Source organism: Phodopus roborovskii, unplaced genomic scaffold, assembly GCF_943737965.1.
Source record: "Phodopus roborovskii unplaced genomic scaffold, PHOROB, whole genome shotgun sequence".
NCBI classification, from domain to species: domain Eukaryota; kingdom Metazoa; phylum Chordata; class Mammalia; order Rodentia; family Cricetidae; genus Phodopus; species Phodopus roborovskii.
Genome location: NW_026126567.1, coordinates 24906444 through 24978532, shown reverse-complemented (window position 1 = coordinate 24978532; position 72089 = coordinate 24906444).

The following is a 72089-nucleotide window of genomic DNA, read 5'->3' as shown; positions in this document are numbered from 1 at the left end:
TGTCTTGGGCTTGGATTTTATTAGAAAGCAATGGAAAATCACTGTAACTCTTGATAACTTTATATAAATTTACAAATAAAGATACAGCTGTGTAATAGTGTCAGTGAGAATATCAAAAGTCGACTCATTGATGATGCTCACATGGAAGTGTTCTTAGGAAAAGATAATGAAGTATGCACCAGGGTTAGTGATGCTGGGAACTTATTCCTTGGGGAAGAATTTAAAAATACTCACAGCCATAACGTTAGCAATATAGTGCCCTACTTTTGATTCCATGGCTGTGATAAAATACCCTGGAAAAAAAGCAACATAGGGGGAAAGAAAGATTTATTTTTGTTTAAGCACCAGGGATGATAAAGCATCCACTCACATCACATACAAGCAGAAGAAAGGACTCCATTAACACTCATTTTCTCCAGTCTTAGACAGTCCAGGGCCTCTAAACAAGGAATGTTACACAGTGCACTGGATTTTCATGCATCAGTTAACATAATAAGATAGTCACCTTGGACAAGCTCACAGGCGAACCTGATATACACAATTCTTCAATGAGATTTCTCCTCAATGATACATTAAATAAATATATATTTGATATATAGGCATATTAATATCTCATCATACAGTTCTTCATCTAGGCTGGCCCTTCCAGGTCCACTTGGAAATGTTAACTGTTGTTTAGTTGTTATTGTGTGATTTTTTTGGCAACTATATATATATACATATACATATATATTATATAATTATATATTAATACATAAATATATATTAATTTAATTATATATATATATATATTCATAGAAGAAGAAGACACTATTATTCGAAAGCAATCCTGGTCCTGTTTATCTTGCAAAAATTTCTCAAAACTATCACAACCTAAATTATTGATCCTAAATTATGCCAAGGACAATAAATTTACAGGCATAAAATTTGGTTTCCCTTTGTATTTATCTGTATAGCACAAAATATTTTCACAAGATATGTAATTTGATTAAAGTTAAATTTATGTTTTTATTGTCAATATATCAGATCTTTCATTATTTTTCATGCTCTCCTCATATTCCTTCCATTTCTTTGTGGTATTTGAAGATTAAAGAAAAAAGCTTTAAATTGAGAGAAAAGACACCATTGCAGCATTCAAGTGGATTCTAGTGGAAAATCTCTCCTCAGATTTTCCCTTAAGTCTTGTCAGTATGCTCTAAACAGTCATGGGCACAGCTCTGTTGAGAGTGGTCTCTATGGTAGAGTAGCATCCTTCAGGAAAGCCAGCACTGAGATGACACATGTGACCACTTTAGTGAAGTGGCGTACATTTGGAGCTGAAAGGGGTGGATGAAAGCCATGCAACTGACAAGGAATAAAAGTAGGACTGTGTCACCAAAATCTACACCAGTCATTGTGGTTTTTCCTTCAAGAACCCCACCCTTCTTTGCTTCATCATTCCTTGATCCTTAGGTGTAGGGCTTATAAGTGGTTTTGAGAAAATTTTGTTTAAGAACCACCTAAGCAGTATAGCTGCTGAGTAATAGTGTCTTCTACATATGACAGGGAACTGGACTCCTGAATTCTCAACAATATGCTGCCAAATAACAGCAACAGTTAACATTCCTATGAGGATATGGAAGGGGAAATCTCATGAGGACTACACAAAGAGGAAAAAAGTATAAGAAGCTAACAGAGCTAAGAGAAGAAGAAACAGTCTTCTCCAGAGAGCAACATCTAATCAGATATCCATTCCCTAAGTACATATATAAACACTGAATAGACTCAAGGATTTTACACACATGCACACACACACACACACACACACACACACACACACACACACACACGGGTGGAGAAGAGAGAGAGAAATGATATAATTAAAGAAGAGATCATGAGGAACTATGGTGATGGAGATGTGGGAAAGATGGGGGAGCTGAGACACAATAACTCTGGCTGGTATGAGAGAAGGGCAGCAGAATCAGGTTGTTAACCAGAGGGGTCAGCAGGAAGTTTGTTCTATTGTTTTTCTGTTTTCTTGTTTTCTCTTGCATGGGGGCTATATGGATGTAGGGCTGATATAGAAGGGCAGATAAATGATCATGTTTGTGTTATAAAACAAAATAAGGTGATGAATTTGAGAGGGAATGGAAAGAACATGGAAGAGGAATTGTAGGAAAAGGTGGTGGAGTGGAGATGATGTAAATATCATACTCATGGATGAAATTCTCAGAAAGATAATGTAAAAGAAAGACCAAAACTTTCCCCCAAAGGGAAACTAAGGAAAAACTGCTGTTTCAGTAAAGTGCAGACAGAATGTAATTTTAAAGAATTTCACTTGAAATGCACTGCCCATTTCAGGCAACTGTGGGCTATTTCCAGGACTCAGGGTTTCCCCAGAGTTACACAATTCAAATTGAATGTCTGTTATTAAAACACACTACAGGTACAGAGATTAGTTCTTTGTTGATAGCTTACTTTATGTGGCTATATATTTGTTATATTTTGTTACATTTACTAAAACATGTTTCTTTTTCTCTTTTTCTTCCTTTTTTTTCTGAACAGATCACAGAGAAACTCTTCTAAGTGCCTAAAAACCCAGGCTAGTTTGAGTACCCTTTAAATAAAAACCTGATTTTCATGGGTTTTTACTATCTTTTTTTTTGCTTTTACAAATTAAGGAACATATTCCCTTCTTAATTCCATCCTAATTTCAGTGTTAAAAGAAAGGTAAAAGAACTTTCAGGAGATTTGATATGTATGAAATAAGTTATCTTTATTCTTGTTAATCCAACACTTCTTTTGGCCATGCATCCATAAAGGTGACTTTAAATAAGGACATTTTCTTTAAATGAACCACACTCATTTCTCACAATGATTATATACCATAGTCAACTGTGAGATGCGTATTAGTTTTGCGATATACTGGAGTGAATTGGCAGCCTCATACTTTGCAAATATAATTCTTATATTTTTGGTTGTGAGCCTAGCCTTTAACGGCTGAGCTATCCCTCCTATCCAACCCAGTATAATTCTTTACTCCCCTCTTGTACTGAGAAGGCTGGCTTGGAACTCTCGGAGCACAATCATTGGTTTGCAAAGCATGGATATTTTTATACATAAAATCAAAACCCTTGTACATCAGCATTCCTACTATGGGACAAATATAAGTTCTATCAAAAATAACTTTAGCTTTATAGAAAAAATATTATAGACCTTTTCATGTTGGAGCCTGCATATAAAGCCTTAATAAGCCAGCTGTTACAAATGCCTCAGCACAATTTAATAAAGAAATAATTCACAATTTTACCTCCAATGTAATTTATTATCCCAAGAAAAAATTTATAATAATAGTGTCTCAGTTGACTATACTGGACATAGTCAAGCTTTGCAAAAATAATCTTACTGATGCTTTTGAATGCATAGATAAACCTTGCCTCCATGATATAAGATCTACTTGATAAAGACCATGTTCAACTCATGCCCTCATTGACTAACTCAAGAACTTCTTTCTATTCTAGTTCGAATAGAAAATAACATTTCTTCCAGCTTGAATGCATAATATAGTTTCATTGTGTAGTTACCAAAACTAATAAAAATTTTGGCAATTATTAACCACTTATTCTTTTTCCTCATTCCATATTAGTGGACAGAATTACCTTTCATAACTCCAAATTATTATCAATGTTTCTCATTGTTATATTATTGTTTAATATTCTATATTATTTTCACATTACAATGCTTATTAACATACTTCTTGACATAAATCTTTACACTCTGAATAAAAAGAAAATGAAGTCCTTCTAATAAAATTTACCATTGAGCAACTGCCTCAGTCTCTGTTCTGTGAGCTAAGACTGGCACCTACTGGCATAATAGATTCAGTTCACAGCTGGACTAAACGTGAACTGTCAGTCAACAAGTCGATGTATGTTTTTACTTTAGTTTTTATTCTTTTTTAGTTCCAATATATCGTATTCACTTTGGTTAGTATTAAAATTAAAAATAATTAAATATGACTAACTCTATACTACACTACTACTAAAGTTATTTTTTAAAAGATGAAATTTAAGTAAGATCTAAAATGTTAAAGAGAAGTAGTAAATTTAAAAATTGTTGTTTTGGGGTTCTAAACAAGCCAGAGTGAAGCTATCAGAAATTGATAAGGAGAATGAACATGTTTTAAAAAATTGTTACAAATAGTGGGTAGAGAATACCTAAACATTCTCAGGTTAGACTAAAACAGTTTGAAGTTAGATATAACATTTCACAAGTTAGTTGCAGCATGGTTGTTTCTAAAGCTAGTATCTGTAAATACTATTCAAATTTCAATATATATTTGAGATGCATAATACATGATAGACAAAAACATGCACAGTTCTTGTTTTTATTGTTTTGCTTTCATGCTGTACACTGGTGCAATATATTAAGTGGATTTTTTATCTAACGACCCATACATCAGGACGTAGAAATTCTGACCCACCCTCCTCTTTTCATGTTTTTTATAGGCAAGTCCAAATAGTTTCATCTAAACTATACTCAGTCATTCCCTGTGTTCCTTGAACTTACTTCTACCCTCATCAAGTCCTATCTTCTCATTGTAATTGCTTGGTTACTAATTGGTCATCTTGCTCTTACCACTACCAATACTGATATTCTTACCCCAGCTGATCTTTAAAATTACAAATTCCATATTTAACTTGAATCACAGGATGCTGACTAGGAAGCAATACTTTTGCATTGAGAATAGTTCCTGGAAAATTTTGAATCTATAATATTGACGCATTTGTCAACACATTATACTAATCTTTTCCTATATAAACTTAACACACTAACCCAAGTTATAAACATACAAACACTTAATTAGACATGTTAAAATATATAAATGGCTGTTCACAAGATCAAATGTGTGATTACATTGATTACATTTGTGCTGTTGATACACAGTCTGTAGGTTTGAGGATTTTAGCAGAGGAAAATTTTATTTTGTGTAAGTGTGACTTCATACATTTGCACTCCAGAAATAATGTTTTGTGTGTGAATTCCTTTTTCTTCATCATTTTTCATTAAGTAGTATGACTAGCTTCTAAATTGTGACTGTCAAATCTTAATATATGTTTTTCTAGAAAACATGAGAACTTGTTAGGTTATAATTGGCATAGATTGAGCATCAAATACTTAAAATATACAATAGATTAATGTTGATGTGTTTAAACAACCATGAAATCTGCCAACATCTTGCTTTATCATTTTAGTAATCTGTAACTCTAGACCCTGACCATCTCCCTTTCTCCCTTATAGACAACAACTAGGATCCTAAAACTTTATTTGTACTTTCTAGAACCTGCTGTAGATGAAATCATAAAGTTATTAATGGGCATCCCTCCAATATTTCTCCCAAACTGATGTTGTTTTATAACCACTAGATTTTCAACCAATGCTGCTATGTGCTTCTGTGTGGGATTATTCATATGGTACTTAACTCCTCTGGTCCAGCCTACTCCATTCCTTCACTACCTCCTTCTCTCATCTTTCCCTTTTTCTTTCCCTAGGTAACACTTCTTTTCTTTTTCACATGGCTGACATGTGGGGGGGGGGAGTGTGTGTGTGTGCATATGTTTGTATGTGCATGTGTGCATGAGCTAGCATTCAGGCATAGACATAGGGCATCCGCATATAATTTTTATATATCAGAAAAGTTCTTATTTCCCTCTTTGAGGAGCCTTCATACTGATGTACACAGTGGGTATCCCATTGTATGCATAGTTTTACTTCCCTGTGATTGTTGTTTGTTTTCTTAATAAGCCAATCATTTTGCTTGAGTGAGATGGATTCACTATATAGCTTCAATGAGCCAAAGATGTTAAACATTTTTTGTATGTTCATTGGCCATTTATAGTCCTTATTTTAGAAGCTGTTTGATTCCCTTGCCTTAGTGGTTGCTTTGTGGGTTTTTTTAAACCTGTGAGTTTGCATATATTCCACGTGTTGATTCCCTATGAAATGTAAAGTTAGTGATGCTTTCCTCTTGGTATACAAATTGTCTCCTCACTCTACTGATGATCAGAGTAATATGGTTCTTATATGAACACTATGAACACTTCAAAGTTCAGCTGATATTCATAGGAATAAAACACTTTAAATAAATGACATGCACAAAATTGCCTTGGACAATATGACTATAAGGATAACCACCAAATCAAGTAGAATCAAAGCTAAGGTAAAATATACTTTTTTTCATTCCTTTTCAAAAGTTTTTCTTGAGGGCATTGGAAGACTTGGTACAAAGTTTCATAAGCGTAGGCTGGCCTCACCTCACTCTATAGCTGAAACAACTTCCACCTTCTGATCTTCCTCCCTTATTCCTCTCCTGCCTAAACCCTGGGGATTACAGATATGTGCCACCATACCAACACTTCAAATTCTATTTCTTTCATCTGGATAACATACTTTGAAAGCTTATCCTGTGAAATAATGAGCATTATTTGGGAACAGACCTATTTAAAAAGAAGTTTAATAAAGAAACAACAACGTTATGGTCTACCAAGCTCAGAAACAGGATGATGAATGAGTAAGACTAATGATGAAAGAGTGGTGGCATTCACAGAGGCCAAGAGTAGAAGTCTAATATACAAGAATCAATTCTCTACCATTCTTTCAGGGAAAATATAAATATGTGCTATTTTCTTAACTTATTTAAAACTTTGTGTGGAGGTAGTGATAAATATCTCCAGAAAAGTGCTTGCTACACAAACATAAAGACCTATATTTGGATCCTTATCATCTAAGTAAATATCAATAAAGGTGGCATATGTCTATAACCTCAGAGATTGGGGACAGAGACAGAAGAATTCCAGGAATTTCCTTGTTAACTTGTCTAGCTAAATTAGGAAGCTACAGTTTCTGTGAGCAACCTTTATGCATAATGTAGAGATAGGTGGAGAACACTCAACACCAAACTCTGGAGTCTACATGTAGACAAACATGGGTGAGTGCACTCCACAACATACACTTGTGCTCAACCATGCCCCATACACATACTCACAAAGATGTGTGACATGTGATCCCTTTAAAAATATCCATATATAGAAATCAATGTTTATAAGAACACACGTATACTGTATTTTAGGATCCTATCCAAGAATATATGCATTGCAAGGTAAACCGCATACATCAAAATTATGTAGCAACTGAATTTATACATTATGATTTATGCTCTGTCACGTAATTTCTCAAATTATTTAATTTTCATGAATAATAATCTTCCAACAAAAATGCTTTATATGTGTTTTATAATGCACCTTGGAATGGAATAGATAAACATAAACTGTTTCTGGATTTTGTGCTTTTAATATTTCCTCACAGGGACTCAAATGTTCAAGTAAATAAGTGTTTGTTGATTAGTTAATACTGAATTCTATGAAATTATATACCTATAAATTAACATAAAATAGTATAAACATTCAGATACAGCCATGAAATAACTTTAAAACAGAGAAATAATTTTCCTAATAACCTTGTACAAATTTGTATTCATTTTGACTTTATGAGCTACCCTTCTTATATCAAGTATAGCTTAACACAAACCATGATAACTATTGTTTCTCTTCAAGTTTAGAGATCCATATCTTATTTTACCAGTGATATTATTTTTGATTTTCAAAACAATGCTTCCCGATATTTTCTAAAGATTTTTATTAAAAAAAAAAATCTGGCACTGAAAACCAAGTGCCTCCAGGAATGGTTTCATGTTGTTATGTTGAGAACTATCCATGAGCTGTCATGGAAACTGCTAGGGAGACCCAGATTTTACTTATAGGAGAGCAGTTAGGACAGACTGTGATTGCCACACTATGTAAATGTGAAGTCTAGGGCAAGTCTCTGAGCATTTTTCATTACCAATTAATACATGACACCTTAAGTCGCATGGATTTGTCATTCTTTATTAAAAGAAAAGTAGGACAAAGTTACCAAATTAAAAAAAAATAGAGTTAGGAGTTAGGAATATCTGCAACCCACACAATTTGACTTCTATGCAGACTCTTGACAATTATTTCTAAAGATAATAGAGGTGACCTTCACAAGTTTTACCTATTTAACTTTCAATCTAAGCTTTCTTTAACACAAGTCAATGTGAATATAGTGTACAAGGACAGCTAACCAGTGGAAAGGTTTTTGTAATGATGGGCTTTGTCAGTCTTTGGTGAATTAACAAGTGGATTTAACTTCTCATTTTGTTCTGTCCACTCATTATTAATTATTCAGACTAAATCATTATAGACTAAATCATTTTTTTCACTGTATCTTTAGGGAAGATAGATTCTGAATTATAATTCTTTCTGGGCAACAAGCATCTGTAAATTAGTTCTTTTTCTAGTATCTATATAAATGTGATCCATGGTCATGTAAATAGTTGGAATTCTTCAATACTATAAATACAGAATTTGACAGAAATGGTTTCTATTCTTTTTTCTATTTTGAAATGATATCTGAAAATTGGGTGTGTCAAATGCAACAAAATTTGTAAAGCAAGAATTGCATATTCATGGTTAACATTTAAGCTCACGTGTGATTTATTTATGGTGGATTATGTATTGTAATTATATGTGTTCTAATTATATGTATATTAATTATAATAAAATTAAACAATTGGGGCTGGAGTGATGCATCAGCATTTCAGAGCACAAGGTGCTTTTCTAGTGAACACAGAATTGATTTCTAACACCCTTTTATGGCAAAAAACCATTTGCACCTTCAGTTGTAGGTGATTGGTGACATGTCTGCCCTTTGATGGTACCCAGCAAGTGCGTGGCCCAAATATATATATTATTCAAATCTCTTGTATACATAAAAAGAAGTAAAATTTTAACTATTACAAGATTATTATGAGTTTAATGTTTTAAAACACCTATTCTACATACAGTATAGATTTTTGGTATCATAGTAGGAATATGTATAGGAAACTGAATTGTATAGATTATTAGATAAATCCTGGACATTCTAAACTGTTAAATTATATGTGTTTGATAGTATATAAGTGACAAAAATACTGGGTATATTTATAGGGAATAATAGTCTGCTCTAGTTTGTGACTACATTGTAGAAGAACCAAATCAAACTCTTTGATATAATCCCTCTTGAAAGGAAGTTCCTATAAAGATCTCTTCTGTGGATTAGTTTTTATTGCACCAGACAGCATCATGCAAGCTTCCAAAGGAATGGAACAACAGCAGTCCTACCCAGCTCTCACCCCTATGAACTTCAACAAGAGCAAGTACAGAAGAATAACCTTATGAGTAGAGTGGTGTCACACATACCTTGGTGGTAACCATCAGTCAGCCCTCTAAAGGGACTTAAGATGCAATCAAAAAAGAGGAAATAATGCCTGGTGCTGGAAACCTGGACAACAGGTTTACCAGAGCTGTGAAATCATGGCTCACAGAGGAGACTATATATTCACCACTTTGCTAAGCAAACATAATCCCTAAATACATTAAAATATTTGTACCTGTAGGCACAGATATGTGTAGATTTCAGGCCTCATCAAGGCAACTTCTCTTTGCAGCAGATAGAGACAATTACATAAAACAACAACCAATCAAAGGGTAGTTGCAGAGCCAAGTCCCAGCTGATTTATCACATTCTACTCCTGCACCTAAAGCTCAGAGCACAGTATGAAAACAGGGGTGGAAAGAATGTGAGAGCTAAGAACAAGGAATTTGCTCTAAGAGGGTGCCTTCTACACATGTCGGAACCTACACTGCTACACTGTGAAGTATCACTAACATGGCTGCCTAAAGATGACCTGAATAAGGAGGACACTAATAAATATATTATGTGGATATGGGAAAGCAATGACACCTCAACCATAGACGAAGAACTCTAGGTAACTCATGCAACTAATGAACACTGGGAGTGGAAATATGTCTTCCCTGGGAATGAGCATACCAATTGGTTACCCAATACTAAATGGTCAACCCAGAAAACATATAAATACAAATAACATACAGATACAAACTTGTCTTTGTATTTATGTATTTAGTACTATGTATAATATGTGTGTAACATATATAACATAAATATAACATGCATACATATGTAAAAACAATTTTAAAAATAGGCCATGAATTTGAAAGAGTACAAGGGGTATACATGGAAGAGTTTGTAGGGAGAAAAAGAAAGGAAGAAATGTTGTGATCATATTATAATGTCAAAGATGAAGACATTAAAAAAATACACTTCTTATATTGAACCTTCGGTATAACTGATTAAGTGACAACTTTAGTCATGTAGAGAGTATGGACCACTCAAAATTTCACTAACATAATTAAATCGTGTCTTTATTTTTTATTTTCTTTATTATGTTACTATAAAATTCTATTAATCTTTTACCTTGTTGGGAAATGACATTTGGGATGAATTGAACCTCTGTTCTCGGGCCATGCTTACTCATACATACCTCAAGAATGAGCTATCTCTTATCTGATTTGGGGAAAAACTGTATATTTACATTGATTCATCAATTTATCAAATGATTAAAAATTTATTTTAATAATTTTGCAATATACAACATTTTATTACTGCCATCATCAATCATATCAATAGGGACTGAGTAATTCACGCTTTATAACATTGGCCTCTGTCCCATATCCACTAAAGTAGTAGAAAGATTAACAAAGCACTTTCTTTAATTTTGACTCTCAGGTCACTTTGGACAGTTTCTCTTTAGTCTCATCATGTGTCCCCAGACCATTCTTAGCCCATTTGTGAAGGGTGAAACCTCTTTAAAGTCTCACTACACCAGTCAAAGACTAAAAATTACAGTATTTGAGCATACCTGAATTGAAAAATGCCTAATCCTTCCTGCATACAAAATTCTTCAAACCTCTAAAAGAATCACAACATAATCCACACTAGATCCATGTACTTTGGGTGGGTGAGAGTATTGCAGAGGGAATCAAAGGCAAATATATTTTGTTATTCATTTAAAAAGTCTTCTAAAATGTGAAATGACAAGAAGTAATGCAAATATATATATATATATATATACATATATATATATATATATATATATATATATATGTGTGTGATGGTCAAAGATTATGGAACAAAAGGACAATATACAGCAATGAAAAAATGAATGAAGGGAAGATATGCGTCATGTAGAAAGGATTTAGAAAATCATGCATAGCATACTTCTGTGTGTAAAAGCAATTTTATAAATGGATATATTAATATATAAAACTGTCTCACTGCTACCCCTGTGGGAAATAGATAAGAACTATGTGAGCATAATACTGTTTTAAGTCAAATTTATACATTTTTAATATATATGCAATAATGCTTTTTAATATAACTATGAAACAAATTCTAAGCATTTCTTCTCTGTGTCCATATGCCTTTTCAGAATAGATTCATATTAAATTTGAATACATTCAATAGCCTCATTTTGGCTCCCAAAACTTGTAACTTCAATAGCACACAATTTCAGAGATCAAGCCTTGATGGGAACTTATCCTGTAATTTATTCATATTGCTTCTGATGATTTTTCTTGTGACATACGGACTACAGGGTTCACTACAGACAAAACAGTATAGTAGTTTAGTGAAAGCCACAGAGCAACATGAGCAACATGAAGCAGAACTTGAACTCAAGTTTTGATGCCTTATCAAAAAGAACATTTAGGTGAGTGCTATAATTAAAAATAATATAGATATAAAGTATCGCTGATATGCAAACATACTTGATCAAAACTGAGATACATAAATAGCAGCAAGGAAATAAGGGATATTTAGTCACCTTTTGCTTTTTAATCACTTCAAAGTTTTCAACATTATCATCTGTAAGCTTCTCAATTTTTTAAACAAGTTTTTCATTTAAATTTGAAACAAGCTTGTTTTACATATCAATCCCAGTTCCCACACCCTCCTTCCCTCACCTGTTCCCCCTAGCAACCCCAACCTGTCCCCTTTCTGCTCCCCAGGGAGGGTGGGGCCTTCTATAGGGAGTCTTCAAACTCTGTCATATCATTTGGAGCAGGGCCCAGGCCTTCCCCTGTGTGTCTAGGCTGAGCAAGTATACCTCTATGTGGAATGAGCTCCCAAAGTCCATCCTTTTTTTTTAAAATTTTTTATTATAATTATTTTTTTATTTTATATATTGATCCCAGTTCCCTCTCCCTCCCATACTTCCATGATCCTAACCCTTCCTCCCATCCCATTTCCCACCTACTCCACTTGGAGGGTGAGGCCTTCCAGGAGGGATCATCAAAATCTGTCAAGTCATTTGGAGTGGGTCTAGGCCCTCCCTCCTGTCTCTAGGTTAAGGGAGTATCCGTCCATGGGGAATTTCCATTCTTATACTAGGGATAAATATTGATCCACCACCAGAGGCCCCATAGACTGTCCAGTCCTCCCAACTAACACCACATTCAGGAAATCTGGGTCAGACCTATGCTGTTTTCCCAGGTATCAGACTGGAATCCAAGCTTCTCAGTTCTTATCATTTCTTTTCCCCTCTTAGGGGACACACAATCACCAGCTGACAAAATTCAGTGGATATTGTCTTGGTCTCATGAAAAAGGTAGTAGAAGAATGGATGTTGTACCAAGAAAATCCCTCTCAAGGTGAGTCATGGGGAAACATAGCAGATCCCTTCCAGTATACGACTGTAATCTTATCAATCCAATCACATGGAGGAAATAAAATGATAATTCAAGACATTTGCATAGTAGTGGGTAAATAAAGTTTAAAAATTATAAATACTATGCCCAAGTACACCTCACAGAGAATTTGAATATACTTTCATAGAAACTGCATGATAAATCTTCATGGTGCTGAAAATTCATATTCAATGGCTATTTCCATTTCCAAAAAAACATGCAATTTGGTAATTAAAAGATCAAGAGCATATAGAATGCATCAGGAAAACAATTATAAATATTCCCTTTTCATTAAACATAGATAATGAATTGAATACCAATTCTTTATGTTGAAGGTGAAAATATTCACACAAAGACATTTTATACTTGAGATAAATCATGTGTATTATGCCAGAACAAAGCTGGCTGTAAGGGGTCCAGTAGTGAACAATTTGATTAGATTGCCTAATTTATTGAACATGCTAAGATATATTCAACTTTGTCACTCAGACTGTATTAATTCAGTGTTATTTGGCAATCCATTTTGTTAACTTCAATATGCCTTGTGATTTTTGTAGGTGTATTGATCTTACAATGTGTAAAACAAAACCCTGCGTGAAGCGTTTCACTGAATTCTTGGTCACTTGAGTAGATGAAGTAAATGATACATTACCAGACTGATAACATCAGCTACATTTAACCACTAACTGGAAACAAACCAGATTTCATATTTGAGATAAAATATCTAAATTTTGCTCTCAACCCAGTGTTATTCTGTTTCTGAAATTGTGCATTGCACTGTGTCAGTATTTTGATTTCACAGTCCACAAGAGATGAAAGAAAGGAATGAGGCTCAACCACAGTGTTCTGGTACTTAAAGAAGAAAACTGACTTTTCCTGCTGCTGACATTAATGGAGCACATTTTATCTTAGTACATGCAGAACCTAGAAAGATCTGTCACTGTCACAGAAACTAGGGCCAAAGTTATGTGATTCTTCTGGCACTTGTGCAGGCAGGCAGAAAGGACTGGAAAAGCAAAAGACTGCAGTTTCTATCAAAGAAAGCCATGACATAATTTTATAAGTTAAGTCTATGAAATTAAAGGATTTTACATTGCATTTTACATTGCATTTATTTTCTTCCTTACATTTTCATTTTTCCTGTCAATGTACCTTCTGTTGGTGAGAGATGTATTATTTTATTTTCAAGCAAGACACTTAGAAAAGGCACAATAGGCTATTACATTTAAACCCTAAGATAAATTAGTATGATTTGACAACATGAATTTATGAATATGAATGAAGATGATGACAAGTAATTCCAGTGTTCAGTAACAGTCTTTGTGCTTGTACCTCTCAATGGATTTGGAAGATTATTTCATTTCAAATGCCTTTGCTTAAGCTTTATGTCAGTTTTAATTGTCAATTCTTTATGGCAAATATTTTTTCAAATGTTGTTTAGATTTTCCATTTACAGGATTATTTCCTTTATGCTTTCTTTATTTTTTCTATTTCCATTTTCAGGGCTTGAATAGTTTCATTTACCTGTTTGGTTTTTAACGTTAGTTTTCTCTTTCTTTTAGGGATTTATTAATTTCTTCCAATTCTTTGTCTTTGCCTCAATTTCTTTAAGTGTGGGAACATAAGAGATCAGATTGAAGAAGGTCAGAGAGGGAGAGTACAGAAAGACACTACTGGAAAGGGGGAACATTTCAACATCAACATTTCAGGGTCTTGTAAATCAAAACAAAACAAAAAACAAACAAACAAACAAAAAAAACCTGGCACAAGGGAATTTCCTAGATACATAGCCTTATCTGGCAATCTCCTGTGACCAGACTGGTGCCTAGCCCAGATCTCCCTGGAAAGGGGAAATAAATAAATAAATAAATAAATGGATTTATTTAAAAAAACATTGTTTAGAGTAGTTGTAGTCAGGAATCCTTAAGCTAGATTCCAGTTAGCTTTCTGAAATATCACCAGATTAATTTGCCTTTCCATGAGACAGGAGAGTTCCCATGGCCCTAGTTACCTATATTTATAAGTTTGATGGATCAGAAACCCAGGAATAATGCCTGGATATCACCTGTTCTTCAAGAGGTCCTCTAGCAATATATATATATAGCTGTTTCATTTTATAGCACATCCTAAGTGACAAGTAGTGCCAGTAAGCTGCAGTTGAATCTCTTAGGATAGCACATTCTCCTCTCCATGGACTTACACACAATAATTATTTCACATCCAAAATTTCATTGATACAAATTTTCAGTCCTGGCATGATTATAGGAAATATGTACAGTGTAAGTCTCAGCACCGCAAGTCACAGTTCTTTTTCCCCAAATAGCTTTCTCTTTCCCGGGATATTGGACTCTTTAATATAGTGTTACTGGTATTTAGAATAATGGGATTGTGTATTTATAAGATTTATATATTTTCACACTGTATTTTGGCAGTCAAGAGACTTAGTTTGAGAAAATCATCCAGAAGATATTCAGGGAAGAGTTCAACTCAATTTTTATAGATACACACACACATATATATATATGCATAAATTTATGCATATGCATATTACCTACTTATAAATAGGGTTTTAAAAGACTTAGTATCACTGTGTATACATGTTGGCCCACAAATTTCTGTAAAGACCAGGATGGTTCTGAACTCACGGACGCAACAAATATGCTTAACATATATAGCATTTTCAGGTGCAAATATGATTATCATGGCTCTGCCCATAATAAAACCCAGAAGATTTTATTATAATTATTTATTAGATGATAAATGTCCTTCTTCTACATTTATTGAATATTAAAAAATTTATATATTTTGGTTACCTCTCCTAAGTTTACCAAAAAAATTATGCTGTAATTCATTGTATAATACATTTAGTCCTTTAAAATTGAGAGGTTTTTATTTCTTCATGCTTTATACCTGAAAGTCAAAAGTGTAATAATTTCTTAGGGAGTCATAGGACTCCCTATAAAGAAAACAAAGGATATGTCTTCTTTTAGAAAACATTCAGTGGCATCGGCATCTTTTTTCACCCATTAAACCTGAAATGGGTTCACCACTGTTAATATGCTGGTAGGAACTGGATTCAAAATATATAATTTTATGTTAGTGTCTGTTGTAGGGAGTATGGGTTTTTCCTCCCACCACTGGTCTTGTCCTGCCGCAGCGCCGCCAGCCCCAAATAACACACAGAGACTCTGTATATGATATAATTCTGTTGGCCACTTATTAGTTTTTTATCAGCCAGCTCTGTGTTAATTATTAACCCTTTTCTAAGTATTTCCACGTGGTCTTACCAGCGAGAGGCGGCTGGCGGTTCTAGTCTCTCCAGACTCTCCATGTTGCCCCTTTACTACTTCCTATCTCCTCCTTGTCTCCTAGTCCCTCCTATCTTCCTTTCCTATTGGCCAACAGTGCTTTATTCATTAACCAGTATGAGAAACATATACAGAATGGCATCTCCCATCAGTCTGTAATAGTTTACTTGCATTGTAACTACCATGTGATGTTGAGGGCATATAAGAGAATAGTTTCCAATGTTAGTTTGTCTCTACAACTAATAGTGTGCAAATCATTCAAAGGTAGGTAGATATGCAAGTAATTATGTGGACAGGCAGGTGGATGATGGAGAGATTAATTTTCCCCAGGAAAAGAAATATACGAAAGTCAACAGGTATGCAGGTAGTTTGTTTTATTTAGTTGGTTGGTTGTTGGACTCTAGAGACAAAAGCACTTTGTGCTAGTTTTTGTTAAAATAGACAGAAGATAGTGCGCAGATCCTACTTTTGCAAGGGAATTAACTATTACAAAGCACCTGAACCTCTGTACTGAACAAGTACTCACACACAGATTTAAGATCTTTCAATTGGCAATTGTGGGGGCAGGGGTAGAAGTGTATGTTGACTGTATGTATGTGTGTGTGTGTGTGTGTTTTATCTCTTTGTGAATCTGCCATAGGTGTACCTGTAAATGGAGGTCAAAATGCATATCAGATCTTCTGGTGCTGGAGATACAGGCAGTTCGTAGTGATCTATCTCATGTAGATGCCTGTAACTGAAGTCTGGTCTTTTGGAAATGCCTAAAATACTCTTAAGCACAGAGACATTGCTCCAATTCTTGCTTGTTTGCTTCTTAAGCAATAGCTAAATATCTACTTCATACTTCTTGACAGGTCAGTTTCACTCATTTACCTTGGATTGCATAGCTATTTGACATTTCAAAAATCATAATACTATCAAAAGTTGGAAGCTGTGATACTATAAAGCGTTCAATCAAAAAAAAAAAAAAAGAACATGGAATTAACAATGAGAAATTAAGTAAAAATCATGTGTAATATCCTTCATTAAAAAGATTTCAATTTAAATATATGAACTGAAAACTGACCATGTCAAAAGAATAACAATTTAATTACTGGGATGCACACTGACAGAATCTCATGTGGGAGGCAATGAAGTTATTTAAATTTTAGGATCTATCATTACTGGTATGTAAAATAGAGGTGAGAAAACCTCTGCAAACTGCTAAGTAGTTATTAATTTAGGTTCTGAGAGCCGCAAAGTCTCTGTCAAAGCTATTCAGCTAAGGCCACGAAATACAAAAGCAGCAGTAGAAACTGTATAATAATTACCCTTGCCTGTATGCTAATGAAACTTTACAGCCAAAAATGTTGTCTGGATTTGCCTTGAGAGCACCTGTTGACAGACTCTATGTGTAAGGCAACAGAATCATTAACACATTTAGCAAAACATCAATTTTTTTTTCTTGTCTTTGTTTCCAACCCTTGTTAACATCTTGACAAGGTGTAATAGAGTATGACAACATATCTCCTATCATGACATACTGTGATTGTAAAATGTCACTTGAATGAAGGTAATGTCCCAGCATCACAGTATAAGTTCTACAAGCCAAATATTTTAGAATTAATTATTGAAGAATTTCATGACTTGCATTTGATTTTATTCACTCCTCTCCTAACTCTTCCCAAATCCACCCCACATTTCCTATCTACCATTCTCATTTTTAAAAAAGAAAAAAATAATATCATTGAGTCCAATTTGGATGTGCATAAACTCTTGAGTGTTTGGCTATCCACCACCATGGGTGACATCCTTAAAGAAAACTAATCCTAAAAACTGACCCTTATTATTCCAACTTTGGACAAGTCATTTTTTTGTATTGTTTTTTTTTTGTTTGTTTGTTTATTTTATGTGATTTAGCCAAGTAATGCTACAGCAGATACCTATTGTTGTGGTAATAAAAATGGCCAAAAACAACTTCTGGAAGAAAGAATTGATTTTGAAATATGGTTTCAGACAGAGAATCCATAGTAGCAAAGAATGGGAAGCCAGCAAGTAGCTGGAGCAGGAATCTGAGGTTACTGCTTCAGCTGTAAACAGGAAGTCACAGCAACTTCCTTTTCATGGCTATTTTTAGCCATGGTACCTAAGAGCCAGTATTGACATTTCTAGCCCTTTCTAGGCACTATGCTTATCTGGGAATTGAAGAAACTAAATATGGCATTCAAAATATTTCCTAGGATTTTATCATTGAAGCATGTAAAGGTATAGTATGTGGTTTGTTGATATTATGTTGGAAATTTATAGAAATATTTTTATATCATAGATTTTGCTATGCAGATTTGCAAAAGGAAAGATTTTTCGTTTTTGTTTTTTTTTTTAAATAAGACCACATATCTTTGTAGTTGTATAGTTTGACAGTTTATGATTCAGAAGTTACTTAAATTAATACATAATTTAGCCAATATATGCCCATGTGACTGTTGGAGTTTGCAGAAACATACAACTTGCTTTCTCAACATAGTTTGACATATGTAATTTTGAATATGGAAAGACAGTCACAATTACCATCCAATAAATACTAGTTAATGAAGAAATTAATTTGATTAATGTTCATAAAATCCATATCAGGAAGTTGTTGTTATTATGCTTGTTATTGTTAGATTCTGATTAATTTTTCCAGCTTGTCACAAACATGGATATATCTGGGAAGAAGAAAACTTTTTTGACGCTCTAAAAAAAAATAGTTCTTTTATTTTTATTTTTTCTTCTCTTCCCACATCTTCCTCCCTATCCTCTCACTCCCTTTCCATCCAACTTTAAGTGCTATCCCAAAAAACAAAAATATGATACAACAATAAAAACTTCTAAAACATAGAAAACAAAATAAAATCAAACCCTGAACAAAACAAAACAAAACAAAACACCAATACCTGAATTTGATCTAAGGGGAAGAATGATAAACAAGTAAGAAACCAGGCTTGATGTATTTCCAGGAAGGAATAAACAACATGCTTAGCAGGGTTTATGTTTTTAACTATAGCATATTATATATCAACTTTTCAAACTTTAATGTCTTAATGTATTAATAACACGGGGTGAGAGAATTCTAATATTTTGACAATATCTGCAAATTTCACAGAAGAACAAGAATTTCTTATTGGTAAGTCAGATTGATTTTTATGGTCTCAGTTTTCTGGAAGCTTTGCATTTATTTACTCCTGAATTTTTCTCTAGCCAGAGATATACGAATACACATGTAAGCATACATGAACATGTATTCATGAACATTTACATGGCAGGTGGTAATAAATACTAAGAGGAGAAAGAAAAGTAGTGGCACCTAACAATGAGTGTAGATAGTACAAAAAGGTGTCCCTTCTGTGACATACAATGATTCCTTGACTATGCAACAGTAAAATAGTAACTCATGGCCAAACAGCTATCAAGCAGCAGAGCTTGAAGTCAGAGTCAGTTTTCTGTCTAATTCATCATCATTTCCCACTATGCTATGTACATTTCATGTAGGATTTTTCTTGATTCAACAACACAAGCACAGTTAGTATAGTACTCCTCTAATGAAGTGGAGTCCACAGGCCACAACACAACTGAAATCAGTGACAGGATTTGCTGCTAAGAAGTGCACAGTGCACGACCAGCAGCTGCGTTTATTCTACTCTGAATAGGTAAGACTTCCAGTAGCTCACTTTCCAATATAGCACAGGCCATTTTACTGTCAACTACTTATATCCTAACACAAGACAGAGAGAATGATGTTTGCTTAAGCTAAGGCTTTTCCATTTTAAAGGAAAGGACCAGCACGCGTCAATTCAATTCTGCACAGGAGAGTTACTGCAAAGAGTAATACAAACTCTTTGAAAAGGGAGACGGAGAAGCCCTAATTTCTGAATGCTCCATTTCCTGGTGGGGAAATTAAGTTCTGATAAAGATTAAGTTTAGGGAATAATATGTAGTCTTTAATTTCTTTGCATTTAATGGTATTTAATTTACTACATCTGAAATACTTTGGCAATCACGCAGGCATCAGTCATCAAAATGCTTCAACGAAGTCTTAACTAGGAAATTTAATGCCTACTTACACAATGGTTAGCTTCAGTAGTTCAAAGAATGCAAAGTCAATAGTAATTAGGAAAGAAAACCTTAGAGAAAGAGAAAAATGGCTATAAAATACCTAATTGTTTCTTTTTAAAAAATACTCCCTAGGTACCTTCAAATGCTAATAAAATGCTGCTTCCACATGACCAGTAGCACACAGGTGTTTCTCTTTTTTGGAAGGAAAAGAAAAGCATACTGTGATGATGTACATAATACCCTTCATTACTAAAAGATTGTATTATTCTAATGTTACTGTTTTATAATTAATTTGTAAGTGATTCCAGAAGTTCAACCCCCACCCTCTGTTTGTTGCTTAGCAACAATCAAGCTGCATGAAAAGCTGCTAGCTTATTGACTCTCAGTCCTATGTGTAAACATACTTAGGAATTATTGAGGTGGGATTGTACTTTCTACAGTCCTTTAAATATTGTCTCTGTAATTTAGCTCAGGCAAACTTGCCTTCATAATGGAATCTAGTCTAAATAAATATAGAGCCAAATAAAAAGGACATTGTAAGTTTTTAGTATAATACACATGACAATGATTTGTCTCGAACACATTGCTGCTAATATATTCTTGTTTAAAAAAAATAAATCAATGATAATTGTGCCTCATGTTGCACATGCAATATTCTTCTATTTTCAGTTTCAGCATACCAAGCAGCTATAACTCACTGGGTGTCTTCATGGTACAAGAACATCTGTGTTCCTATAACTAATAAAAGAACTAAGCAACAGAGCCTTTATTTAATATAAGCATGTCCAAGTTGTTTCAATAAAACACACAGAAAATAAAAAAAATACTGAGATTTGTTTATTGTGTCCAGAAAACCCATGGCCATCACTATGTACAGCATAACCAACTCAGTTGATATAGCACACAGACTAAAGGTCAAGCAGAGAACATTGACCTAAGAAATATTAGATCAACTTCTATAAATGCTTAACACATAATTCTATAATTCTCCCTTCTTCAATCCCTCCTTCCCCTCCCCCTCCCTACTGTCATCTCCCTTTCCCTCTTTATGCTTTTTCCTAAATCTTCAACTTTTTAGGGCTTTGTTATGAATACCTAAGCACCTAAAATTATTTTTCTGGAGATCAAAAAAGCATCTTAAAACTTAAATTGATTGATAATGTGGATTTCAGTTGTTACTATTGTACACATTTAAAAAGAAATGAAAGCTTAACACAAAATCCTCCCCTTTAAATTTTAGACACAAATATAATTTAGACACAGATGCATGCAAACATATACTATACACATGCACAAACAAACAGACATGAGTTAGGTACTTCACTGCAATGTTTTTGTCAATAACAGAGTGTATGTATGTTGGTGATCACGTAAGACTATAATGGAACTGAAAACTCTGATTGCGTAGTGAAGTAGTGGCCATAATAATACAATAATACCCAGTTTTACTTGTGTACCTGTACTGATGGTGATGTAAAGAAACCCACTCTAGTACTCATCATGTGAAAGTACAGCATATGCAATTATGTAAAGCACATAATATTTTATAATGATAAATAACTGTTACTGATTTTGTGCTCATTGCACTGTATTTTTAATTGGCATTTTATAGTGCACAACGCTTACTTTTTGAAAACTTCTATAAATGGGATTATCACATCAACATTAGTGTTTCCTGAAACTCTTGATTGTATGGTTTTTCTATTGTCTTAATTTAATCCCATGTTGTATTTTAGCATTTCTGTGTTAGAAAATAGTAAACATTTTTCCATTTGATTACTTTTGAAATATATTATGGTAATTGTCATACTCAGTAATTGTCTTACTGGGCTATCAAATTTAGCAAGCTTTCTCAAAGGATTGTTTTCTTTTTTCTTTTTCTTTTTTGGAACCTTGCTATTTATTATGAATTCTTGGCTTTAGCTTAGGCTTGTTCTATTGGCTCTTTTTACTTAAATTAACCTGCATTTATTAATCTATGTTTTGCCAATGACTTCACTATCTCTATTCTGTTCCATATATCCAGCCTCTTCATTGTTTCCCTGGAGTCTTGGTGGCAAATTACCTTTCTTCTTCCCAGAGTTCTCTCTTTACCTGGAAGTCCCACCTATAGTCTCCTACCCAGCTACTGACCACTTTGTTCTTTATTAAACCAATCAGAAGTTGCCTTAGGCAATGATGCATCTTTACAATACACACAAATATTCCACAACAATTTATTATTATAATTAATTCACCCATTGAAGTTTATTTATAAGCAATTTACTTATTCTTATCATTTTAGCATTTTCTTTCATGCCATCTGTTTCTAGTTTGCTTTCTCTTACTGTGATAAGCACAGCAATCAATTGCAACTTGGGTGCCTAAAGTGTTTATTTGGTTTATACTGGTAGATCACAACCAATCACTGAGGAAGTCATGCCAGGAGACAGTAAGATTTAGGAGCAGAAACTAAGGAATAATGATGTTTCCTGCATTACTCCTTAATTTCTTTCATCTGGCTTTCTTTTCTTTAAATTTATTATTGATTAATGAATTAAAACTTTCCTATCTAGATCATAGTTTCCCCTCCCTTCTCTTCTCCCAGGCACTTCCCTCCAACCCCTCCCCCCTTCTAATCCTCTTTTCTCTTCAGAAAATTGAAGACCTCCAATATATATCAGCTAGCTATGCTATATCAAGTTTAAGGAAGACTAGGTACCTTCTTTTCTTTAAAGACTGGGAGAGGCTACTAAATAGGAGGAAAGGGACTCAAAGCAGGTAACATAGTCATTCGTAGACTTTGCCTAGTTCAATTGTCATCAGTGAGGCTTCACTAGGTAATTAAGGGAAACAGATGCAGACACCCACAGCCTAACATTAGGCAGACCCAAGGAATCCTGTGCAGGAGGTAAAAAGATTCTGGGATCCAGAGGTGCCAAGGACACCACATGAAAAAGCACAAAATATTCTAGCCTTCTTAAACAACGCACATACTACACACAGTAGTCAACAATCAAACAAAGTTCCACAGACATAGCCATAGGCTAATCTGATCAAAACAGTCCTAGCTAGCATTGAGATTTTGGCTTCCCAGGTGACATTAGGGTATGTCAAATTGACAACAAAATCTAACCAGCACAAAATCTAAGAAAGAGATTGTGAACAAATAGTGTTCCCTCTCTTTGCCAGATATGAGGTAATGAGTAACAGCCAAGAATGAAAACGAACAACCAAACACCAGAGAGTGATGAATTTCAGATAGTGATGAAAGATTTGAAATTAAAGTGGGGTAAAATCTGAAGTGGGATTTGCTGAGGCTGCCTGTCTAACAAAACTCTCAGTATCAGAAATCAGAAACCAGTTATAGTGGCTCCAAAACCAATATAGGCAATTGATGAGACACTGGCTTGCATCTCATAGGTTGAAGGCATGTCCCTATCGTTGATGACACCACTCATGTCAGGCAAAGGACTCAAAAGATGGAAATGGATCTAACCTCAATGACTACTTCTTTTAGTCTTTGTTAGGATCAGAAAGTATTACATAAGCTACTAAGGGAGAGTAGGAATCATACTTCTATCCACCTCAAGGAATATTAGGGAAGACAGGGTGGAAAAATTGTAAAAAGTCTGCCATGGGATTGTTTATCCTAGAAATTACAGGACAGTTTCATTCGCGACCCTTCAACATTATGGTCACCTAAACAAGAACTTAATAACAATATTATCAAAAGACATAGTGATGCAGTTCAGGGGTCTTTTGGGACCCTATCCATAGACAAAGAACTAAAGACAAGTGATGACTGAAGAAAGAGAAAGGATTGATAAGCCCCCTAACTGGATATCCAAACCAAAGTGGTCTTTCCTGTAATCATATACACACAGCCATACAAAATGGACTCAGGAGGTTGTATTTATATATTTATGAACATATGCACTACTCATATGTGTAAGAATAATAATGATAGAGTTAAAGAAAAGACATGGAAGGGGAGGAATGCATAATTAACTTTTTATTAAAAGGATTGTCAGAACCAAGGGGTTGAGGACACCATGAGAACACTGCCCACAGGATCAACTATGCAGGACTCACAGATGCTCTTAGAGACTGGTGACAATCACTGAACCTACATTGGTCTGCGCTAGGTCTTCTGCATAAATTCTGTGGTTATTTAGCTTAAGGGTATTGTGGGACTCCTAATAGTAGAATTGGGGGCTGTCCTTTTTGCCTGCTCTTAGGACCTTTTTACTCCTACTAGATTGCCTTGCCTGGGCTTGATATAAATGTTTGTGCCAAGTATTATTGCATCTTGCTATGTTCTGTTACTGGTTTTGTTGCTCAGACACCCCCTGGGGGAGAGGAAGAGAAGATGCAGCACCAATGACTCAACTCAGGCACTGGAAGTCAGTGAGTAGCAGATCATGCTGCTGACTGGTTTATTAAGGCAGTTAGGCCTATCCCCTCCCAAGGTCCTATTGTCTCAGGCGGGCTGAACTGTTGCATACCCTTTCCTCATTGATGTCTCTGGGTCAAGTCTCTGTCATGCTGTGATTTGTTTGGCATAAATGTTTTGACTCCTCCTCGTCTGATATAAGGGTCCTTGGCCATAGGTGACATCAAGGTAATAGAGATGCTAACGCTGGCTGTTACTGACAATGTTTGCTATGGGAAGCTAACACTTCTTCTAGAGACAAAGATTTGAGGTTGGCAAGGATGGCTAATAAATGGGACAAAGGAAACAAAGGGGGTTGCTTACTCCTGAGCTGACTTCAAACTTTCTGGACCAGCACCACAGTCTGATCACAGAAATCCTCCAGACCAGCAATTTTAACCTTAGGCACCTGGCAACCAATATTGATTTTTAATGCCCTCACCTGAGGCTCCTTACCATGGGACAGTAAGTTCCCCTTTCTATTAATGTCAGGAGAAGTAAACAAGAACAAAATCTAAAACAGACAAAGAGAGACTAGAATAAAAAAAGGAAGTGTGTCGGACCTAAAGTGTAGTAGATGTTCCTACCTAATGCACCAGGGGGACCAGACAGACACAAAGGAAAAGACAGAAAAGAAGGATTGTTCCGTGCTCACCTTCGAGAAGACCAAGGATATGAAACACGCAGCGGCCAACTCACCGAGGAGTCTCTGAAGGGGGGTTGCCGAAACATGGAAATGAACTGCAAGCTTGAAGAGGAGTCTGCACGGGTGCTGATAATGAAAAAAATGCACCCACACAGGATCCATCTGCCTATGCAGCAGCAGCAAGAATAAGGCAAAGATCAGGGCTCAACACTCAGCTACAGCAACACCCTGATTCAAGCGGGCCGAGACCGGTGCCAGCACGGGATCCACGAGCCCCATGTTGGTGTCTCTGGTCAAGTGTCTCTTAGTGTCTCTGGGCATTGTGGCAGGCTTGGCAGCTTAGCTGGGGGAGGAAGTGTTGCTGAACATGCACATGCAGGATGGCCTGGGCACAGGAAGCAGGGCGATTGGGGTTTGGGTGGGCTGGCTGAAGTTTCTCCTACAATGTTCTGTTGATATTCCCCGGAGACCTGCTCTTTCCTGAAGGTAGAACAATGAATCTGGGAGAGAGCTGAGGTGTGGAGAGGAGGTTGCAGTCAAGATTCTATGAGAGAAGAAAAATTGTAAAAATATTTTTTCAAAGTTATATAAGGTAAGAGTTGTTTGTATATTCGAGACTTTAGACTCATATAAAATATTTGCAAATATTTTCCAATTTTGAGAATTGTATTTTCATCTTTTTTTAATTTAATATATTTAAAATATTTAAAATATTTTACATATCGATCCCAGTTCCTTTTCCCTCCCATCCTCCCATACTGCTCCCTATCCCTTCCCCCACCTACTCCCCAAAGAGGATGAGGCCTTCTATGAGGGATAATCAAAACCTATCTAGTCATTTGAGGTAGGGCCTAGGCTGTCCACCGTGTCTCTGGGCTAAGCATATGAAGTCTGTCTGAAGGTCAGATAATAGAGCTTGCCACTAGCTAACCACAGAGGTCTGGAGGTCTGTACAGACAGACATGAAGTGAGACAGCTGGAAGAAAACATGATACAAATAGGGAGAAACAGGAACTCGCTCTTGTCTGCGGAGACAAGGACATAATGTGTACCTGTGACTTGCTCTCAGAATTTTCCTCTATAATAAATAGATTATATAAGGCATACTAGAAATGAATAAATTATTTAAGACATAAAATTAAGATGTAAATTTGAAAAACACATAAACTTCAAGAACCTTTGTACATTGTTTTCTTTAGAAATATTTTATACTTATATTCTCTGTGTCAAATCATTATCTGTTTCTTTAATGGCTTAAATAATTATTTCTGTACAGAAAGTTTGATATTTTATGAATTGATATTTATACCTATAAATTCCAATGTTCTCTTTGTTAATGCTTTAAATAACTATAGCCTCATTTTCACTGAAGGAAATTCATTAATAAATAAGTTGATAAGATGGCAGCTTATATTTTTTGTACATGTACACACATTTCAATTGATATCTTTTTAGTAGGATTTCACTGATATTTTGCTACATTTGACCTCATTATCATTCACTGATTTCCTATCTTAAACTTTATATTTGGATTCTAATGCAATGATTTCCCTCTGGGTTACATTTTCTTGTAAATCACATAGGCAATTAACTTGCCTCACATTATTTGCCTCCTTGGGCTCCCATACCAACACAAGAAAACATCAGAAGAGCAAAGTTCCTGTGAATATTATTCAATTTTGATTTCTCTTTTCTGAGAATTACAATAAAGAGTATCACTTATTTCTGAGAAAGTGTGCTTCTAAACTTTCTGATCTTAGGCTAGCTACCTGGAATCTTAATTTTGTTTTTCCTGAAGGATAAATTTCTTAGTAATGTAAATGTTATGTAACCCTGGCTAGCACCTTCTACCCACTCTTAAGTTGTTCATACAATTTCTTAAATATTATTTTAGTCAAGTGATAATGGGCATGCTTGGTTAATTTCAGAAATGACTGACACCAGATCTGTGAACCTAAGTGAGCAGGAATTTAAACAGTAAACACTGGTCATAATTCTGCTCAATTCTACATAATTAATAAGCTTGATTTCTCTCCATCACAACATCTACAATATAAAACCTGATCTCACAGAACAAAGGAAGGAGACCGCTACCAGTGGCTTCATTTTACTAAACTTGCAGTCCTTATATTTCCCTTATTCAATACAGTTTAAAAATTCTCGACTAAAATTCTGGCATATGATTTATTGGTAAAAGCTCTTACATACTTTATTAAGGATCCTGTTTTCAATACTCTGCACTACAGAAGGAAATTAACAAAAGAAAAGGAAAAGGGGGAGGGAGAAACAGTAAAAATTGTAACCATTTAAATATTTTTCAAGTCTTATTTTTCACTTTTAATTTTAAATTGAATCACTTCTCTCCTACTTCCTACACTTCCCAAGTCCAGATCCCTTCTAATTCATAGTTTACTATTCTTAAGCATTGCATTCTTGCATAAACACACAAGAGAATCAACATATAACTTGATCAGTCAGTGTGATGTTGTCTGCATGTATATGTTTCTAAGAGTGTTGGAAAACCATTTAGAGGCTCATCTTTGGGACAGACTAATTTTTTTTAATTTAAATTAAAAGCAATCTTATTTTGCATACCAATCCCAGTTCCCTTCCTCCCTCTCCCCTCAGACTAATTTTTCTATCTAAATCTTATTAACTACCTGTAGCTCATATTCTAAGGATTGGGCTTGGGGAGATTTTTCCCCATCTTCACTGGGGTGTCAAATGTCTGAATTGTTCAGGTTTTATTTAAGCATTAGTATTGTTGACCATACTCCCCACAAAAATCATAGACAGCTAACAAAAACCATTATGACAAAGGAGAAGTTGCCTCGGCATTATTTGGCAGAATTGTCTGTCCTGAATTGGGGACCAACTTTCTAAATAATAGCATATCAGATATCATTATTAAAACAGAGCAGAGTGTACATTCAGCAAAAGATTTTATGAAACATAATTTCATGATAAAGTACTTGTAAGATACATCTATTTAGAGATATTAGTGACTTTTTGTCCTCTTAAATAGTTATAATTCTGTTGAAAATAATATATAGAGCCATTGAATCCTATAACCCTTTTGATCTTTGGAGTTGTTTTAGTGATTACTTTTTCTACTTCCTCTTTCATAGAAACGCTTTACCACTAACTTTCAGATTTCCAATGAGAGAGATGGAGTAGTTTTCGTCTTTCCATGGCTGACTTGGTACTATGTTTGTTTTAGTCAAAAGAATATTTGTGTGAGGATATAAGCAAAAACTCAAAAAGCACTTTGTTTAAGGTTTGTTCTCTCTGTATCCATTATGTTGAAACAATGGTTCCTCATAAGGCTGCTTTGGCTTTCTGGGCCCTAGACCTAAATGCAAAGGTCAATGGATGCTTGCAGCTGGAGCTTAAGTCATGGCTACAAATCCAAACCCAATGTAGAGTGGCTAGCTTCCTCATTTAACCTGTCAAAGCAATACGCCTATTAGAGAGTCTAACACAAAGAGTATTCAAATAAGTTATACAATCTGACCCTGTGGTGACTGACTGCTTATTACATATCTGTAAATTAGCAATGTTTTTTCTTTGATACATACTACTGGATTAAGGGTGTAAAGTAAAGGAAATAGAGTTCCTACCTCTCAACCTTGGAGACTATGAATATTTATCAGACACCCCTGCCATTTGCTGAATGTACAGAAGGGCTTAGGTGAATTTGCCTCTGTAGAAAAGGGCAGTGCTGTTCAATTTTTAAAATAATAATACTATTTTGCAAAGGAAATTTCATACCAGCTTTATAAGAACATGCCCTACCTCAGCATAAGTTCATTTTCCTGCCTGTGTACACACAGAGATGAAATTATTCTTTTAAAATTGGCAGCTAACATCTCTAAGATTTTTGGCTTTCAGATGAAATATATGTGAAATCTATTTGATCATGCTTTCCCCTTCCTCCAACTCATCTCATATATTACCCATCTCTTTACCCAGCTAAACATATGCCCTTTCTTTTGGCATCTCTGAAGAAAAGACAAAAAGCAAATACAGAATGATTGATGCAATATAAACTCACAGATACTGAGGTACCATGCACCAGGGCTGCACAGGGTCATCTTGTCTGGTCCTAGAACTTAGAGGGGGAAGTTAAGGAGCCCTGGGTTTTAGGTTTTAAACTATATTTCATTGCAAGCAATTCTCATAGATTTGTGAATATTTGTATTGTTGTGCTGGTATTTTGTTTATGATCTGACAGATAAAGCTTGCTTGAAGATCAGAGCACAAAGCTAGTCACACTAGTCAGCCATAGAGCCAGGCAGTTGTGGTACACACCTTTGATTCCAGCAGCCACCCTAGTTAGTCATAGAAACTGGGCAGTGGTGGTGCATGCCTTTAATCCCAGGACTAGAGAGGAATATAAGGTGGGTGGAAACAGGAATACAATGTATTTCATGTGCAGTCATGCTGAGGACAGGATCATCCCAGCCTAGGTAGAGGTAAGAACTCTACATTGGTTGGATGCTTTGTTTTTCTGATCTTCAGCTTGAACCCTAATGTCTGTCTCTGAGTTTTTATTATTTGTGATATATATTGTATAATTTATAGATTGTACATCTCCCACATTTTGTGTTTTCTCAAACTCGCACACATGTATAATGATTTTCTTACCTTTGGAGTTACTTTTCTAGCTATGCTTCTTTCTGCACTCTTTACATGCTAAGTTATTGTTACCTTGGTTTTCGATATAATTAAGTTAGAAATAAATGTTTGTGAGTCTAGTTATTTAAACCATGTTCTACAATCCTCTGTTGCTTAAGAATCAACTGATTTAATAATTTCTAAGTGTTGTAATTTCGATATGAAATGTTTCTCAGGCTTCTGTGTTGGAACATTTGGTCCCCATCTGGTGGTCCTCTTTAGGAAAGTTGTGGATCCCTTAGCAAGTGAGTGTTTGCTGGAAGATGTGGGTCACCATAGGTCACCAAGAGTGCAGATCTGGAGGTTTTATAATACAGTCCCGTTTCCTGTGTAGTCCTTTCTTTCTGAATGTGACCACAAAGAGAACAGCTACCTTACCCTCTTCTAATAGTGCCTTTGTGTCCATGATTACCCAGTATACTTCCCTTAAGCTGCCTTGGATCAGCTATTGGGCCAGGTCAACACAGAAAGCATTTAATATACTAAGCAAAATGACATGCTTCTGTCTTCTAAAAGGAAATAGAGAGTCCTTGACCAAATTTACACATCTGAGAAACACAAATAACTGTAAACCTGACTTGAATGCTACCTTGTATGAGTAATAACAAGAAGAAATCACTGTATTATATTCAGAGTGTATTGCTGCAAAGACAGGGGTTCATAGGAAGATCGATACACCATACTTCCTGTTTTATGAGGGAACAATGTGTATATTGAAGAACCCAGAGGGATCACTCCTTTACATCATATCTCTTAAAATATATCAATATACCAGCAGTTCAAATATTTGAATACTTTAGCAATAACCTAAATATTAACATCATGATAGCAAAACTAAAAACTATTATTGAGCTTATACAGTTTGGACTGTACAGAACTGAGTCAGTACTGTAACTATTACTTCAACAGTCAGAGCACAGCATTGAAATTACTAATAATCTCCATATTCAAGTTGGTTATACTTTCAAAATTTGATATTTGCCCTGTGCCTAATCAGTTTCTCTGTGAAGATGATGTGATAATATAATATATAATAATAAATATCTGTGAATCTTTTCTTTATTTTGACATTTTGTAAAATAATCTTGTGAGCCTGGAAAAAATGACATAAAAGAAATGTACTATTTATAAGGCTAGCATTAAAAATCCTGCAGATAGTAGAAATTTGCAGTGACTGACTTAAAGATCACTTGTCCTCAATAACTTACCTGGAATAACTAGTTAAGTAATATTGATTATTTATAATCCTTAAATTAAAATGACTTGTTTTTGTTTCTTTTTGTCTTTTTTAGAAAAAAAAGTGTTTAATGATTTTTAATCACTGACATCCCAATCTGAAAGTTTTGCAGGGTGCCTGACAAGGTGCTGTAAGTATTTAAAAGGAAGTGCTAAAGAGACATAGTGTTTATTTTCTTATCTTTGTCTCCATAAATGCAAACTAGTTTAATATGCTTTTAATTTCCTAGCAGTCAATACATACCATTTAATGTATTTAGATATATATTTAAAGTTTTATCAATTAATACGTTTTGATTTATTAAAATAAAATATAAATAAATAACATTTGGGTGCATATAGGGGACCAAACTTCTTACACAGTAAATATATGGGATTTTTTTAATTTGTTTTTTTTTTTGTTTGTTTGTTTTTGTTGTTGTTTTTTGTTTTTTGTTTTTTTGAGACAGGGTTTCTCTGTGTATCACTGGAACCTGTCCTGGAACTACCTCTGTAGACCAGGCTGGCCTCAACTTGCAAAGATCTGCTTGCCTCTGCCTCCCAAGTGCTGGACTAAAGGTGTGAGCCACCATCGCCCAGCCAGTTTATCTATCTTAACCACGTAAGCGATTTTTCCAAAATGTAAATTTATAATTCTTGCTTGTGTCAGAGAGTAATTTTTTTTTGTCCCAATATTCCCTCTGTTTATCTCCCTCAGCAAGATTCATGAAGCCTTGGAATTAGGTTCTGATAATAAATGCTAAGGTGGAACTATTAGATAACCTCTAATAAATATTGCCCTTGAAATGCAGCTAAAAGAATACCGAGTCCTTAGCCAACTCCCTGCCAGAAGCCATCAACTGTGAAGAGGTATACCCCAGCATCTTTAACACAGTTGTTAGGGACTCTCAAAAACTTCCTGACTGGACTGTTGCTTTTTTCTTTTGGGACATGGGGGGGGGCGTGTGAGAAGTTGTCACAGAAGCCTTGATTGATTCTTATTCTCAGTTGTGAGTCTTCAGTCATTAATACCACTGAAAACAGACTTTCTGGCCCATAGCAGCCAGCAGAAGCATCAATCACAGAGTTGAACATGGGTTCCAAGAACAAGAGTTTGGTCATCCTTCAATGAGTATAATGACAGCACAAATTGGTCTTGGTTTCTTTTATGTCTTTGGCAGGAGACAGGATGTATTGTAGAAGGATGGACTTAAGAGGAATGGGAAGCAAGTCTGAGCAGGGTGTATGAAATTTCCCAGTAATGAACACAAGTACTATGTTGGGGGCTGGGAAAAGCAAATTAAAGGTGGCCTAAGTTTGTTATTTTATAATTGATGTCAATTCTAAAATATCACATATACTCAAATGTTTGTGTAATTTTATCTTGTCAATTAAAAACTATAAGGCAAATGAAACAATGGAGGACAGTTTCCTCCCTGTCTTTAGCCCTTCCTCAGAATTGGTTCTGAGGTCAATACCATGAAAATAAAACTCAGGTAAGCCAGGATAGAAAAATGAGAAAACAGAATTGTCCAGAGTGTAGAAACTTCATTTCTTGCCAAGAATGCTTGTCTTTTGGCCCAATTCACACAATAGCAAATTAGACTCTGAGTATTTATATCACCAATATTTTTGGTGTTTTTCAATCAGATTTTAAAGTAATAATTGATACATTATAAAATATGAATTTGTTTGCATGGCATCAAATAGATTATCATTTTGGAACTACTGAAGCAAACAATGTGATTAACTAAGAGAAACCAGTCATTAAGTAACAAAAACAGATTTTTTTTTCCAAACACAAAGCAAATGAAACTGAAATAAGTGATGCACTGTTTATTGTTCTTGTTTTTGTTTTCAGCTATGACAAAGCTATTACAGAATATAATTTCAGTGTTGACACAAAGGAGTGCTACTAAGCACAGTGGCACGTGATACTGTTTTTACCCAGGGAGGACAATTTCCAGTCACATCTTAAATAATGACTATGCTTTCTCTCTCATTTATAATAAATCATATTGCCTGAATTACGTGCCCTATATGTGATGCAGGATGATGCTCTTGTTCACTGTAAAGATTTGTCACTCATATTGGTTAGATGAAATTCTGAGTGCCCTGTACCTACACAGGAAGTATAGGTGGGTCTACCAGACTATGAGAACTCTGAAAAAAGGGACAGGCAGAATAACCATCACCAGCAAGATGTATAAGAAGCAAGATGAGATAGCCATACCAAGAAAAGTATCAAGCCACATGGCTAAAAATAGATAAGAATTATGGGTTAATTAAAGTTGTAAAAGTTCATTAGTAGTAAGCCTGAGCAAAAGGCCAAGCAGTTTATAATTAATATAAGATTGTGTGTCTATTTGGGACTGAACAGCTGTGGGACCAGACAGAACAGAAACTTCCATCTACACATATGTCATACACAGACATCTAGGGCATATATTAGAGATGCATACCAATTCATAATTATTCAAATATTGGTTGCACTATTAAATAATTTTAAAGTAGCATATCTTTGAAAATCTTGGAAATAAAAAAAAATGACTATGAACAGTGAATATCCTGAAATTGGAGATGTTGATTCTTACTGAAACTTGTGGTTGAATGTAAGAAAGTGGAATACGAAGGTAGTGATTGACATATAAAAATCTTAAGAGAAGCAAGTACCTTAACTTAAAAGTGACTTTATTTGAGTAAATATAAAAATCTTAGTTTGGCAAATGGTAGTAGCTATATTGAACATGACCAGGATATCTAACAATTGGGTTCTCTAGAAATCAAGTACAGAGTGTCACATCTAAAATAAATCAGTATTATCTAAAAAATATTTAAAAGATTGGTCATTGCCTTGTTCAATATTATCTTCTCAATAAAATTTACTATTTTTAAAAGCACTCAATTTTCAAGCATGATTCACACCAATCTAAGGATTAACCAAATATGCTTTCCAATACCAAGGCATGTTCCAAATCAAGCCATTTGTATCTCTAAAGGTTTTATTGTTTAATTGGGGGAAAAAAGGAAACTTAGAAGGATCATTCTCTCTTGTTGGTTTGGAAATGTTAGTGGAATGTTCCTTGCCACTGTAAAGAAGCCCTCCCAAAAACTGAAGAAAGAAACTACTAAGTAGAAGGAAGCATAAGTAAGTTACAAAGAAATTCCATCTTTGTCCTCCTTGGTTCAATTAGTTGTTTGAATGGCTTTGGAGCTTTGCCATGGATTTCTGGAGTTTGATGTCTGTAAGTTGAGTTTTGTCACCTAATTAATGTCATTCCTGCTGAATTTCCATAGCTTACAACAAAAATAACACTGATTACCTCAAACTATGGACTTTTCCCATTGTTAGATGATAAGCAGTGTAGCAGATCTAGACCTCTCTAAAGCTATACTTGGGAAGTTTAACTTAACCTAATCTTATCCAAAAGTTGTAGAAAAGGGAAAATATGTTATTAAGGAGTATCATCGCTACAAATTCATGTACATTCTGTTTGTTGCTAGCCGGACAAAAAAAAAAAAAAAACTGCTTAAAGGCTAGCCACGGGAATGTCTCTATTTTATATTACAGATTAATATAATTTCTTCTTGAATACCAGTTCTGATATAGATGGGTGAATTCTGTGGAATTCTACACTAAGAAAGATTCTGCTGCTATAGATAGCTTTGTGTAGAGTGCAATGTGATTATTGGAGTTTGTAGGTGATGCTCACACTTCTAGCTTCAATTTACCCATCTTAAAACCATAAAGTAGAACATGCTGTTCCTCAAGCATGAAAAAAGATTTAAGGAAAGTTTGCTCAAGATGCATCTGCAGTGCTTTATTCTTTCTTTATCCCTAGCAATCAGCTATCATTGTATTATGACTTATTAAGTCAGGAAGCACTTTTGTTCTGAGATAGGTTCAAGGTTCCTGGATATGACTTCTATAGTATGCAAGGAAATTCACATATATATAGCACTTCCAATGCATATTCAATAAAATGCATCAGCATAAAACAATTTTACATCCAGAAATTTATGATACTTAGTATCAAATAGATTTTCTTCTGTGGACTTTCAAAAGTTGTACTCTGATCCTCAAACCACAGGGTTTGGAAATGGGCAGCTTCCCTGCTGTGGTGAATAGATTCAGGAGGATTCAAATTAGGATCTGGGTGGATAAATGGAATTCAGCACAAGGATGAAGAGTCTTCTTGGTACAACCTGGAAAAAATACCCAATACCATCTTTCTGATTCCACAAAGTGAAAATTTTATTTTTGGTGGACATAACACTAAAAGAGAATTTCCCTATATGCAAGTTCATAAAATTTACACAGATGGATTTTATAACAGTGGAATAAGACTACACACAATACATGATAATGAGAAATAGATGCTGTTGAAAAGCAATAGTAGATATTGGATATGGATAAAACTGAAAATGTAGCCAGGACCAAGGATAACCTAAGTAGTAGTTTGCATATCACTGAAAGACATGGGCACAAATAAATTTTCTTTGTGTGTGTGTGTGTTGTATCATTGTTTATTTCACATTTAAGTCATTTGATTTTTGTCTCTGTGATAAAAGCTATGACCAAAGGCAACAAGGGAATGAATGTGTTTTTTGTTTATTGATTTGATTGTTTTTTCATATAGATCACATAGGTTATAATCCATCATAAAGGAGTAATTCATGATTGTGAGGTGCCTGAATAACTAGAATACTCTGACATAAATGTGTAAGTGCCGCAATACAGGAACAAGGAGAATAAAACATTGATTTAGTGTGATGTTTCAAATAGTATATTAGGCATTAGACTAAAGTCTAGAACCTTAATTATTAGTAGAATCAGATTATTCACTTTAAGTGGACTTTGTTTATATCCCTATCTACATTGTGTTTGTCCTCACACCCACAATTGTTGATATATGTAGGTCTCCTTCATATTCTTCAGCATGTTACTCTATAGTAGATGGATAATTAGCTAATATTTCATTTCTTTTCATTTTGGGAGAGAGCAAGAGTTTTACTACATATAAAATGTTCCAATTAAGGATTCATTCTTTTTTCTTTTTCTATAATGAACAGCTGGAAGATAGATGGATTTGTGTGTCTGGGTAACTATATTCCCTATATTTTATGTGCAGCTGCATGTTTTGCTTGCTTCTCAGTATTGACAATAAGATGGGCTTGGAATTTATCCTCCAGGTATTTGTACAATTGGACTGTATATAAACTAGGGTCAGTAGTAAGACATAAATGTGAAAGACTTAAAAAGAGTCCAAGGTGTCCCTGAAATGAAATGGAGCCCCTGCCTCAATGACAGGCAATACTCTTAGGAATACAGCTCCAATCTCACCCTACCCTTCCCCTCAGATCATTTATAGAAGTATCCCACTGAGTTTTGTGCCTTCTTATGAAATCATATCTGGTTTGGGCAGAGTTAGGCTCAAAGGGACCAATTACACAGAAAAGGGAGATGGTTATTTCCTTTTAAGTCCCTTGGCTCAGTCAAGTTAGCTCCCCTTTCTTTAGACTTCCTTAGGATATTGAATATACTGAGGTAGAATGCTTTTCCTTTAGAATCCCCTGTATTTCCTCACCCAGGGCTTGTAACACACCCAGAATTTTCATGAACAGTGTTGATTAAGCTGATAATAAAATGCTTATCTGTTTTATACTCTGCAGTATTTAGCTGTTCATTTGGGGGAAATGGGCATTGAAAAGGCAGCACAGATGGTATCTTAAAGTTGTTTTGATTTGCATTTCCCTGATGGCTAAGGATGGTGAGCACTTTCTTAAGTGACCTGTATAAGGGGGAGCTCATGTATCCCAGTCTGATAGCAGGGATACCAGCATAGGACTTACCCAGACCCCCTAAATGTGGGTGTTAGTTAGAAGGACCTGGCAGTCTATGTAGCCTCTGCTACTGGATCAGTATTTATCCCTAGTATATAATGGACTATGGTCATTAGGAGCCCATCCCACACAGAGAGATTATTTCTCAGCCTAGACACATGGGGAAGGCCTAGGCCCTGACCCAAATGATATGACAGACTTTGAAGACTCTCCATGGAAGGCCTCAACCTCTCTGGGGACCAGAAAGGGGATGGGAAGGTGGTGGTGGTGGGGTGATTGGGGAGGATGGGAAGGTGAGGGAACTGGGATTGACATGTAAAACAACCTTGTTTCAAAAAAAATCATCTTGCATCTCTACTTTTGTTTCAAAATTTAAATAAAAAAGGAAAAACAAACAAAAAAAGAGGACAGGCTGCACAGTTAACACAGTTTAGACAGAGGTTTTAGCTGAGAATTTTCCAGAAGGTTAATATCTGTCTAGTTATCCAAAAAGTTTCATATGAAGATCAATCAGCCTATCTTTTCCCTCTTCAAACTATGCTCCCTTGTCTTTGGGGAGTTGACTATCTGGAAAGGCAGTGAAAAGAGTTTTTTTAAATAAGTATAAAATCTAACGACTTTAACTATTTGAAAACCTAAGCCACACATATTTCTAGAGAGAAGACTCTAGGCAATTAAAACAAAGGAACCCTGGGCATCCACCCATTATTCTTGTTCCAACATTTCTTTTTGTGAACACAAGTCAAGTGAACTCCCTTTTGTAATTCCTCTTTTCAAATTTGTCATGGTTCTCTGAAATTTGTCACTGAAAAATTAAGAGAACCTAACCACATAATCCAATTGTCTCTTAAGCTTCCAGCTTGGTCAACTAAGACAATGGAGACTTTTATGGAAGGAAAGTAAAAAGGTTTATGGATACCTTTTCTAGATAATTTATTAACTATAAATATGTGTGTGTTGGAAAATTATATCTAGACACCCATAGGATATTATCAACATGTTTCACTATATGGTCTCTTTGTAACAAGTCCAATTTGTGTCAAATGCCTAAATATAAGATAAAAGCAATTAAAAGTATATTTAGATACATAAAATTTTTAATTATGGTTATTCTCAGGCACCATGAAATTTGATTGATTGTTATTTTTATTCTAATTAGCTTAACTGTCTAAAGGGAATCCAGATACTGTCAATGATGGATTATAGCACATTATATGGAGGCTGTAACTAAAATAGGAAAAAAGAAGCCATCCTTTGCTTTATTATCTGCCATACAAAGGGAAGGAGAATGAGGAAGTTACTTTAAATTGTCTACATTGGTACTGTTACCAAATAAAACTCTAGATGAAAGGAGAGAGGGCAGAAGGCAAGGGAGGAGCTGACTTTAAGGACTGGAACCAAACTTGTGTCTCATTGATAACTGATGATTTTCTTTTCTCCTCATTCTTGTTTAAATTCATTAGACTAGCAAAAAGTCAACTTGAAAGAAAGTGAGAAAACTGAAATTTTTAAGTGTTTATAATGTGAACACAGTTTAGGAATACAGCTTCTGAAATGAACTAGTGATTCTAAGAAAGTTTTATGAGATGCATTATACTCTGGATTTTTGCCCTGGAGAAACATCAGAATGTTTTCTCCAATGGGCATGTATGAGACTACCCAGCAGCATTTGACATTTCAAGAATTGGGAAATTAACTTCCATCAGCAAATGAGATGATGGATTTTATTGTATGTATATGTATATACTAGAGCATTCTATAACACTAAATGAGTTATACAAGGCAACATTATTATTATAAATTATGTCGCTACACATGGAAAACAAGAGAATATAGGATATAAATATGTCAGTGTATATATATTGTTAGAAATTTAAAAATCCAGATAATAGTGTTCTGTAGTTTTAAGCATGTAGAATAATGATCCAGAAGGAGTTTGGAAATGTTCTCAGATTTAAGTGACTTTTACCTTAAGCTGCATTGTGTCAATATTTAATATTAATCTTCAGAAAATAATTCTGTCTCCTTGTCTGTTATATGCAGATGCATATATAAAATATATACATTCTCTTCCTTTTTCTAAATTCATAAATGTGTGAAATTATGTAAGTATATTCATAAATACAAACGGACATAAATAAACAGAAAATAAACATTCTAATGCATTGATACTTCTTTAAATGCATGACTACTTTGATATATAACTGTAGAGGAAATACAAGAAATTTACAAATAATTTGATATTATAAAATAAGAATTCTAAAACAAAACCCAACAGAGATAAACATTTTACGATTTGATTGACAGTTTTGGGCATTAACCCTATCTCAGTAAAGACATTTTTTTGAAAGATCTGATCTTTCTGGTTTTGACTCAGAACCCTGTAAATAATAACATTTTAAAGGTTGACAGAGGAACAAAGAGCATGTAATCATGTTAGGAATTCATCCCCCATTTCTGATTAATATTAAATGTGAGCAATTTCGGACTACCGATTAGATTTATCAATAATTAATGCAATGTTATTGTGGATGATTAGGGTTATTGCCTTTAATGGAATTTTCAAATCAATTTTTACATCTTGATATAAATCCTTCATAGTATATATTCTTGAATATATTTTCTAAGCATACCAGGCAGGCTTTATATTCATGAATCAACTAATGTCAGCACTCAGGAGTAATATTTATCCTTGTATATCATCTGTGAGGGAGTGAGAGCTTTAGAATCTGTAAGTTAATTTTCATGGTTTTGTTTTACTGTGTTTTAGTACCATATGTGAAAAGAAAGTAGGAATGGCAGTTTGAGACCTTTTGGTGTTATAATATTATAACCAGTATTACAATATGTCAGTTTGTAATGAAATTCCTTTTATCTTTGGAGACCGTGAACACAGAAGTCTATCAAAATAAAATGGTTGTCTTTGTATAAGCTATTATATCAAGGCGAGTTGTTTTCCTTTAAATAGCTCCCTGTTGTCACAGAATTCTTACTGATTGGAAAAGCAATATGTATTTGTATATTAGTCCAGGTCTGAGAATAAAGTTGAGAAAAATGAGACACCACACTGAGAATGCTTGAATTAAAAGAAAAGTACTATCATTAAAGAAAAGCGTAGCATCTACAATTTAAATTATCAACAGAGCATTTGCTTGGAAGTTCTATGCATAGTTTCCCTGTGATTTAAGATGTATTCTTGAAAAACTTTGGTAGTTTAAATGTGTTTGGGATAAGTGCAGTATCTCTGCTTTTTTGAAGCCTGAAAAATCTGAAATCCTCATGGTATTCTACAATAGGAATCTCAGTTTATACAAACTAATAAGTTAAAATCAAACAAAAAAACAAATACATGCTTCCTCAAAATAATTCTATACCAAATTATATTAAATCCACTTATTGATTTCTACATCAATTCATGGCATGTAGATATAAAGATAAAATTTAGATGAAATATGAAATATTTAAATGTTCACTCAAATAAATAAAGAGCAAGGCTATTCATACATATTAACTCTGAAAAGCATGTATTGGTTTGATTAGATATGGCCTATAGTTTTATTTAGTTTTACATTTCTATGAGAAAAATTCTTTATAAAATATAATGTTGAATAGAACTTGACTGAGTTTGAAACCTCTTAGGAGATACACATACAAGGTGTATCTTTGAGAGGTTAACCTGGAGGGGTTAACCTGAGGAAAGAAGATTTACTATTAATAAGGATGATAATACTACATGTCCAGGAATAAAAAAAAGAAAACAAACAGAAGTACAAAGAAAATGGAACACCAATGTGTATCTGTGAAGACTTGCATAAAACATGAACAGCCACCTCATACTTCATGCTATACCTTCTCAACCTCATGTTCTGTAATCTTAACAAAAATAAATCCCTTCTCCCTTAGGTTATCTTTATTTGATATTTTTTACAGTAATAACCAAAGTAGATACATAAGTATATTCTGCAAATTAATGATCTGTAACTTATTGAATGGCTAATTGCAAAGAGGAAGGATGTTTGCAGAGTGCCGTAATAGACTATTCACGGTTTATGAGAGTAATAGTTGTCAAAGGGATATTGTTTGTATTTGAACTTAACTCAGCCACTTTAACTGCACTGAATCATATAAAATTGTACAACAGTTTGCTCCTATTCAATGTGGTGAGTAATGCATGCCATCCACAACTATAAGGGATTAAATAATGAGTCACTGAACATATATACTAAATGATATATAAAGCTTTATTGATGAATATTGGTGTTTCTTCACATCTGCTCCAATGAGTAAACAAATCAGAAAGTAAACAAATCAAGAATCCATAAAATGTTCACAAAAATGAAAAAAAAATTAGGTTAAAAATTAGCAGCTTCAAGTTTCAAATGAGTGTACTAATGCAATTGTGGTACAAGTCAAACAGGAATAATTAAAGCCCTCATTCTTTGCAGTTGAAATTTTCAGAAGTCTGGAAAACACATTGAGAGGAACATTGTGAATAGGATGGCCTTTTTGTCTTCTATTTCTTTGCTAATGTTTGGGTATAATGTAGCATAGTTGCTACACAAAAATTTGCAAGAATAGATTGATATTTTTTCAACTATTAGTATTTTCACACAAACAATAACAGAGAAGAACAGTAAAAATAAAAATAAGGGTGTGGCACTATTTGGAGATTTGTGAGTTACACCACTTCACAGGAATCTAAGATAGGAAAACTAGTTCAAATATGCATGATTCCATTTTGTTTTTCCACTGAGTAGTACTCCATTATGTAAAAGTAGCACAGTTTTCTCCATCCATTCTTCAGTTGAGGGGCATCTAGGGGGCTTCATGGTATTACAAATAATGCTGCCATGAACATAGTTGAACAGATGTCCTTATTGCAAGAATGTGCATGTTTTGGGTATATGCCTGAGAGTGGAATTACTGGATTTTGAGATAAACTAATTCCCATTTTCCCGAGGGTCAGCCATACTGATTTCCAAAATAGCTTACGAAATTTGCACTCCCACCAGTAGTGTAGGAGTGTGCCCCTTTCTCCACATCCTCTCCAGCATAAAACTGTCCTTGGTGTTTTTGATTTTAGCCATTCTGATAGGAGTAAGGAGTGTCTCAGAGTTGTTTTCATTTGCATTTCCCTGATAGCTAAGGATGTTGAGCACTTTCTTAAGTGTCCTTCAGCCATTTAAGATTCCTACATTGAAAATTCTCTATTTAGTTCTGTACCCCAGTTTTTAATTGTATTGTTTTGTGTTTTGGTCACTAGCTTATTCAATTCTTTTTATATTTTGGAGATCAGCCCTCTGTCAGATGTGGGGTTGGTGAATATCTTTTTCCATCCTGTGGCCTGCTATTTTGTCTTGTTGACTGTGTCCTTTGCCTTATAGAAGCTTCTCAGTTTCTGGAGGTCCCATTTATTAATTATTGATCTCAGTGTGCTACTGGTTTCATGTTCAGAAAGTGGTCACTTGTACCAATTTGTTCAATAGTATCTCCCACTTTCTCTTCTAAGAGGTTCAGTGTGGCTGGGTTTATGTTGAAGTCTTTGATCAATTTGGACTTAAGCTTTGTACAATGTGATCGATATGGAGCTATCTGCAATCTTTTACACACCAGTACCCTGTTAAGCCAGCAGCATTTGTTGAATATGCTTTCAATTTCCATTGTATAAATTTAGCTTCCTTGTGAAAAATCAGGTGTTTGTAGGTGTGTGGGTTAATATCAGGGTTTTCAATTAGATTTCATTGGTTTACCTGTCTATTTTTGTGCCAATACCAAGCTGTTTTCAGGACTATAGCTTTATAATAGAGTTTGAAGTCAGGGATGGTGATGCCTTCGGAAACTCCTTTATTGTATAGGGTTTATTGAGCAATTCTTGAGACTGAAAAGCACCTGAATCTCCATGACATAAAACTTTCAAAGTGTTTGATTTGTGAGAGCAGATGGCTATGGGGTAATAGTCATAAAACTGTATCAAATTTATCAGACAATTTCTGCTCATAGACCTTGTCTTAGTCAGTGTCCTCTTTCTTTGAAGAGACAACATGACCATGGCAACACTTATAAACCAGCACATTTAACTGTGGCTCGCTTTTAAGTTCAGAGGCTTAGTTTACTGTTATCATGGCTAGAGACAAGACAGCATACAGGCAGACATGTTGGTGGAGAGGAACTGAGATTTCTGCATCCAGATCCACAGGTAGCAGGCAGAGAGAGACTGGCCCTGTCTTGAGTATTTGAAACCTCAAATCCCAGCTCTAGTGATATACTTCCTCCAACAGGACCACAGCTTCTCCAAGGTCACAATCCCTAAATCCATACCTGAAGCATTCAAATCTGTGAGCCTATGGGGAAACCACCACATTTCACTTCTGGTCCCCATAGTCTGACAGGCATATCATAATGTAGAAATGCATTCCGTGTAACTTCAAAAGTGTCCATAGTCTCAATGCTGTTTAAAAATCCAAAGTTCAATGTCTTTTCTGAGACTCAAGTCAGTCTCTTAATTCTAACCCCTATAAAATTAAAAATCAAAGGCAGATCACATATTTCCTATGTACAATGGTACAGGACATAAATAACCATCCCAAAAAAGTGAGGAAAGGGAGCACAGTGAGGAAATGTTGGAGTGAAACAAGTCAGAAAACCAGCAGGACAAACCCCAAATTCTCTATCCCCATGTCTGATGTCAAACCCCTCTTCGGATCCCCAACTCCTTTCAGCTGTGTTGACTGCAACACATTTCTTTCTCTTGTTCTTATTCCACAAACACTCTGCAGCCCTCTTCAGTAGTTATCTGACAGCTCTGACATTTCCAACATCATCTGGTCTCTGAGACCATCCAGTTACCACCTTCAGAGCCTCACACGATGGCTCCTCTGGACTTCCATGATGAGCATTCCCTGATTGACTCATGCCAGGTCCCAGGAGCTGAAGAGGAAGATTCCATAAGCCCCTTCTTGTATCTTTCCTTCCCTAGAAACCAGAACCACCTGGCCAAAACTGCCAAATTATTCTGCTTTCTGGGGGATAGAACTTGATCCCATGTTCAAATATGTTTTAACCATCTTTTTGTTTCCAATGGTTTCTTTCACTGCCTAAGTTTGGCTGTCCTTGGACTTGCCTCAAGTCCAAGTACTTGGTCTGTAGACCTCAAACTCAGAGATCTGAGACTCTGCCTTCCTAGTGCTGGGATTAAAGGCATGGAAGCTTAGCTGGCTGGAGTCTTTCCCTGAGGTCACCCACTCCCTTTATTCCGTATAGCATCAGGCTTTTCTTTAAACTTTTCATCACTTTGAAAACAGGACTTAGCTCTACTATATTACCTGGTATCTCCTTTCTCCTAAACTGTACATTTTGTATTTTCCTTCCTTGACTTGTTACTTTTTATTAAACGTCTGCACAAGACTCTCTACTAATATCCAGGAAGCACAATCAATGCTGGGCTCTTTTGTAATATCCTCTGCCAAAGCCATTAATCCCAAACTCTTCCGTTTATCCTCTGGCAAACTTTTCTAACAAGAGGAAAAAAGGGACAACATTCTTCATCAAAGTTTCACTAAGAAATTCCCTAGGCCATATACTAATATTCACCCCCTCTAAAACTCCACAGTTCAACTCACACTCAGCAGCTCTATCTTCCATTTTCCTACCTGGGTGACCCATTAAGATCACCTTTAAGTTTTCAATCAGTTTCCTCATTCAAAGCCACCATTCCTTCAAACAAGAGCATAGTGTGGCTTATCAGAACAGTACCCTAGTCCCTGGTATGAATTTATACCTTATTCAAGTGTCTGATTGCTGTGAAGAGAGTCCATTGCCACAGCAACTCTTATAGACCTATTTTCTGGTTTCTAATATACTTATAATAAATGCATTGTTTAACAGATTATGGTATTGCAATTTTCATTATAGCCTAGCCATGGGCTACTTCCAACTACCCAAGCACTACTAGATTTCACTGTCACGTGGTAATAGGATATGTTAATAAATAATTGTGTTGCTCACAGAAATTTAAGTTCTATGTCATACTAGTGAATCAAGTATGCAATATCAAAATTTGAACACCAGACATGTTTATATTGTATTACCATATACATAAAAAATTAATAAGATGTTTTGTATTTTTCAGGAAACACTGCACAGGCCCATCCGGGGTTGGTTCAATTCACACTGAGATTCTGAATGCATTAGTGTGCATTGAAAATGCTTCTTTATTTTTATATATTCACTTATTTATTAATTTTTGTTCAGACAAGGTTTTACAATAGTGCCTGGTCTGGCCTTGAATTTTCAACAATTCTCCTGCCCCTCTATCGCTCAAGGTATCTTCCATCATGACTGGCTTTAATATCTCTTCTAAGTATTTGAAGTTACTGAAGATATTAGCTGTCAATTGGTTTATCTGACACATTTTTAAAAGAAGAATAGACATCACAGTAGGCACTATTCTTTTACAATAGACTTAAATTTGTGACCAACTGTGCAGGTTAGAAACAGTAGGTGAAAATTTCTGCTTCGGTGTTTGTTTTTGTTTGTTTGTTCAACCTGGCTTCAAGGAAGGTAAAATTACTCCCTTTACAAATTGGTAGATGCAGTTATATACAATCTATTTTAGAATTTATAGATTCTGAAACAGCTGCTTTTGAAAACCAATACAGTATCTTTAGATAGGATCATTTGATTAGTTTATGTATTTGCTTTGTTTTTTAATTTAATTATACCACAGAAATAAGGTATGTATTCCTATGTGAATCTTTAAAATATTATAAATTAATAACTATATTTGTATAGTCATTGTATTCTGATAAAATACTAACATATGTCCAAAACTGATTTATTTTTGTTAAATACTTTTAGTACTGATAGAAAGAAGAAATTTTGGTGTCTTTCCTTTTTATGATTTGTTCTTTATTTAACAAACACTGTCAGGTTGCTATTAATGATTAAGATTTCCTGATATAATGATGATAAGCCCTAAACACTTTCTGAATTATGAATCAACATTTTAACTTATTTTGACAGTGGTCTACGACTCAAAAAATATCTCAGTGTATTATAGTAGATTCCAGAAATTGAAAATATATAATAATGGAAATATTGTGTGGTGTTAGTTTGCTTCAAAGTTACTAAAGGCCATTCGAACATGGACCTTTTAGCTATGAAAATGGACATAGAATTATGGGAAAGGATGACAGACAGAAGTTTTTCTGTGAAGGCAGAATATCTGCTATCTTATTATGAATGAACTACAAAATTTGATGGATTAAAGTGCATATCCATTGATACCCATCTTGCTTGTGTTCATCTGTGCCCAAGTTTCTGGGTTGTGTGAATTTGAGTACAGCCTGAAAATGTGAAATAACATTTAGGCCAACCACACTGGAATAGAAGAGTTAGCCTGGCATGAAAATTTGGAACAGCTAGAGCCAAGAAGAGTGAGGGCCAGCTGGACCCAAGAAGGAATTGGCATGAAGCAGTGGTGGGATCAGTTCCCAAACCAGAAATGGGACTAACCAGAAGGGAGGAGAACAAGTGGCCGTGTGGCTGGGAAGAGAGCCAAGCATTCAGGATTCCCACATATCCAAATTAGTCCCATTCCCCAGTGATCCAGATATATGAACCTTTGTTTTCATACAATGTAAAGGAACTGCATTTGCTATGAAGCCCTGAGCCAGTTAAAGGTGTTGCCAGTAACCATGACCTAAATCAGTCAAAATTCGACAATAAAATTTTGTTAGAAAACTACAATCACATCTCTAGTCATGTATTATATGGCAAATATCTAGATTTGATGGTAATAGGTTCCTATTGAATATGTAATGACATTATCAAACTACTATGATGGTCAAAGAATTCAAATAATTATATTAAATAATCTTAAAGAACTCTTTCTATTACAGATGTTATTGTAAAAGTTCTGAGGTGAAAATTGTAATGAATTTTAAGAAAATATTTTACTTTATCTTTCCATTTATGTAGTCCAGTAGGACACAATTCTATTATTATTATTATTATTATTATTATTATTATTGTGAGTGTGTGCATGTGCACTTCAGTACACACATAGATGGCAGAGGACAACTTGTTGGAGACAGTTCTTTACTTCAAACATTTTGTGGGTTGCAATAATCATACTTACATTGTCAGGTGACCAGTGCCTTTGCCCTCTCTGGGATCTCACTAGCCCATGAACTTTTTTATGACATCATCTATGGTATGAATCTCTCAGTACTCTGTATTTTTTGAAATTTCTGTCTAGTGGATTATTTTCAATGATATTTATACATATTGAAGTCCTCTTTGTAGTAAATAAGTCATCTTTCCTTGTGACAATCTGATCATAGTTTTATACTTTCTTGTCTTAAATATGATAGGAATGGGTCATCACCAAGTAACCTGGGCACCATCTCAAGAGACTGATAGCTAAAGCTGTCTATCAGGATCACCTGTAACAGTTGGATCAAATGTTTACAGATACACATTGTCAGATTATCCTTTTAGCTCTTTTATCTTCTTCTACAGTTACCCCATAGTTTTGGCAAACTTTCTTAGAAAAAGCATGAAGAAATAAGATTAATGTCCCCACACATGTAAGAATAGTTGCTCCCATGGCAACTTCCATACCAAAGGCATAATCACCTAGAATTTCACCTCTGAGGATTCTAAGCCTAACTCAGATAACCTAACTCTTTGTAGGCCAAGGTTGACTAACTTGACTATCCACCCTTGAAGGTAACAAGGCTTATATTTTCTATCCAGGTTATTTGAAAATATTCTTATCTATTTATAGTAGAGATTGAATGACTCAAATTTTCATCATTAACTTTGTGTGAGGAAAAGTGTTATATCCTTGAGGAAGCAGTGCAAAGTATAATTCAGTCGATGTTTTTTTTTTTTTTTTTTTTTTTTTTTTTTTTTTTTTGTCCCTAATGCAATGATCCCTTCTAAGAAAATAAGGGTACTTAACCTAGTTTGGGCCACAGTGACAATGACTAAAAGTAAAAAAAAAAAAAAAATGCAGTTTCATCAATTTTCAGTGTCATCAGTGTCAGCTCTCATCATTGCCTATGACATTGTATTTTTCACTTGGTTTCTGAATGCTCTCCAAGTACTTCATTGAGAATACCAGCTCATGTATACCACTGCACTAGCAAACCATCCTGGTTACTCTTTGCTAAAGTCTGCCAGAATTAACAACACTGCTCAGGTCCAATTTCCTATTGTTGCCTGTCCAATATTCTCAGCATCACTTAAGACCACTGTTCTCAGACTAGTTGAGTATCCCTGTAGGTATCTTCAGTTACCCAATTTAGCATTCAGATGATTTATGAAGGTATGGGTAGAGGGAAGGAAAGTGTACAAAAGAAACCCAAAACATGATATAGACCACTATCCCACCTAAGCAGCCCCTTGGAGAATTCTGGAGCTGAAATGGGTCTTCAGTGTTTTTGTTAATTGGACAAATTGCCCATAATTTCCTTCATTTTCATTCATCTTTTATTGGATAAGGGCTGTCCAGAAATAAGTTAAGTTAGATAATTGTATGTATCTTGGGATACCCTGAAGGAGTAAGTGTGATGAATATCAATAACTTCTTTCTTGGTTCATGGAAAAATAAATCTTCAAGCAAAATATGTTTCAAAAGTAAATCATTGTATACAGAGGCCTGCAGTGATGGAAGCTGCCTTCCACTCTACTCTCTGCAAGTTGGAGCTTGTAGTTATTTGCCCCAGTGTTAGTAACACTGATTACTGAAAGATGCTCCTAAATATTTCCATTCTCAGAGATATCTATAAAATTCTAGCTCTTTATAATATAAACAACATTTGTGTAATAGCTTCCTTTGCTACTTTTACTCTGACTAGTGGGTAAAGGAAAATGATAATGCTAACCAATATGTCTGAATACACATTGATGACTCAGCAAGTTTCCTTATGTGATTTTTATTTCTCTTCATCCTCTCCCTACTTCTCTAATAGGATTTACATCTAATTTTCTATTTTAGAAAAATAGAAATTTCTAAACAAATAGAATTTTTTTAAGAAAATAACCATGTATCAGCTATAGGCACAACTAACAACCTCTTTAGTATGCCATTCATTTCTGCATTCAAAAATGCTTAATTTTAATACAGAATAATCCATAGAAAGATAATCATTGGAGTTGTACTTTGCAACCTTTCCTACACAAAGTCATTAAATTAACTCCTTTATTTTCTTGCTTGCTATTTATTACATTCATAGTAACTAACATTTAGAGTCTGCATTTATACGTGCTGCCAAACATGGTCATTCTTTATTTCATGGAAATCAATTTATCTTAATTGTCAAAAAACAAACACATATATTTCATAGACTTTTGATCTGTGTTATGATAGTTTCATTGAGAATACTCTAACAGGTTCATATGCTTCAATGCATTGTTCCAGTTAATGGAACCATTAAAATGCAGTATAAGCTATTGCCTTGTTGGAAGTGTGTCACTGGGGTTTGATATTGAGGTTTCAAAAGCCTTAGCCAGAGTCTCTTTTGCCAATCATACATAAGTTTTCAACTTCTGCTTCTGCCTGCAAGCCAGCCTGCCTCCCCACCCCACACCCTCTCAAGATGAGCATGAATTAACCTCAGAAATTGTGAGGAAGCCCCAATTTAATGCTTTATTTTAAAAGGTTACTCAGTCACAGAGTTTTGTCACAGAAATAGAAAGTAGCTAATACACATATATTTAAGCTTTTCTTTTTATTCTTTAGTTTTTATTAATTGATACATTTTCTAATTAAGTTCATGCACAGGGCCTCTTTAAATACCTGTTTATTGTTTTTTAGTGTGAGTATGCTTGAAGGGGTCAGAGGAAATCTTGAAGAAGTTGCTTCTCTCTGATGCCTTGTATGACCTGATTGTTGAACTCCTAACCTCAGGCATCAAACCTTTAATTGCTAAGCTATTGCCCTGCCCTCCATTTTTGTTAACATTTGAGGAAATAGATAGATAGATGGGTGGATGGGTGGACAGATATAGTTATTGTTGATTTTTATAACTTAACTTCTGCACATACTATTTCCTTAATGGATATAATTGCTCTAGACACTTCAGAGTACAATCAAAGATATAATTTATCGAGTATATTGAATATAACCTAAAACATTAAAAAGCTTAATAAAATCCACTGGTCTGCCATCACTGTAATTATTACTGATTATTTTATCACCGACATTATTTTTAGGTAGCTTATGATGATAACTGATATTTTATAACTGCCAGTTTGGAAAATAAAAACCTGATTCTGCAGTCTGCACTAAAATTTTAAGTTACTTTTTCTGTCTATAATTTTTTTACTATCAATTCCTTCTAGCATGTACTTGTGCTCATAAAAAAATATATACACACATGCACACACACATCACACAAATGCACACACACATTTCTTACATAGCTTTTATACAAAATAAAAGCATTGATTTCAATCTTAAATTCTGAAATAAATTTTAAGGTAATATGAAGGACATCATAGGAAAAGTTTTTCAGTTAAATGAGTGTTCTCTGTGGGAAGAATATATATATATATATATATATATATATATATATATATATATATATATGGGCCTGGAAGGGAATAAAGTTCTCATACAATATTCCATATGAGGAACATAGGGGCAGATAGAATGACAATTTTCAATGTGCTTTCTTTACATACCATCTGTTGATCAAATCAAGGATAACTTCGGAATAATGAACTCAAACCTGAAGATATATTTAAGATGAATATGTCTAGGCTCTATCTCAGAATTACTAAAACTGAATTTCCGAGATTAATGCTCAAGATTGTGTAGATCTTTGAATCATATTGATGTCATAAGAATTGCACCATTTTTGCATTCATCCACTTCTTCACATGCAAAGCACTTAATAGCTCCCACTACAACAACCCCGATTCACAATCCTGTCTTGTGAATCATATAAAGATATCACATGTGAGAGTCTGACAGCCCATATAACAGTGTTGCCACACAGAATGTGGGCTAGCACCTAGAAGATGTTTTCCATAGGTGCCAAGAACATTTTATAGCTCATACGCAGGATTTCATCAGTAAGCACAGTGTTGTACTACCAGCAAATATGCTCCCTAATGTGCAGTAACTCCTAGATAACATGTGCTACTTTGAAGAGGGACTGACTCCAAGCAATAGTGTCTCATCATGATTTACAATTAATTACTATGCCACGATCAGTTTGGCATCCTAGAAATGGCTTTAATGAATCATAGATCCCTACTGAAATTATACATTTGTATTTCTTTATGACCATTTATAGAGGGAAGCAAACATTAAATTCTAATAGGAGACATCCTCTATTACCTACATCTTTTAAAATATGTGTTTAAGATGCTTTCATAAAATAGATTTGCATGAGTTACACATATTTATGTGGCATTTAGTAATACACCAATTTCATCATTCCCCCTTGAGTCTTTTACTTAGTGTCTAGACTTATAGACATATGAGGATATGAGGTCTGGTCTCTGTTCTTTTTTGAGTTATAAAAAGCCACAATACATCATTCTTTATGATATATTAAAATTGCCTAATCACAAATAACTCTTTGATGTAATACAGGAATATAAATATACAAAACAAAGCCTATTAGCATATATTTTAGCTCACTAGTTTAGTAACTAAGATAGGTGTCATAAAGTTTTGAAGTTATAGGCATACATTACTGAAGTGTGAACACAAAGATTGCTATTTTCTGATTAATTTCATGGCCCAAAATTAAAATTTTAAAAATGTTTTAAAAAGCTGAATCATCCTATATATTGTTTATGAATATATTTTTATCAATGTTTTATTTTTGCTTTTTTTACTGTTTGAGCCAATTTTGCCAAAGCTCAAATTGATCACACCTGACTTATTTCTGTGCAACTGCAAATTTCTTATAATTTACTAGGAAAAAATACCAATTGTACGCAAAATTGACAGATAAATACATAGAAAATTTATATTTCTTGTATTTCATTACAAGTAAAAGACCATAATCATCAAAATACCTACTATTAAGTATAACTTCCTGTCTTTAGGTACATCTCAAATAATACCATGAAGAAAATAAAGTCAAGAATATTTCCTTATGTGCTTCTTGGTTTATTTAAACTATCAGTGTCTTTCAAGTGCATTTATACTTCAGGCAACAGGATTTCTTTCTTTATTGTAGTCATATAATATTCTTTTGTACATCTGCACTACATTTTCAGAATGCATTCATCTAAATCTACACACTTTCACCAAAGAGAGATGTGCTACATTTTACTTTTTCTTGCAATCTGTGCATTTTAAAGGATCATGTACCAGTGATAAATCCATCTAATTTGTATTCCGGTTTTAAAATTAATTAGTTAATTTAAGACTTTGTCAACATATTCTGTAAGTGAACAAATGTAAAATTGAAACACTATGTAGTAATGAAATTGAATGTTAATAATTGTTACACATAATGCTCACCAGCAAATATATGAGTCATTAGTTTTAGGCAAAAACGACAGTAATATAGGATTTTTTTAATTATGGATAATAAAGATAGAAAAATAATTCCAATTCAAATATTCAAATTCAATTTTGAATGGCAGGGTTAGTCTATATTAATATCAGCAGTTTAGACACTATGAAAAAAATAGATGTTTATATCTATTTGTTTTTAATTCAGAAAACTAGTAAATAATATATTAATAGAGGTCCTTACCAACAGGAAAAATTGTTCAAAGATTTAGTCCTCTTCTTTGGCTAATTTAATTATATAACATTAATGGTTGGTGTATACAGAATAAAGAATGAACAGGAAATGTAGGGAAAAGAAACAAAGACTACATTTGGCAAAATTTCATTTCTCTCTGCATTCCACAAATGTAACCCTATGCATCTAGATAAATCTGTGATCTTAGTATCTTTTTGAACTATGCACTCAAAGGCAGAACAAAGTGTGTGTTTCATGTGCCAATAAATTTCTCACTTGAAATGAGTTACTCTTCTCTAAATGGTCCTCTGTTCTCCACCTCTTTCAAGACAGAAGGAAATAAAGTTCATAGTTGAGTTCTCTATTGCAGTGATAGAATTCCAGGTCATTTTGTCCAAGAAAATAATTGGCAAACATAAAAGCAAAAATGTAACATAGAAATGAAAATTATAGGCGCAAGATGTGATTCTAAAAAATCAATAAGTTCAGAATCTTATCTGATAAATGTTGAAACTATTTTGAGAAGAATCAATCACATGAAAGATTGTGAAATGTAAATGAAATTTATATTTTTTTCATATAGCATTTAGGCAATTCTTGTTACAGAATATGGAATAAAAATACATAATTTAATTTTTTCTTTGTAATTTTTTTAAGGATATGTAGACCTGTCTAAATTTCAGGTCAACTTCCACAGGTAGACTGTTACTCTGTGATTTCCCTCTAGAAAGGAAGCCAACAAAAGGACTAGAAAGTCATGACCAGTCACATTAAGAAATGAATTAATTAAATCCTATTAAATGGAATGCTGCAGAATTTCTTTATTCTTTTCTTGAACACATATGTAGTAATTTATATAACAGGATGTTGGGGCAGTTAAAATAAAATCAAATAGAATGCTTTTAGAATTTTAAAATAATCTGGACAATCACAATCTGAGACATTCTATCATAATTGGCAATGGGGAAGTAACATTTAACATACTATCAGCTACACAATCCTTAAAGTAACTATGGAATGTAACAATCATCAGTTTCAAGTACTATTCCAAGTGAAATGCTTCTAGACCTCTTTTGTGTACATCCCCTGTAATCTAATTAGCACATGTAGTAAAATCCTACGAATCAAACTTGTGTACCTAACATACCTTAGAAGAATCAGAATTACAAATACTATGCAATGGCTAGCAGCTGTTGCTCCAAGTTATGCCTCTGTAGAGTGTGATAACGCAGACCCTTTTATTTTCTGACATCCATTAAATAAAATAAAGTTCCCCCAAGTGAGAGTTGCCTGCCAACAAAATATGTCCCAAACAGTGCTATGTTCTCTAGTGTCTTTTCTGCTGTGTCAGGGTCCACGTGGGGATAGGCTAAAAATGTCTTCCATGAATCTGTTCCTTTGTTCACATTTTGCAAATTTTGCTCTGTTTGATCTTTTCTTTTGGCTTGTCTCAATAACATTATTTGATAGGTCCTCAATTTGTTCTTACTAGGATATCTAAAGGTGTCATCTATATATTCTGGTCATAATGCCTCAGGATCTGTCACCTAAAATAGATGAACAACAGTTGGCTTCCATGATTATGGAGCTCACTGCATTCTGTCTCAAGAAATGGTGAAGTTCTGTAATTCCAGGGAAATTAAGATAAATTCGTGATGATGTTGAGAAGTTAAACAACTATTATGCTCCATAAACACAAAGATTTCAGATATTATATAATTATATTTATGATATGCTGTAAGAAAAAGATATTTGCTATTATATTAAATATTAATGAGGCAAAATTTAAGAAATGGAATTGAATGCTTTGAGATTACTTGAGTTAGAAGCCTTAACCAGTTGATGTTTTTGGAGTGGCAAGCTATTTAGTTTTACACTTATTAATTGTTTGTGCACAGACTCATAAGCATATGTCAGGGAACGTATGTGACGTTATACAACAACTTGCATAGTTACCGGGAATCAAACTCAGGTCTTCAGGGTTGACAGCAAGTGTTTGCCCTTACTCAGTAAGCCATCTTACTGCTCTAGTTCATTTACTTGTTATTTGAGCACGGTCTCACTATGTAGCCTGAGCCTGATGGCTCACAACCACCTACTGAATTCAGAGCCCTTTTCTGGCCTCTGCTGACACCTGTTCCCATGCATCCTTATATGCATGCACAGACACAAAGAGACGTACACCCAAACACATAAATTGAAATAAGTCTTCATTTTCAAAATTTTATTTGGAAATTTTCTTAGTACTAGTTTTCCATATGGCTTCTCATAAACTGTTCTTTAGAAGTAGCACCTTCCCCTACCCCCTGAGTTCAGCCATATTTCTGTGTCCCTCTGTTCTTAAGCAATTCCATGCCCCAGTATTTACTAATCTACTTATATTTTAAATATATTTGACTACACCCTTCCTTTAACAAATTGTTCCCCACAAAGCTGCTTTGTATTTTCTGCCTTCTACTTGTCCAAGAAAAAAAAATTGCAAAACAAAAGATTTTTAAGTCATGTTCTATATATGCAAGAGAATACAAGACTTTTACCATTTGGGACCCAGGGTACCAAAGTCAGTGCAATTTTTCCTAGTTTCATCCATTTATCTACAACATTTTTGTTTGCACTTCCTTATGGTGATATTTTTTCTGTCTGAGGGGTCAGAGAATGGAGCTTGCCATTAGCTAACCATAGAGGTCTGGAGTTCTGTACAGACACGCAGGAAGTGACATAGCTGGGCAGTAACAGGATATAAGCAGGGACAAACAGGAAATTGCTATCTTCTCTGTGGAGACAATTAGGAGGTAAAGTATGTTGTGGCTTGCACCTTCTCTCTGATCTGTCAGCATTTCCCTCCATATCTGACTCCAGCCTTTTTTTTTTTCTAGACCAATAAAGAACTCCTTTTACACTTCCTAGTAATATTCCTTTGTGTACAATTACTACTTTTTTCTTGTACATTTACCTGTTGGTGGACATATTTCCTAGCTACTGTGAATAGAGTAAAATGAACACAGATTTCAAAGTGTCTCTATAATAGGATACAAAGTCTTTTGGGTATATGTACAGGAGTGGTATAGTTAGATCACAGGGCAGTTTAACTTCACGTAAGAAAGATTTTTGAGGGAAGGGTATTTAAGAACCACTATTGACATTTTTCAAGAATATAATTTATTCTTGTAAACTATAGTCACTCCATTGTACAATGTACTCTTGAACTGATCCTTGTCAGAAAAGGGCAAAGATTAGTCCCTTCAGCAGAGTTGAACCAACTGGCAATCTATATTTGGAGATATGGGGCTGTACCTTTGTCTCATATAATATACAAAGTTTACTCTGTGGATGTACCTCCTAAATGTAATCCATGAAACAATGAAACTGTTACTAGACATTTTTAGAGGAAATACTTGAAGACATACAAATAGGTGCAACTTTCTTTTATATTGTTTGTTTATCTTAATAAAGCACAGACAACAAAACCAAAATTAGACAAGTGGAATTAAACCAAAGTAAAAAGCTTTAGCACATTAAAGGAAATAACCAGCTAATAAGGGAATTGGCAATAAAATGGGTGAAACATTGATAAACTATATCTAATTCAGCTTTAAAAACAAAGCATATTGGGAACACAAACAACCCAAGAAACATTTACAAGTCTGAATTAAGTATCTTTGAGTGGCAAGGATAGCAATTTGTATAATGGTTCAGTTTTCATATACTCACATTTTTATACATAAGAAAACTATCTCTTTAATAATTAGTGCCAAATTTATGTGGTCACAATTTTTGAATACGGAATATTACATATATACACATAAAATTCATAGGTGCACTAGTATAACTCATACTTTTTATTAAATATAAATGTTAAGGCTAAGGAGCCTGTCCTGGGTAAAGTGCTTGCTGCATGGGTATAAGAAATTGCTTTAAAATCCCCAATACTTGTGTAAAACCCGAATATGGTAGTGTGTGCCTGTAATCCCAGCACTGGGGATGTGGAAACAATAGGAGATATTGGGCCTAGTATATTAGTGCACTCCAGGTTCAGTCAAAGACTGAAACAAGCATATGTGTGTGTGTGTGTGTGTGTGTGTGTGTGTGTGTGTGTGTGTGTGTGTGTGTGTATGTTAGAGGAAGACACTGTGTTGATCTCTGACCTCCACAGGTACATGCACATACTTGTAAAACATACAAATGTGAGCACAAATGAAAGAACAATATGTATTCCAAATTATAAAATAAAAAAGTAAGTATGAAAACTTAGAATTATTTAAAAAATGATGAAAGTAGAAGAGCAGTCTGGATTCTATCCCCACCCCCAGGGAAAGGGCTTTCATATCCCTCTCTTGTTTGCTCTCCTATGGCTTTTTCTGTGGGAGCCCACAGTGACTCACTTGCCAGCTGGAGTCAATAAGACATTAGAGTTCAAGCCTGCTTGTTTCAGTATCCTTAGAGCCGTGGGAATGTTCTGATTAAGCCCATGGGAAAGACCACATTATCTAACTAACAAGCTTCTGATACCAGCCAAAAGGCACATAGAGATAGGAAATGAAGCTGCTTGCTGCTAGCAGGACTCACGTGATAGATAGTAAACCTGGTTGCTCCTTCATTCAAGGACAGAGCAGAGAGATGGTTAACTGATTATACTGTTCTCTGTTCTGCTTTGCTTTGAGTCTATATAAAAGCAGGTTCTAAATTAAACTCAGGGCTGTCTGGTATGCTGAAAGCCATGGACTACGCAGTTCTCGCATGAGTTTAAACTGTGATTCTGTCTCTGTTTCTTTTATCTGCCTTTTCCAATCCTCACACCCCTACTCAGGTACCCTAGCTTACTTGTTGGAGCAGGCTTTGGTACTTCTTTGCTTTTCACACATGGGATTGTTTGATACACACCTACAAAATGCACTATTATTTAAGGTCTTCTTAAGAAAGCGTCATTGGATAGTCAAACATGTGCTTAATTCTCTAGAAACACCTTTATCTTTTAATGTGACCTAAATGTCCCTTTCAACTTGACCTCACTGTTGTTTAGCAGGACAACTTCTTTTCTCTAAGAATTGCTGTTCAGTCTTCTGGTTAATAGTGAAGTTCTTTCTTCCTCCTCACAACAACAGTGTGCTGCTTTGAATATTTTCACTTTGGATATTTAATTGTTAGTCCAACTACAGAGAGACAAGCTTTATATAAATCATTTTATGCAGCAATTCTAATGCTAATTGCTTCAGACACTGAATCATGAATGCCTAACAGTGTTATCACTGTGTTTTTTCTCTATGATTGTGACATGTCTTAGGCAAATAATTGGCAGGTGTAGTGCTGGTGCCCTGTAATCTATCTAATAAAAACTACTTCTTTTGCTGGACTGTGCCTTTACCTAACACCTAATGCCAAGCTCTATTTCTCATTCCTCCTGTTCTACTGTACTTTGGTTTTCTCTATCACATATCAAACACCCTACCCACTCCCCAAAAGTCACTCTACTCACAATGCTTAGTCTACAATTTTTAATTTCAAAGTTTGAATCTAGGCTATCAGAGTTGTGACACATATCACACAAAGTATATGAGAGAGGGTTGAAGCATACATGTTGCTATATACTTACTACAACTGATTTTGAGAGCCACATTAAAAATGTATAGTTACTTTTCCTTTGCTATGGAAGAAACAGTTTTTTGGGGGATTACTTACAGTTTCAAAGGGTTAGTCCACCATGACCATCATGGTGGGGAGTTGGTAAAAGGCAGGTGGGCAGATTATAGAAAGTAGCTAATTAATTACATATTGAAACAACAACCATGGTGCAGAGTAAGAGATAGCTATCTGGAAGTAACATAGGCTTTTGACACCAACAAGATGGCCTTCTCCAACATGACCATACCATCTAATCCTTCCCAAACAATTCCACCAACTGGGAAAGAAACATGTGCTAATTGGTTAAGGGATTTTTAAGTAACTGTAAATGAATCTTCATTAAAATAAAAATATTTATGTTAAATCATATTTTTTTTTCATGGCCCATGCGAATGTAGTTACTGTAGTTCCAGAAAACTATATCTTTTGTCTGGATATATTTCCATTCAGATTACAATAAAATGTACATTTCTCATTATATCTGCATGAGATCTCTTATGTTACAGAAATTGAAATATTAGAGAGCATGACAGTAAGGATTTTGTCAACTTGACACAAACCTAGATATATCTGGAAAGAAGGAATCTCAACTGAGGTATCCTCTCCATCAGATTGGCTTGTAGGCAAGACTAGAGGGGCGTTTTCTTGATTAATGATTGATGTATGTGGATCCTGCCCATTAAAGGTGGCAGTAATTTTCTCACCGATAAAAAAACGTACCTGTGAATTGAATTGTGTTCATCCATTTTACAAAGCAGGGTATTTTTTCTTTTTTGTGTTTTAATTTCAGATATACAACTTTATCAGAGTAACTTATATAATGCTACTTTCATGGGATTATAAAGAACAGTAATTATTTAGATGATGTGTACCTTCTAGTAATATTTTCCAATCAGTCTTTGATATTAAAATTCTCTTATTTCCTGGGATTTTTCTATTACTTTTTTCACATCTACAATAGGTTTTTAAGGGCATAAGTTTTAATAACATAACTAAAATGGCTTTGCTATTAATGAGACTGATATTCTTAAGCTGACATTTCAGACACTCATTGATAATATATATATATATATATGTATATATATATACATATATATAGTAACTGTTTTACTATTTATATGTATTTATTAAATTAGTAGTTACTTCAATAATTATCCATTGCTTACTTTGTTAAAAAGATTTATTTGGACCAAAGGACATTCTAGAATTAACCTACATTCTCTGTAAAATGTCATTTTGGTGGGGAAGATAATACATATGTCGACAAATATTATATATTCAAGTGGTAACAGATGACTGAAGAATAGAAACTTTTACCATGTTGTTGTTGGAGAAGGAAGTACTCCATGAGGGCTGTGAGTTAAGAAATGTTTGTCAAGGTTAGTCACATGACATGGAAAACATTTTAGGACAAGGAAGAGTAACTGCTCTCAAGAACCAAGTACAATGCGACTGAAATATTAACCTCTAAGAGCAAGTGATGTAGGTACAAGCTAGAAGCAGGCATGGGAAAACTGCAGAGGGTTTACAGAAAAGTACAGTATACTTCAACGAGTAACAGTTTTCATAGTATAAAATTAAACATTCAGAAGTATCCAGTCATGTTAATATTTCTATTTCATAGAAAACAATTTAAAATCCAGATAATTTGTGTAACTTGACCAAAAAGCATTTTTTTGAAAATGTTGGATTTGGTTTACAAATTCCATAATTACCCCATTACAGAAACCTACCCTAACAATGCTCCGTTGTTCCCTGCACACCTTCCTTTAAGGCAGTGGTTCTCACACTTCAAATGCTGGGATCTTTAATACAGTTGCTTATGTCATGGTCACCCCCAACACTAAAATTACTTTCACTGATACTTCTTAACTGTAATTTTTCTACCATTATGAATTTCAATGTAAACATCTGTGTTTTTTATTAATTTTTAAATTATTTTTCTTATTTTACATATCGATCCCAGTTCCCTCTCCCTCTCATACTCCCATGCGCTCCTCCCGTGCCCACTTCCCAAACTTTCCCACATACTCCACAGGAAGGATGAGGACTTCCAGGAGGGATCATCAAAATCTGTCAAGTCATTTGGGGTAGGGTCTAGACCCTCCCTCCTGTCTCTAGGTTAAGGGAGTATCCCTTCATGAGGAATGTGCTGCCAGACTCCTTTCGTGAACCAGGGATACATCCACCATCAAAGTTCCCATAGACTTCCCAGGCCTTCCAACTTAAAACAATGTTCAGGGGGTCTGGACCGATCCTATGCTGGTTTCCCAGCTATTAGTCTGGGGTCCATGAGCTCCCCCTTGTTCAGGTCAGCTGTCTCTGTGGGCTTCTGTAGCCTGGTCTTGACCCCTTTGCTCATCACTGCTCCCTCTCTGTAACTGGATTCCAGGTGTTTAGCTGTGGGTGTCTGCTTCTGTTTTCATCAGCAACTAGATGAAGGCTCTAATATGGCATATAAGGCAGTTATTAATCTCATTATCAGGGAAGGGCATTTAAGGTAGCCTCTCCACTATTGCTCAGATTGTTAGCTGGGGTCATCCTTGTAGAACTCTGGACATTTCTCTAGTGTCAGATTTCTCTTCAAATCTATAATGGCTCCCTCTATTATAGTATCTCTTTTCTTGCTATTGTCTATTCATTCCCCGACTCAATATTCCTGGTCCCTTATGTTCTCCTTTCCCCTCCTCTTCTCCCCTTCTCTTTCTCCTAAATCCTTCTCCAATCACTAATCACCCCCTGCTCCCAATATACTTTGGAGATCTTGTTTCTTTCCCCTTTTGTCTGGGACCTTGTATGACTCTCTTAGGGTCCTCGTCCTCCTTATATCCTAGCTTCTCAGGCTGGGTAAATTTTAGGCTGGTGATCCTTTGTTCTATGTCTAAAATCCATATATGAGTGACTACATACCACGTCTGACAGAGGGCAGATCTCCAAAATTTACGAAGAACTCAAGAAGCTAGTCACCAAAACACAAAATAATCCAATTAAAAACTGAGGTACAGACTGAATATAGAATTCTCAATAAAGGAATCCAAAAGAGCTGAAAGACACTTAAGAAAGTGCTCGACATTCTTAGCCATCAGGGCAATGCAAATCAAAACAACTCTGAGATTACTCCTTTCAGATTGGCTAAAATCAGAAACACCAATGACAGTTTATGCTGGAGAGGATGTGGAGAGAAGGGAACACTCCTACAATGCTGGTGGGAGTGAAAACTTGTACAGCTGTTTTGGAGATCTGTATGGTGGTCCCTCAGAAGAATGGGAATCAGTCTCCCACAAGACACAGCAAATCCACTCTTAGACATATACCCAAATGATCCACATCCATGTGACAAAGACATCTGTTCAACTATGTTCATGGCAGATTATTTATAATAGCTAGAACAAGGAAACAACCTAGATGCCCCACAACTGAAGAACGGATAAAAATGTGGTACATTTACACAATGGAGCACTACTCAGCAGATAAAAACAATGTAATCTTGAAATTTGTAGGCAAATGGATGGAACTAGAACAAACCATCCCGAGTGAGGTAACCCAGTCATTAAAAAAAAAAAAAAAAAAAAAAAAATGTGTTTTCTAATGTTCTTAGGTGAACCCTGTGAAAGTCATTGGCCTCCCAAAAGAATCAAAAGCTACAAGTTAAAAACCATTGTTTTATAGATCAGGGTGGCTTTGAACTCACAGAGATCTACCTGACTCTGTTCCAAGTGTCCTAGGACTAAATGCTTAAAGGAGTGAGCTACCACCAGTGTGTTTGGTCAGGCAGTGGTGGTGTACACCTTTATTTAATCGAAGCACCAGGGAGGCAGCCAGATTTCTATTAGTTCAAAGCTAGCCTGGCATTGTTTTAAGGATACTTATTCTCCCTTTATGATATAATCTTTCCAGAGAATCTCTCATCTCCAGATAAATGTTTTACTTCTATTTAGAGATTTCCCCTTGGCAAGCATTTTAGTGTTAATTATCACAATCAACACATTTGAAACTAGTTGGAATTTTCTTAGCTTTACTAAACTGTAACAGATATATTTTAAATATGCAAATATAATAGGCATATCTTAATATGGTTGGGCATATCCACATAGCCAAAATATGTCACCAAAGCAAAGGCACTGAGCATATCCAGCACTCATCTCAAATGTCCTTGTACTATTCTTGTTTGTTTTAACTAAATCTGTTAACTCTTGTGTTGTAGACACCTTAGATTTCATTCCATTTGACACAGCACAGGGCTATGTCAAGCTGGACAAAAACTGTCTAGAAGTTTGTATTTAAGGAAATAAAGTTGTTAATTTCTCCAAGAGAAAGAAAAAATAAGTCATGTATTTAATCAAACTAAAATAAAATAAAAATACAAGCAGCTCCCAGTTTGAATTGCAACATTCCCAAATGAATAAGCCTTCCAGAAAGCATTGATGAAGAAATGAATTTTATTCTGAACAGAAAAGAGGTTTGAAACAGATGGAATCTTTAATGGGTAGGATGATAAAATCTAATCAAGTTTTGCTAAACAAGATTGAGTGGTTAAACAAGCAGATTTGATTGTATATTGCTAGACTCTAGGGTTGGGCAAATTCTGGAGATGATTTGATTGAAATTATGGAAATACGAATTCCTAAGTTCCTGGGGACTGAGATGTCTGGGACGCTGGGTGATATAATCAGAGTAAAAGGGCGTTTTAGATGCCATGGACAGCTCCAGAAATCACCGAAAACAAGCCTCTCCAACATTTCAAACTGGTGATACAAAGAATGCATAGGCATATATATATATACAAGGAAGATAAAATGCTTCTTAAAACAACCATTGTTTCTGCCAATCTTAGAAGAGCAGGTACATGAGAGATAAACCTCCCACTTATTGGTGCTTTACAGAAAAGAACTGTGATAAACAAAGCCTGCAGGGGAATTTTTACCTGAGAGAGCCAGCATTTGTTTTCCTTGCTCTTGCCAAGCTCTGTGTTAATAAGATTTAACAGCAGAACATAATACTGTGAAAGTCGAAACAGTCTACTTGACCTTCTGTGAAAATACTAACAGCTATCTCATGTAGAATGGGTCTTGGGTGCCAGAACTTAATTTTTGGTTCGTTTGATTCATTTGTTTTACACTATATATAAATAAATATGCACAAATATATGTATGTATATATATATATGACATAATACACATTTATTTATTATATCAATTATATATTATATAAATATATACTTAGTAATATTTAGCTAAATATTTACTATATATGTGTGTACATAAATAATGACTATGTATATATACACTTGCACATAATGTGTATGTGTTTATATTCACATTTCTGGTCTCATTTCAAATTCAGGACTTAGAACAGATATTCTCTGTTTCCCTCCCTTGCACCAGTTATTATCTATATTTTCAACATCAAAATAAGGGCTTGTAATTGTGAAATTAAAAATTAGAAATTTTGACTTAAAGATATCAATTATTCCTTTTCCTCTAGACCCTTTTCTTTCTTTTTATTACAAATAGGTTTTTTCCTCACATAATATCCCTATTACTGTTTCCCCTCCCCCACAATCCATCTCATCCACTCATCCATATAGGCTCCCTTTGTATCTCTCATTAGAAAACAAACAGGCTTCTTAGGGATAATGATAAAATAAACAATAATAAAATAAAGCAAAATATCACATCAAAATTGGACAATACAAACAAAGAGAAGGCAGAAGATACACTCAAGTAATCCCATAAAAATACTAAACCAGAAGCCATCATACTCAAAGGGATGTGCATAGTATACACATACCATACACAGAAAGCCCAGTACAGAACCCACATTGGCCCTGTTCATGCTGCCTCTGTGTCTGTGAATTCATATGTGCTTTGATCCTGTTGGCTTAGCAAGTCTTGTTTTCTTGCTATTCTCTGGGCATATGGGCTCTTAATACTCTCAGGCTTCCCCGGAAGGGGAAGAGATTTGATGGAGACATTCTGTTACATCTGAATATTCCAAGGTCTCTCACTTTTTGTGTAATGGATGGTTGTGGGTCTCTGCTGGGGGAAGAAATTTTACTGTTGATGGCTGAGCAAGACATTGAGCTGGGTAATTGGGAAGGATCTTTGAGGAGCTGTGGGAGGGAAAACTATGAAATGTTTTCTAATATATTCTTAATCCATCCTACAAGACTTCCTATCTATCAGATCTACCCCAGACCCTTACAATTACTCCTTATTGCATACAACATAAATTTATCTCTCTAGTAATTTCTATGATTTGATGATTTAGGACTGAGGTTTCGCAGACCTTTCCTAGAACAGTTCTTTCCCTTATTTTACAGGAACATGTGTTTCTTGGGATAGCATCTTTTACTCTCGTCTTCTCTATCTAGTTCTGACTGGTCTATTTGCTGTTTTCTAAAAAAAAAAAAAAAAAAGTATCCTATGAAGAAGCTGTGTCTGATGATCATATGCTACACAATTCAGCTTAAAAACTTTTCTATATGAGACAGCTGACCTAGTACTGGCCCAGAACCCCCGATGATGGGTCTCAGTTAGAGAGCCTAGGTAGTTTAGAGGACCACCGACAGTCGAACCAGGATGTATCCCTGGTGCATGAAAGGACTTCAGGAGCACATTCCCCATGGAGGGATACTCCCTTAGCCTAGAGAGTGGAGGGAGAGCCTAGGCCCTACTCCAAATGACTTGACAGATTTTGATGATCCCTCCTGAAAGGCTTCACTCTCCCTGGAGAGTGGGTGGGGAATGGGACCATGGGAGTAGGGGGGTATCGCGGTAAATAAGGATCAGGATAAACAAATAGGCCGAATAGATGTTTATTCAGGGAGAAATAACTTACAACCTAGACAGATGAACACCAGGAAATTCAACCCGATCCTCTCCTGTCCGAGTCACGCCAGAAAAAGAGAGCGCCTTCCTGGCCCCCTCAGACCTCCTTCCACAGGTCACTTCCGCCCATGGCTCCACCCCCCCAATGGGCGTGGTCAGTGCTACAGAAGGACTATCTCACTACAGGGGGGTGAGGGGAATGGGAGGTTGGGAGTCAGAGGGAACTGGGATTGATATGTAAAATAAGAAAATAAATAAAGAACAAATAAATAAATCAATCAAAGAAAAAAACTTCTGTACCAAGTATATTCACAACCCATTACCCATTTTCACATCTGGCCAAACTTAAGAGTGGACTGTGTAAATCACAACTCTCCTACCTACGCCGCTCTATTATTTGTCTTCTGTTTGCTCCAACCTTCCCCCTTCCTTAGCCAGTCAGTTTCATGTGCCTTGAACAATTTATAAAACAAGTGAAGTCTCCCTGTGGCTCTTGTAAATCATTCAGAATGTCTCCAATTCTATGTCCACACTTCACAAACCTTAATACTTCCTTCTCCAAACTTACTGAGACGGTCATCCAATGACCGAAGTCCCCTTCTTCTGGGGTCTACTCCAGAGTCTGTAATTTATCTTTATACACTATCTAGAATCTGAAATGAACCCATCCATTCTTTAATGTAGGATGCCTAAACTCTTCCCCAAGATGAGCATACTGATGCCTCCTACCACATCCAGCAACAGAGAGACCAGTACTTAGCGAAGTACAATAGTAAGTAGTTAATTGACCATTGCATAGACTGAAGTCATAATTCACTTTTAAATTCAGTCATTGGCTTTGGTTCAAAATGAGGCACATTTATTCTCCATTTATTAAAAAAAAAAAACAAAAACAAAATTAAACACACACAAAAAAATCGCATTTCTTCAAACACTTTAGGCTTGAGTCTCTCTTTTACTACTTTCATCTAATTTTCTTCACATCTACTGTTAAATGCATGATAGTATGTCAGTGATTCCATTTTAGGAGAGCACAGAGATATGAAGCAAGTGATCGGGGTTTCAAACATTCAAGAAATGTGTTCACTCCAATGTTCTCACTACACAGAACACCAATGCCTACCACATAGTAATAATCAATACATAAATATTAATAAAATGAATAACATAAATGGACATATTTCCTAAATTTAGTACATACTAAATGACCAGGAAGAGTGCTTTTGGTTTTTTTGTAATTATATTACACAACTTAACACTTACTAACTTTGTCTGTGCTGAATTTGCTTCATTATGAATTTCTTTTATTTGTGCCTTCATCAGCCCTGTATTAAGTCAATATATTATTTATACTCAAGTTAGTTTTCAAAGTTTTACTATTGCATTAAATTTTCTTGCAAAGCAGTCTTTTGGGTTAAAACCTTTCTGAATCATAATGCTATAACACAATGCATTAAGAGTTTCCTATTACCTTTGTGTCATCCACCTGCTGGACTTAAATAATTACCTAAGCATATAGTAAAAAGCATTGGGATTTATTTTTGTCTATATTATACATTTTGTTTAGAAACTTGCTTAGGGTTTTCCTAACGCATCTACTACTCTGTCATCTTCCTAAAATTCCCCTATTTTTAATAAGCTGCCATCTATGTGCTTATTTCATGTTAACTAAAATGTACACATGCTAGAAAATTTCACAATAAATAGCTGCCCAATCATTGATCCAAAAAATTTGTTCATTTAGTGACAGATTAATAAACACATATTATGTAACAGTCACTTTTTGAACAATGTTTAAAGAAGTGATAAACTCATAATATACTGGTAGAAACTAATTAGTACTTGCTGAAAAAAATGAATAGTAGTGATATTATTTGAGCACAACCAGACATACTTCAGTTAGTGGCAACAGGGGAGGTTCCTAAGGTACCCTTTGATCAGAGACCAATATTCAATAGGATAAAGGTGAAAAAACAACTGGGTGACAGTGACAGACACTCGGGCTTTGGGATATAATTATTCTTGTCCAACATAAAGAACCTCAGGGGCAACAATACAGCTTACAGAAACACCAGGGCTGAAGAAATTCACTGTCTGGTACTTGCTTGTTATGAGTAAGTGAGTCATTACTCATTCACACATTCACATTGTTGCCTTGCTTCTTTTCCCTTCCTTAAATGTGCAGAAGAAACAAAGAAATAATGCCAAAATGAAGCTGATTCCAGACACCCATTGTGTTTCATGTTGCCTTGAACAATTACTCAAAGGCCGGGTTCCATTTTCACCTCTGATAAAACATGGGGATTATCTATCCAGTTGTCATTTCCTCTATATGCTGTCCTATCAAACTTTGCTTTCACTGTTCTGCTAAACTTGTATACTATATAATTTCCCTTGAGCCTTTCACACTGTTTTAATATTCCTAAATGACTCACTGCAAGGTGCAACACTATTGGTGGTTACAATCCAAGAATCTTGTCTACTACTTAAGATTTCACAATTCCCTAGTTAAGTCAAACGAAGGCAGTTCTATTACCAGAGCACCAGCTGTGTCATCCAAAGGCTTTATCACTTATTGATTCAATATCATTTGCCCTAGTATTCTTATATTTTCAATCACTGCCTTCACTATGAATAAATTTAATTTTCAATAGTTGAGTATGGCTTTTAAGAGGCATATAAGCCTATCAGATTTACATTTAGAAATTTTCTTTGTTGAGTTATAAGTTGACTTATAAGGTCTCATAAGTTGAATTACAATTTGATATGTGCTGATTTCATAAGCTGTAAAATAGAGATAATATTAAGACTTCTTGGTTGGACACTGACAATGATCTCAAAATACTTTTCTTTCAATATTGTATGTCCTTTGAGCTTAAGAATTTGTTGTATTCCTATAGACATTTTCTATGGTGGGGCAAAGTTAAGCTTTCAAACACAGCTTCATGATCCTGTATTTTTTGTTTTGTTTTGTTTTTCATCACATATCCCTCCATACTATCAGTGCCTGTTTATTTTCCCAGATAAATCTCAAATGTTTACTCCTTTTCCACCTCTTTCAATTCTCTAGAGAGTTGACCTTATCATTTCTGTATTTTATACATTCCTAATATTATACATTCTTTACTTCTATAAAACTACAAAATTGTTGAAGGTCATAATGAACTTCAGCTTTGCTTTACCTCAAAATGATTCTAGAGCAACAGCATATATAAAAATAGCTATCTATGTGCAATTGTGTATGTATATGATATTGTGTGATATAATGTATATGTATATATTATAGACAGAGGCCATATGTGCAGTGCCTAAGAAGAATGAAACAATTTGGCAATGTGTTTAAGATGTCACACTCCATCACTTCTACTTCATACTACTAAGGAAATGTCACTCTTCACTGACACTCAGCTCCTCATTTCTATATTTCAGCTCTGTGCTGAAATTAACTTAGTGCCTTCTTAAAAACCTTAGTCACTGTTCTCCCTCCTCTTTATACACAGTGTTCTCATTATGTACCAGAATAGCTTGCACATGATAAATGTACATAGGCATATACTATGACACAAAGCACAGAGTAGCTGCAGCATAACAGAGAATGTAAAGCTTACAAATGACCTATGGGCACATAAAATGTCACTTTCTACAAGTTAATTGTACCAGATTTTAGTAAAAAACAATTTTAAAATCCTAGGAATAATTTTTAGCTATATAAAACTAGCAAATAATGACAGATCTCAACGTAGTTCTGTTTTTTTTTTTTTTTTGTTTGTTTCTTTTACTTATTTTTATCACTTTCCCATTTAATTCAGTGTATTTCCTCTCTCCTTTTCTCTTCTTTATTTATATACTATTGTTTTTATTGTAGTTGTTTGTCTGTATATTTATCTATTGCTTTGTTTAGACGTACCAGGTATCAAATCCAGGAGGAACTGTCATATACACTAGACAATGGCCTACCACTGAAACCTCAGGCCCATATAATACATGTGCACAATTGATATGTATTTATTTTATTTAAATAATTGTCAGAAGCCTAGAATGAGCATAAACTTGACTGACTTTTAATGAAATTCATGTTCTTTTTGAAATTTACAGTGCCATCCATTGCCTCTAAGTTCAAATCTATTACATTTTTTTTTCATTATATATCCAGTATACTCCATATTCCTTTCAAAGAAAGCTTACCTGGGATTACTATAAATAGTTTATATATCCAGACATGAATTGCATTATTCAAAAGAACCATAAGTGCTTGAAACATAATTTAATTAATATTTAATGGTAGTCCATATGGTATTCTCATTTGACAAATTTGGAGTGATATTTTCCCACTTACTAGTATTATAATTTAATATTCAAGTGAAGTTGAAAGCTCCTAGAATTAGCAATTTAAAAGAATGAATCTATTAATGACTATTAGAACCTTTGATATGGAAAAAGTGAGACCTAGATGAAACATAATCAAGAAAGTAAGCAATCATTGGTTCATTTTAACTTTATAGTCTAAATTTAAACTTTCTGTTTTTGACACAACTATAAATTAATGAGAATTTCATAGGAGAAAATCTGTTGGGTGTGATGTCAATTAAAGCACAATTGACTCATTAAAAACAAGAATATGGTTACAGAAAACTTTAACAGAGAGAAGAAACACTTTGCATGTCAAAGATTGTCATCAGAGGCAATGAAATAAAAATTAGGTAACTTTTATTCTCTGAGCAGATCTCTGGAAATAAATACATATATAATAAAAAACAGAATGTCTTACAAAAGAGGTGAAAAGAATTACTCAACCAAGTTAAAGTCTTTGTCAACAGATATGCTGTCCTCTGTGTTTTATTTGTAGTACGGAAATACTGCAGATGACATCTCAGAGAAACAATATACCAACAATGGAAATTTCAGGACAAAGCCAGCTACATTTTAGTGAATAAACGTTAATGCAACGTGGCAAAAATATAATATTTTTATTTCTATGTGAGTGATTGCAAGTCCAAAGAATAACTTGAGAGGAAGTGAATGTCACCTGTCAGTCATCAATCTCACTAAAACTAAAGAAAATCACATAAGATTATAAAAGATGACAGATATAATATAACATTATAAATGATGAGAGTTGCAATGATAGTATTAACACATTCCATTTCCATAAGGAGCATCTTGGAGATTTCAAAGCATTTCTATAGCCTGAATACACTGGACTTAGAATAAACAACACATCTTTAGCTCCCACATACTAGAGGAACATCCAAGAGTGTGTGCACACAATATGTGTCCTCAACTCATTGACTTCTAACAGCAGGGAAAGCTTTCTCAGGGGGTAAACCAGAATGCTTTGCACTTACAGCCAATATTCAAACAACCCTGATGACCCTTCCCTGCTAGGGAAGGCTGTCATTTCTGGCTCACAGAAAGGCATTCTGTAGTGCACATATCAAAGCAAAAACAACATTCTTAAAGGTGCAGTCCACCAAAAATTATGTTTAAAACAAAATAGCGTGAGCCAGAAGAAACTATGAATGAATGGAGGAGACCTCACAAGAGAAAAAAAGATACAACAGGACTCTACAATAACAGTTTGAGCTCTGAGATAAAGTTGCATCAGTTTTATTTAAACAGACATGAAAAATAAGAGTAAGCAAAATATATTGGTGAGACAACAAAAGAAATGATTATAAAATATTAGGTCCATTTGTCCTTACTGAATCCATCATTTTGATTGACAAATATTTTATTGGAAAATAAGAGCTATGCATATTGAAATAGTACCATTTGCTGTCAATGCATACTACACCACACAATGATGAAATGAGATGATAATGTGTATGGGATGGGAAACATCATATAATTTACTGTATAAAGAAAATTGCAACATTTTGAGATTTTTAAAACTACCATACAACACTAAATAAGGAGTCAAAGAAGACATTATATATTCTGTAAAGTTTTGTGCTATAACACAACTCTTAGTTTGGAACAGATTTTAAACCTCAACTCTGACCCCTATGATCTCACCAATCTTACGTCAATTTCAAAGATAACAGGAACTGAGTCTTAGAGTCAGGGCTTGCATGCAAACACAATAAGCATCCTAAATCTACATCTGTCTTTTCACAATTAAATTCTTAATAATTACTTAACCTAAAATCACAGCATGTTCTAGTGTGGTTATAAAGTTTCCTATCATAGATGATGTAAACAAGTTTATTCATCAGGTAGCTTTGTACTCTAAGTGATTTTTTAGAAAGCATATCCTGAAATATTCTCACCTCTACTCACATGCAAATTCATGGAACAGTGCCAATCTTAGATGCAGGACATTAAATTACAAGTAAAGATCAACGTAGCCTTTCACTGATATTCACAGTAGAATCTTGCAGTGTACTTCTCATGCTTACAAACATACAGGTGACTAATTTTAGATTAGTAATCCTATTTTTTAGTATAGCTGATATTTACTATACCTCTTCACATTTTACTCAATATTAGGTTGAAAAAATATTTTAATTGATTCTAAAATATAATTAAACTTTGTATTGAAGCTCTTTTAGAATGTATCACTGTCTATTGTGAAAGAAGACTAAACATCTGAACTTTTAAAAAATTATTCATTTCTCATACATTACCACCCAATTGCAGTTTCTGTTCCCTCCACCCTTCTCTTTCCAGTCCCCTGTCCAACCTCCTCTTTCCCTCAGGAAAAAAAAAAAAAGCTGGTAACCCAGGGATATCAATCAATTATGGCAAATGTTATAAGACTAGGTACAAACTCCATATCAAAGCAAATTTGTATGAGAAAAAGGGTCCTAAGAGCAGGCAAAAGAGTCTGATTTATTCCCTCCCCCACTCCCAGTGGTAGGAATACCAGAAGAGCACCCAGCTACACAACCATAATATATATTCAGAGGATCTAGCACAGATCCAGATCAGGTTCTATGTATCTTCCTTCAGATTTTTGTCAGCCCTTGTAAGCTCCTATGATTTCTGCTTAGTTGTTTCTGTGGGTTGTGTTCGCCTTGGCCCCTCTCACTCCTACAAGGCTTCTTCTCCATCTTCAGCAGGGTTCACCGAGCTTTGATTAATTTTTGTCTAAGAGACTCTG